Source organism: Phascolarctos cinereus, unplaced genomic scaffold (assembly GCF_003287225.1).
Source record: "Phascolarctos cinereus isolate Bilbo 61053 unplaced genomic scaffold, phaCin_HiC Scaffold_2;HRSCAF=192, whole genome shotgun sequence".
NCBI lineage: Eukaryota > Metazoa > Chordata > Mammalia > Diprotodontia > Phascolarctidae > Phascolarctos > Phascolarctos cinereus.
The window spans coordinates 216,805,933-216,878,021 of record NW_027555625.1 but is presented as its reverse complement, the minus strand read 5'-3'; the positions used below and the strand labels follow the sequence as shown (position 1 = coordinate 216,878,021).

The following is a 72,089-nucleotide window of genomic DNA, read 5'->3' as shown; positions in this document are numbered from 1 at the left end:
AGATTTTTTTGTACTTTTATCCTTCTGTGATCCCCATCTCCCCACTGCTCAGTGAGTATATCAGCCTTCATCAAAACAAATATAAATACTAAATAGATGTTCTAGAGCTGTCTCAGAATATATAGGTGTGATTTGTCTTAGCAACCTAAAGAAAGAATTGTTCTGCCCCAAAAGAAGTCATATACTTGGCTTTGAAGCCTGAGAAGAAAACCTATCCCAGACCCAGGGGCGGGGAACCTGTGGCCTCAAGGCCACATGTGGCCCTCTAGGTCCTCAAGTGTGGCCTTTGACTGAATTCAAACTTCACAGAACAAATCCCCAAAGCCTGGAGGCTGCAGGTTCCCCACTCCTGGCCTATGTTCAGCCAATCAGACAAATGTCCTTATGCCCTGGTCTGAACTCTATGTAATATAACCTCACAAAGACTAAGGAAGTAGCCACACCTTTTTCTGGTTTTCTTCTTTGCCAAATGACCTAATAAAATTCTTTCTCAAACTATTTCAGGTTTGGGGGTTTGTTCTTACTACTAATGCATCTAAAGTAAGGGAAACGGCCAGTAAAGGCTCAAGCCAATGTCAACCTCATAAGCTTCTCAAGGTACCTGAAAAAGTAGCCACTAGGCTCCGAGAGTCTCTCACTGATCTATCCTATTCATATTGAATATTGGTCTGTTTTAATCTGTATGTTTCTCTGATCTCTGCTTGCTCTTTGCTGGATCATATAATGGTATTAATCACTTCACTACTTATGACGGCCTTTTGTATGATGGGCATTTAATAGGAAGGGACCAAGCTGCTGAATATAAGCTTGGAATACCCTTCCTCCCTTTACAAAATCATGATCAGAGAAGCCAGTGGTTTTCGAACCTAAAAATCATGCTCCTGAATCATCAATATTTGGGGGTGAGGCAAAGGTAGAAGATAATTCTAGACCCTTGTCCCTCTTTCAGAATGATAATAGATTGGCTAGTCTCAAGGCCCCTCCTCTCGTTCCTCTCAAATTAAGACTCTTAGCCTCTTTCCAGAGGTATCTATCCATGTCTCCCATGAACTACATTTAGGTAACCCTTGTGGACATTTATAACCTACAAGTGCAGCACACACCTTTTACTTGATATAGTTGGAAGCATGCAGCTTCTTTTAGTTTTCTCCCTAACACCATCTAAATGCCCTAAGTAGATGTGATATTACTTCCAAATTCTGGAAATAATAATAACTGCACCCCAGAAAAAGCATGTAATTGCAGCCAGAGTAGTTATATATCAGACTTATTGATTGTTAGAGCTGGAAGGGTCATTTAGCTCATTTCTTCATTTTACAGATGAGGAAACAGAGGTCCAGATATGTAAAATTATATGAGGGCACACAGCTAGTCAGCAGACTTAGTCAAATACAGGGCTTCAACAAGACATTTGTGTACCCTAGTCAAGGCTTTAAAGTGACATTGTGCCTCTGCTAACTGTATACCAGAGACACTGAGCCTTTACTATAATCTGATTTAAATTATAAAATAAATGCCTACACGCCATGCAGGCTGAATATTTCTGGAGTTAAAGCATGCCATTATAAAAAGTAATATTTTAAAGTATCCCTTGTTTTGCCCCTCTCACAATTTGTGTTGTGTCCTAGCTGTTGACACAGGGAGCAAGGGTGGTTGATCTGAAGAACCAGGAAGGCAGCAGCTGTTGCCAATAGTTCTAACAAGGACATTAACCACTTTCTAACTCTGAATGTTACCCTGTTGGTAATAGCTGTATGCAAGGAAACTCAGAACCTTCAGCTGGCATTCCCCAATTGGCTCTACCTGCTGAGCTGAATGTTTTGCTGGGAAGGAGGGAGAATAACAGTTGGGTGAGAGTTCTTCAGAGGTCAGGAGAGAGGGGACTTTTCTGTTTACCTTGGAGGCTTCCTTGTACCTCTGTACTGTGTGTTATTCCGTACTCTTGTTTATTCTTCAGGAAGTCTTATGGGCCATGCTGTGCTAGGAGCATTTCGAGGTCTGCTAAAGGTCTGGGTGGTTATGACTGTGTTACAAGGGTTAGTGACAGCTAAATTCTTGGCTATCTTCTTTGTCCTTCACTATGCTGTGTCTGGGGTCACAGGACCTAGCCTCTGACACTAAACTTGGTGTACTTTATCTACGCCTAGTCCCAGCTCTGTTCAAATGCATATCTCCTCTTTCCCCAGTTCTCCCCTCTTCTTCTTCCCTCCCCCTTCTCCCTTCCTTCTTTTCTCCCCCCACCCCCAGCATTTATTCATTGCCTACAATGTGCCAGGCACTTTGCTAGGTACAAAGTCAAAGAATGAAACAATCCCTAGGGAGCTGTTAGTTTAGAACCCTCTTATTCACTTTCTCTCTCTTTGGCTCTCTGACCTATCAAAAGACAAGAGGAGGATGAGAAGAAACCAGGAAGTAAAACTATTGACTTTATAGAGCAATATAGGCCTCAACTGATATAGACTGATTTTCTTTGCATTTTCCTGTTCCTAATGACTGTGGGAGAAACAGGTGAAAGGGTTTGAAAAGATCTTAGAAGCACTCAAGGGCTCAGTCAATAAAGGTCCCTTCCAATCAATCAACAAGCATTTATTAAGCAGTTACTATATGCCAGACACTGTGCTAATCACTGGGGATACAAAGAAAAAGAAAAAGAAAAAACCAACAACGGTCCCTGGACTCAAGGAGCTCATTCTCTAATGAGGGACACAACACATCGACACCCAGTAGATGGAGGGTGGCCTTAGAAGGAAGAGCACTAACTAGCAGTTCAGGGTGAAGAGGGGGAGGAGAAGAAGGAGAGGGTGGGGAACCAGAGAGGGAAGCATAAAAGCCTCTTGCAGGCTAGTATTTGAGCTGAGTCTTGAGGGATGCTAATGCTTACAAGAAGCAGAGGTAAGGAGAGAGAAAATTCCTAGAATGAAAAATAGTTAATGGGAGATGGAACACTGAATGTAGTGAAAAACGGCAAATAAACCTGTATTGCTGGACCATGGAGTGCATAGAAGGGAATAACATGTAAGAAGACTGAATATATAAGAAGGGGTCAGGTTGTTAAACTCAACAGCCTATTTATTACTCTACAAGTTTATAAGAATTTATTGAGAAGTCCCAAGAGTTTCAGCTCCAAGAAAACTCTGGGTCTCTTGGTATTCCCAACACTGGGTTGCCTGAAGGTCCTCTATCTTGGATTGTCATCTGTTCTTAACACCCACATATGATTCAACCTGGGACTGAAACCTGTCTTTGTTAACTGACTAATCAGCAACTGATTACAGCAACGAGTAAAATATTTATTCTACTCCTTTCCAGACTCATAGAATATTATTCTCCCTAATGCATACTATATTCCAGCCAAACTGGACTATTTGCTGCCGGTATCCACACCCACATCCCTCAAAACCAACCACCTCCCACTTATGTACCTTTGTTCAAACTATTTCCTATATTCACAATGACCTGCTTTCCCCTCTCATCTGTGGGACTCCTAACCATCCTTTAAGGCCCAACTCCAATGCCAGTTCCTCCATGAATATTTCTCTGCTCTCTAAAGTTGTCAATGAGCTTCCCCCTTGTAGATCTTAAATCCAGAACTTTGCTATTGTGCTTAAATATAATAGGCTTATCGTGTAATAGTGTGTATTCTAGTTATGTGTTTGTCTTACCTTTCCTTCTAAGTGAAGAGACTATATTTTATGCAATTTATATATCCCCAAGACTTAGAACTGTGTTCTATATACAGTAGGTACTTAATAAGAGTGTTTTATTTGTATAGGGGAGGGAGCAGTAGGCTAGCTCTGTGGTTTTGTTAATAGAAGGAATTCCAGATGAAAAAATTTCCTGCACATTGCATTTATCTATTATTTATTTATTTTTTTATTCACTCAAGAGTGTGACATGGCCTATCAATAGGTGATGGGCATGGGTATCTCACAATTCCACAAGTGATATGTATATATGTATATATGTATATATATATATATATATATATATATATATATATATATATACACACACACACACACACACACATACACACATACGTATATGTGTGTGTGTGTGTGGAGAGAGAGAGACAGAGAGAGAGAGACAGAGAGAGAGAGAGAGAGATAGTCTCTCCTCCAGAGTTATATGACCCAGAGTTTGGGCAGTAAGATCAGGAGGTCACATAAGCTGACTTACAAAGCAGTTTGGGATAAGGTCAGGTAGGGGACACAGTCTGGAAAAGGTACACTTTCAGCCAAAAAAGGATGCTTTAAACTGTTACAAAAGCCTTTAGCACAGCCATTGACACCAGACCAAAGAAGACAGTATCTTTTTCTATCAGTCGGTTAGTTAAGCTCCTACTATGGGCCTTATTAGCTAGAATAAAGAGAAGTAGGTGAGTTCCTGGAACTCTTCAATGTTCTAAGAGTTATTGGGGGAAGTACCGAAGGAGACATTCAGTACATTGAGTCACACAGAAAAGAAAGAAATAGAATAACAGCAAATATAGCACAAAATGGAATCTAACCTACATGCCATAGTGGGAGATGTGATATTGCAAAGGGAAAAGAGTATGGATTCCATTCTGAATATCCATAGAATTCAGCAGGAGACTAGCCCATAACAGGAAGCTATAAACCACCAAAATGTCCTGGTATTGCAAGTGCTATCAACATGAGAATATTTCTTAAACAAATAAGGTGGTAACCTAAGAAAGATTTTAGAGAAATCTATCTTTATAATTCACTATTTATTACAATAATGGGACTACAGAATGGAATGTATTCCCAGACACTGGGATTAGACTTTGAAATAGCAACTGTGGGCTTGAAACAAAACCTAATGATCATTTCTTTCATTTGACCATTTTAGAGTAAATGCATCACTTCAAAATTATCTGAAGACATCAGTCAATAAGCATTTATTAAATGTTTACTATGTGCCAGGACTGTGCTAGGTGATGGGGACATAGAAAGGCAAAAGATCCTCAAGGAATTTACTACCTAATGAAGGAAGACAACATACAAGGAGAATCATAAAATGGAGGGGGGTGGGGAGGATAATGGAAAAGTCCAGAGGAATGCAGTTAGGTAGGAAAGGAAGAGAAAGCTGGCCTAGGCATCCTCCTTATACAGAGATTCTAGAAGGAGCTCTCCACTCCCAATCAAAGGCAGATAAGGGCCTCAGGGGAAGAGGGTACTGATGCTGTGTGAGATTCAGGGCTGAAGTGATAATGAAGTAGCATGATGAATATATTAAAAAACACACAGAATGATTTTTTTGGGGGGTAAATCAGGAGACAAGAAATCTGAACATACTTTAGGAATAGCTTATCACTCATTAGTAAAACTCTGTACTTACAAAAACCTAAATTCATATCCAGAAAGTTTCTTAGTAATCACACTCTGATTTATGTCACCAACCACTGTTTTTCCTGGAAAATTTAGATCAGTTGTTGATCATCCAGATAATGTGGGCTTTTTTTCAAGCTCCAAGCCAACAAGGAATGGAACATCAAACAAGTTTATCATACACAGAAAATAATGCACTTATACAAAAGCCCATAGACAGTCAAGCAATGCACCCTTCTGGTCTTCCCCCACCTTCTCCAGTAACCTACACTCTTCCAGATTTATAGTGTCATCACTAGTGCCCTTCTCACTTTAAGTATAGGGAAGTACTTGGGATTTCTAGAGAATTTGCCCCTTTCTTCACCCAAACATACTTCATAAGTTGTTATGAAATTCAAATGAAATGTGTATAAAGTACTTCGCAAACCTTAAAGCACTATATAAATGTCAATTATTTTTGTTATTGTTATGCTATCATTGTCATTTCATTCTTATATTTTCATGAGGTTTAGATAGGAATGGTCCAAGGATAAGTTAATATTCTTCTCTCATTTTTTTTATATTTAATGCTTTCCTAGATATTGCACTGGTGGGTAAAATGACTGCTTTTTTTTTTGTAATTGAACAAGAGTATTGGGATATAAGCTTATCTTCCACAGACCCACTGAAAGTGTCTTTGGGACAACTCCAGTAGTAAGTATAACAAAATGATGACATGTACATGATGGCTTATTCTGTTCCCATATAGTTTTAATTTCTTCAGTTGGGTCTCTATATTTTGAAAGATTTTTATTCCTCATAGGATGAAGGTCAAGAGTATTTGATGTAGTCACATCCAGAAGTATGCTAGTAAATGCTTATCGAGTGGCTCTCCAGAAAAAAATAATGTCTGAGTGAAATACTTGTAAGTTTAACCTGAATTATGAACATTTTTTCCATCATTTTCTTAAGCTGACAACCAATAGAACAATAAATCATGCCATGATTTGTAGTATTTGCTGACTTCTGACCTATAAATTCTCACATTCAAAATTTAACAACCAACTCTTCATGAGTCAATTCAAGCTGACTATCACATTCTTGACATCTATTAAAAACATTCTTGAATTTTTAAATCCAGGTAATTGTGGGTAATATTTCTCTCTATGATGATGCTTCGGTTCTGGCACAGTTTATTTGCTGAATTATCCAGGATATTTGAGGATTTGCATTTGCAATTTAGAGATCTAATATCTGTTGGTTTATAAAGGATAGCAAGCTTCTGGTATATATTTGATCATGTCTTTCTAGGTTTCTGGTAGATACTACATTTTGCAACCAGTGGTGACATCCTGAACAGTTTCCACCCCTTCATTGTATAATCTTCATAAACCAGTAAATCCAGGCTTCTAAAAAATAATCTTTCTGTAATTTCTGTTGGCAGTTACCTGGTCTGGATTCCCTCTGACTCTATAGACAAATCTGCAAGACTCAGCCATTTGTCCAATACTTCTTCGACACTGGTTGAGTTCAAGGAAGGCCTACTGAGTCCATGGAAGGCCTATTGGTGGTTGAGTTTGTGGAGCTGTTACCAATGGAAGGTCTTTTGACTCAGCTCTTGGAGCTTAGCTGCTTTATACTTTGTATCAAGAGAAAATCCACTTTCGATAACATCCAACAAATCCAGTGGTATCTATCTCTTGTCAGCCTTTACCATTACTTTGTGAAATGAGGTCTATTTGTTTCAAAAAGATTTCTGTGTATTTTAAACCTACTTGCTACACATTCTATGAATACTCAAGCCTTTTCTTCCTTTCTCATGAGAATGTGTTTATCTTTCTTTCATCCCAATCTACTTTGGAATGATGAGTCCTATATTTCCTTAATATTTGTGGGTATTTGTGTGGAAAAATTAGTTTGGAAGACATAGCTCTATACCATACAGATTCTCACTTTTGTAGAGTAGTCTAATATGTTGATTATTAGGTCTATGGCTAAAAATAGAATGGGATCAAGATGGGGAGATAAGGAGTAAAATGAGGGAAACAGGAAGAGGTTGTGGGACAGGTAAATTTGTAGGGGACCATATTAAAAAAAATCTGAACTATCATCTCAAACCCAGCAAATTGAAAAAGATGGTAAAAGACAGAACCAGTCAATGTTGGAAGAATTTTGGAATGACAGGCACATTTTTATGCTGACAGAGCTGTGATTTGCTTTAACCCTTTTGGAAAACAACTTGGAATTAAGCAACAAAAGTTATTAAATTGTTGGGCATATGACAAGAGATTAATGACAGAAAAAAATTCTATATATCATGATACTCCTAGAAGCACTTTTTTATAATAGCAAAAAAGAGAAAAGAAAGTATATGTCTAATATGGAAACATGTTTTACACAATTGCACATATATTAACTGTACCAAAATGCTTACTATCTTATGGAGGGGTGAGGAGAGGGAAGGAGGGAGAAAATTTGGAACTCAAAGTTTTTAAATGAATGTTAAATTTGTCTTTACATGTAATTAGAGAAAACAAAATACTATTTTTAAAAAAGAAAAAAAAAAGTATGTCCACTGACTAGAGAATGCCTGAACAAAGTATGGTATATTCATGTTATGGAATATTATTGTGCTAAAAGAAACAATGAATAAAGGATTTCCAAAAGACTTGAGGAAGCTTTTATAAATTGATTCAGGGAAAAGAAAACAGAACTAGGAGAACAGTATATCTGTGTGTGTGTGTGTGTGTGTGTGTGTGTGTGTGTGTGTGTGTATAAAGCCAATACTCACAATAATACCAATGAAGAGAATAGCACAAGACAACAAAATTCATACCAAATGTAATGCTCAATGATGATTCCAGAGGACCAATGTTGGGATATAATTCATCCTTTCCTTCTTCCTTCCTATGGGTTCTGAGGAATCTACAGGGCAATAATCATTCAAGTAGAGCAGAAATGCACTTCTCTTATTCAATTTGATTAAATTTTTTTGTTAAAGGTACACTCTGTGAAGGCACTGTGCTAGATATAGGGGATAGATACAAAGACAAAAGCACAAAACAACAACAACAAAAAAAACAAAAAACAAAAAAACGAGCAAAACACCCAGACCAGACCCTCAGTCAATGAATTTGACCCTGGGAAACTCAGCTTTCCTGGGCCTCAGTTTCCTTATCTATTGATAATTGAATTCCATGACCTCTCTTCTGGCTCTAGTTCTAGCTCTAAGATCCTATTCAATCCAATAAGCATTTATTTAAATGCCTAATGAGTATCAGACTCTGTGCTAGGTGTAGCTAACTACAAAGCTAGAAGCTAAATATAGAAGCAAAAGTGAAAACAAGGAGCTTATGCTTAACCAGGGCTATATAACATGACCCAGAAAAGTAAATACGAAGTACACACAGAATGATGCTAGTGTCCACAAAAGAGTAACACACTGAAGGTATATTCATTCAGTGTAATGCTCTCTAAGGTTTGTTTTGAAAGCTCTGGTTTATGTTGTTTATAATCTTGACAATGCTTTCTGGTTTGCAGCCTAGAGCTAACAGACCACCTTATATGTAATAACAAATTTGCTGAAGGCAGAATCAGATGTGTAATCTTCTCTTAGCAAGCTAAATATAAATAGGAATTGCTATCTTTACATAAAAGAAATAAGAGGAGGTGTGTGAGCCACACAATGAATTCTGATTTACATTATTTCATTTCTCCCCCTCAATACAGTATCCAGCAGACAGAGGTTTTAATGAAACCTCATGCATAATTCTGTGGTGGCATTATGGTTAGTCATTATTGAAGACAGTCTGAAATGGTTTGGGGCTGAGCTCAAATTAGCTCTTTCACAAGACGTAATGTCTTTAGAGTTGAAGTGAAATCATTTGAAAGAATAGAAAAAGGAATACTCTAGTATTGTGTCTAAGCAGTATTTGCAAGTCAATACAAAATGAGTAGCCAGCCTCTTGACTGCAGTGGAAAGTGGCCTAGATTGGCCAACTACTTGTTTGGGAATGAGGACAATTATGCTTCTGGGTACTGGGGCCACTAGGGTACACAGAAGGCAAAGGGGGACAATGTAGTCTTCATTTCACAAGGATCTTACCTTAGAAAATTAGAAGACAGCTTAGGAATCAAAACAATCTCTTTTCAAAGGTAAAATATCTTTATTCATGTACATTAAAAACAAAACTCCTAATTTGAAAAAGTATTTGTTAGGTGATTACTATGTACAAAGCACTGTGCTCAGCTCTAGAGACACAAAGAAAAAAGTAAGACAGTCCCTGTTGTCAAGAAGGTCATATTCTAATGTAAGAAAATAATGTATATAGATGGTTTCAGCAAGAAGAGAGATAAGATCCTATTGTTCTTAAAGTGCAGCTGCAAAAAAAAATAGTAATGCATCTTTTTAATGTTGTTTCCACTGCTAAAATCATATGAATTTCTAATGTCGAACCATTTAGCAATGTCAAAGACTTTGGTGGTGAGAAATTTCTTTTCCACATCTTCAGCAGCTGTGACTCTAGTGCCAGCAGAAGCAGCTGTCAGACTCATCCCCGAAGGGGGTTGTTTCTTAGGATGTTATCTGGGGTTTGGGCTGGAAGCAGGACTGGTCTGAGAGGTGCTTCCACTCTCAGGGCTCATGGGCTTGCCTTTGTTCAGCAGCTAGTGACGGTAGTGGGGAGGAAAACCATCTGCTTTGCCACAGTGATTTTTCTCCTCAACGATGACTCCAGAGCTCAAACTCCAGAGATGGGATGAGGGGTGGGGGACAACCCTGTTCCCAAGGCTCTGGAGGGCAGGGCCCTGAGCCTTCATCTGGGTCTGAGGGAATGTGGTAGTTGAGGTGGTTTGACTCGCCAGTACATTTGGTCTCTTTTCTCTCCAGGGTGTCTGGACATTTCATGGAAGCTCACTTGCTTATGCCATAGGTGGTAACTTATGGGGATGGATGGCCCTTTTTCCACATGAATTGCTTCCCCAAGGCGACAATGGCTATCGGAGCTGGGCTAGATGTAGTCTGCCACTCCTAGGGCTTTTAGTATTACCTTATAAAGAATGAGCTTGGTACCAAAATAGAGATATGAAGAGATGCCTACCTAGACTCATTTTGCAGTGGAATTTTGTTGATATTTTTTTAAAAGGCTTAAATACTTTTTTCCCTGAGGGAGAAGGGGGGTAGGATGGCATAAATTGTGGAACACTTTGTATGCCAGATAGAGGAGTTTATAGTTTACTTGCTCCAAGGACCAGAGAACATGCCCTGGTAGGACTTAACCCTTTCAGCTCTGGATTACTTGCCTCCCTCCCCCACCCCCACCAAGGTGGTACCTCATGTGACCTACTCTATCTAGATCAACCCCAGCCATAGGGCACTTTACTTCCCAGCCACCTTACCCCACTATATGCAGACCTTCCCAACTCTGTCCCTCCTTTTCAGTTATGGAGCCATAATCAAATTAATACTGCCATTCCTACTGGAAAGTGTACGTCAATCTACTTTCCTATGGCTCCATTCACCGCTTCTGAAACTTTCCACGCTAAAATATCCCTCCCTGCCCACTATTTCCCCAAATATATTGTCTCTCCCATTAGAATAGAAGCTATTTGAGGGGTATTAAGGGATTCTCCTAACATGATGCCAGAAGGACTTTAGAAAGAAGGGGAAAGATGTAAGAATTGTGGGGGTTGAATGTTCAGGATGTTAATCAATTATATGAGAAAAGCAAGAGAAAAGGAAGAGGCAAAGGCATCCAGAGTGAAAGAATATAGCACTAAAACCTCGGGTGTGTTGCAAAACATTAAGAAATGATATTATAACAGTAATCTGATCTGAAGTCCTCTGTCTCACTTGACTCAAAGACCACATTAATTGGTCTTCTTTAAATAGAAGACACTTCTTGGAAGAGGTCTTTATTCTAGAAATGAAGATAGTTATTTCCTACCAGGTACACTGCTTTCAAACTTCTTTGGACCTTGCTGATCATGCCCCCTGGCCTGGTGCCTTCTCCCTTCACCCTCTCAGCTTCCTTTTGTGTGTTGTTTTCCTCCATTAGATTGTAAGCTCCTTGAGGGTAGAGACTGTCTTTCTTTCTTTTGGATCTCCAGGCTTAGCACAGTGCCTAGCACATAGTAAGTTCTTGATAAATGTTTATTGACTATTGATAAAGTGATGAGTTGGACTATCTTCTTATTTCATCTAAATAAGAGACATCTTGGTATACCTTTGATCAGATTGAAAGCAGAATCATTGGAGGAAGGGGTTAAAGAGGGAGTAAATAATCAATCTCAGGAAGATATTTTCTCTAAGAAAGTTACAGCTTTAATGCTATAATTAGTCTGCAAATCAAAACTCTAAACTTAAACTACATAACTTTGTTTTACTTTGCCATGAAATTTTGTCTTTTGTTTTAATATTACTACAAAATGGAAATGGAAATTGGTTGGAAATGGATGTCAATATTATCACCTGCTGAAAGATCCTGATTTCAATAAGAACTCTGAATTTTTTGCTCCTCTTTCAGTATTTTTTCACCTGAGGTTCTTTCCTTGCCACCAAAAACAGATTTCTTGGTTTAAATACGTATCACCACTCTTTGCCCAGCAGGTGATAACAAACACTACTATCACAGTTTGGTCATAGCTTGTACTGAACCGTCTTTTGCTCAACCACTCCTGATAGAGTGGTTACTTGCTCCAAGGACCAGAGAACATGCCCTGGTAGGACTTAACCCTTTCAGCTCTGGATTACTTGCCTCCCTCCCCCACCCCCACCAAGGTGGTACCTCATAAAGATCTCATTGAATCATGTGCCTTATGCATAATAGACATTCCATAAATACTGAGTGGAGTGGAATGGCATAGAATGCTAGAGCTGCAAGTGACTTTACAGATCCACTCAACCCCCTTATTTCACAGATGAAGAAACTGAAGGCTAAGGAGGTCCTCCTTTTGGTTTTGCAAATTCTGTCTGTGGTATCACCACTCATCCATTCATTCTCCCATGTTTGCTGCCCTGATGAGGAAGGAAAAAACCAAAACAAAACAAAACATATAACTGGAGTTTTAGGCAAGCCTAGGGAGGCTGATCTCAGAGGGAAGAGAAAAAACAATTCCATTGAGCCAGGTCTCCTGCCTAGTTACCAGCCTTCCTAGGGAAGAAGAGAAAAGACATTCCAGCAAGCATTAGTGAACTCCCTTTGAGTTAAGTGCAGAGGATGCCATTCCATCTGGCCGGGTCTCCTGTCTCTGGCTGGCTGGGAAGAAATACTATTCCATTGGCACAGTGCATAGAGCACTGGGCTCATAGTTAGGAAGACCCAAGTTCAAATCTGACCACAGACACTAGACGCATGACTATGGACAAGTCACTGAATATTTATTCATTTCAGTTTCCTCAACTGTAACACGGGAAAAATAATGGCATCTACCTCAGAGCAAATGAGATAGTATTTACAAAAAGTGTTCAGCACAGTACCTGACATGTAGTAGACACAATATAAATGCTCATTCTTTTCTGTTCCCTTCCTTTCACATTACTCCCTTCAAGAGAAGTAGAAGAGAAAGAACATTCCATCAAATCTCCAACCTGACTTCCTGCCTTGGAGGAAGGGGGACGACACCATTCCTTAAACCCCAAGTACTTATTCTTTTGCCTAAAGTACAAGGCCCTGAGCGGATTCTACCCCAAAGCCAAACCTCTATGGACAATGAAAATCTATTTAAACTCCTTCCTTGATGATTAACAAACTCTCCCCTGGCTAAACCCTCCCTATCCCAGTGATTCTGAACCCCTTGTGGTCATCATTAAAGACCTATTCCCTGTCTTCCACTGCCTGATTCCACCTTCTGGCTCTCATTGAGACAGGATCCCTCCTGACAACACAGTCTCCCTGGTAGTTGTTTTACTCATTTCCATTTCCCTGACCCACCGGTCCAGATGGAGGAGTTGGAATACTCCTCACTCTCCACTGTCACTCCCAGGTTCTCTATCTACCAGTATAACTCAGTAATTTCTCCTCCTTTGAGGTTCATTCAATCCATCTCTCACACCTAATTAAATTATGGTAGCTGCAGTCTACTCATCTTTGGGACACTCTTGTTCTTTCTTCAATGATTTCAGTGTGGCTCAGTTTCTCTTTCAACAGCCCCTGCCCTCATACTATGGGACTTCAGCATTCATATTGATACTCCTTCAAACACCCTAACCTCAACTTATGACTTTCACATGACCTACTCTTCTGCTCCATGTCAGCCACACACACAGAGTCAAATCTTTGATCTTGCCATCACCCACAATTGTTCCACATTTGTTACACTTCTGTGTTCATGAATTCTGAAATTACTTTATCTGTTCACAATCTATTGTCATTCTGCCTCTTCTGCCAAGCAACCCCAAACCCAGTTCTTAATTGACACCCTGATCTCCATTGCCTTGAACCCTCAATTCTCTCACTGACCATGATCCCTACACCAGCTATAATCTCCTCATTTCCCCATATTGACTCTTAGTGACCCAGTCCAACTCTACACTATCTTATCATTTTGACTCCCTGGCCTTCTTATTGTACTGATGTTCTTTCTCTGTGCCCACCATCTATTGCCTCCCCTCCTGTTTACATGCAGTTAAATGAACCTAGAGAAAATCATGAAACTATGCTGACTAGATCCACTACAAATTTATGTTCCCTCAATGCTACAAGACAATCCTTTTATACCTCCCTAATTAAGTCATTATCCCACTTTCCATAGCTTTTACAAACATTTTCAACCCTCTTCAAACTTCCCCCATCTTCTTAGCTGAGAACCTTGACATATATTTTACTGGAAAATTGAGGATATTCGCTGAGCTCCCTCTTCTCTCCTCTTCCTTATCTCACATCACCCAGATGCTTTCTGCAACTGTCTCCTCTTTTGACCCTATTGGTTACACGAAGTGATGGATGGCCCTTCTCCTTGTTAAAGTAAACACCTCTACTTGCACAAATGATCCCATTATATTTTCTCTTCTCTACCCTCTATCATCCCCACTCTCTTATTTATCCGTAATAATTTTGTGTGTATTGACTACTTTCCTACTACCTACAAAGATGCCCATATTTCCTCTATCCTTCAAAAGCCCTACCATCCTTGCTAGGTATCATCCCATATTTCTCCTCCATCTTTTGGCTAAAAGCCTTGAGAAGGCTGTCTACAACAGGTACCTCCACTTCCTTTCTTCTCACTCTCTTCAGAATCTACAGTCTGGCTTCAAAGCTTATCATTCAAAAAACTGCTCCCTCCAACATTACTAATGATTTCTTAATTGCCAAATCTAATGGCCTTTTCTCATTCTTCACTCTCGTTGACCTCTCTGTAGCCTGTGACATTGTTGATCACCCTCTTCTCCTCGATACTCTTTTCTCTCTAGGTTTTGGTGACATTATTCTCTCCTGATTCCCCTTCTACTTATTAAACTGCTCCATGTCAATCCTCTTTGGTAGATCCTCAGCCAGGTCATACCTGCTAACCTCAAGTGTCCCTTGGGCTCTGTCCTGGGCCCTCTTTTCTTTTTCTTCTATACTTTTTCACATGGTGATCTCATAGCTAGTGAATATCAAAGCCAGAATTAGAATAGAAGATTCTTGACTTCGTGTTCTTTCTAATACACCACACTGTACTTCATCTTCTAAAGGAGAAGTCACCACCTGATCTGGGATCTCATTGTTTTGGTGGCTATCCTCTTGAATGGTCTGAATCAATGCCTACCCACACCTTCTCATTCCACATAACTCTTGCCCTTGCCTCCCTGTAAAGTCTCCACAGGGATCTATCCAGTATACTGGAGGACTTGCTTCAGATTTCCTAGCTTTGCTGTTGGTTACAAAGAAATGTTTATCCCTCTTAATACATGACCAACCCACCTCCTTTTAGTGTTCTATATCTCTCTGATGATATCACTTGTGCCACTTAATAAATGCTTATTGAATGATTTAATTGATATGACTCTACCCTGGACACCCTCCAGTGGTCAGTTAGTCAACTAGCATTTATTAAGTACTTACTACGTGCCAGGTACTTTGCTAAACACCGGAAATACAAAGAAAGGAGAAAAAAATCCCTGTTCTCAAGGAGCTCAGCCTAACACAAACATATAGACAACCACGTACAAACAAGATATATACAGGACAAATTGGAGATAATCTCAGAAGTGGGACACTAAGATTAAGGACTGGGAAAGGCTTATTAGCAAAGCCAGTCTTAATCTCTTTGGTTTTGTGGAACTTTCTTTCTTCTTCTTTTTAAAAATTTTTTATTATAAGGTATAGCACACTGGGAGGGGATAGTAGAGGGATACAGTGGAAATTTAGCTAATACTTGATGGAAGCCATGGAAATCAGGAGGCAGAGATGAGAAGGAGAGAGTTCCAGGAATGGAGGATAGCCAGGGAAAACTCTGAGTTGGGAAATGGAGTGTCATATTGGAGGACCAGCAAGGAAGCCAGAGTCACTGGATTGCAGGGTAGGTGGAGGAGAGGAAGATGTAAAAAAACTGGAAAAATAGGAATGGGACAGATTATGAGGGACTTTTAAAAAGCCACACAGAAGATTTTATTTTTGATCCTAGAGGCAGTAGGGAACCATTGAAATTTACTGAGGGTGATATGGTCAGACTTATGTTTTAAGGAAGATTAATTTGACAGCTGAGTAGAGGATAGACTTGGAGTAGGGGGTAAACTTTTTTAGCAAGCATAAGTCTCTGTTTAAGCCTTGCTTGATGAAAATTCAAAATAATTGTAAAATTTATTAGTATCTGTTTTTACTTCATCTAAATTTCCTACTGTATTCTTCTACCATTGTCTTCCAGTGAACTATCCCTTATAATAAAAAATTAAAAGAGAAAAAAAATTCCACAAAACTAAGTGACATATCAAAAAATACTGGTATTATATACCATGCTCCAGACTCATATTTCTTTACCTCTTGAAAGAGGCAGGGAGAGGTGTCTTCTCTTGCTTGATGTTAATCAAAAGTAGCTTAACAAAGTTATCTCTATTGTTACATCTTTAAGGAATCTAATTCAGCCCCTCATGATTTCTCTCCTAAATTATTGCAATAGCATCCCAAAAGGTTCTAGTCTCTCCCTTCTCCAATCTAGCCTCTACATATCTGTCAAAAGTGATATTTCTAAAGTACAGGTCTACCCCTGTTCAAGAAGCTCCCACAGCTCATTACTGCCCCAGAATCAAATGCAAACGCCCATGTTTGACATATAAAGCCCTTCATAATCTGGCTCCAGCCTAACTTCTCATTGTACGTTAACTCCTATTCAATCACTATATGTTCCAGGTAAACTGGACTACTAGCTATTCCATATATACAACTTTGTAATTCCTATCTCCTTTGCATAGTCTAACCTCCATGCCCTCAATGCACCTTCCTTTACCTCTGCCTCTTAAAATCACTACTTACTTTTAAAGCTCAGCTCTTGACAACTATTAAGAGGGTTATCCTGATCCACCAATTTGCTTCCCCTCCTGGTTCACTGGTTTCTCCAGGAGGAGGGGCTTACATAACTCAATAAAACTATGAGCTATGCTGTGCAAAGTTACCCAAGATAAAGAGGGCATAGTGGAGAGTTCAGAGAAAAGGTGATCCACTCGAGAAGGAAATGCTCCAGTATCCTTGCCAAGAAAACTCAACGGACAGTACTAAAATGATAAAAGAGATGACATCAGAAGATGTGCCCTTCAGGTCAAAAGGTATCCAATATGCTGCTGGGGAAGAGTGGAGGACAACTAAAAGTAGTTCTAGTACTAATGAAGTGGCTAGGCCAAAGCCAAAAGGAAGTTCCACTGCAGATGCATCTAGTGATGAAAGAAAAGTCTGATGCTGTAAAGATCAACATTGTATAGGAATCTGGAATACAAAATCTATGGACCAAGGTAAGCCGGATGTAATCAAACAGGAGATGGAAAGATTTAACATCAACATCTTGGACATCAGTGAACTTACATGGAAGTGAATGGGGGAATGTGGGCAAGAATTCCTTAGAAGAAATGGAGTCATAGTGGATAGAAAGGTGAGAAAAGCAGTACCGGGGTATAATGTCAAAAACGATTGAATGATATCAGTTTGAATCCAAGGCAAACCATTTATCATCTCAGTAATACAAGTCTACACTCCAACCACTGATGCAGAAGAGGCCTAAGTTTATCAGTTCTATGAAGGACTCTAACATCTAGAAAAAAAAACATCCAAAAAAACAGGTGTCACATTCATCATAGGGGACTGGAATGCTAAAGTAGGAAGTGAAGAGACAATTGGAATAACAGGCAAGTCTGACCTTGGAGTAAAAAACAAAGCAGAGCAAAGACTAACAGTTTTGTCAAGATGAACTTCTTAGTTATAACAAACTTTTTCAACACCCCAAAAGGCAACTCTACAGTGGACAAAGCCAGATGGTCAATATCAAAATCAGATTGATTATACCTTGCAGATAAAGGTGGAGAAGCTCTATACAGTTGGGTAAAGAAGACCCGGAATTGACTGTGAACCAGATAATGAGCCTCTTACTGCAAAATTCAGAGTTAAATTAAAGAAAGTAGGGAAAACTATAAGACCATATAGGAATGACCTAAATAACATCCCTTATGAATATGAAGTGGAAGTGGTGAGTAGATTTTAGTACATAGTCTGGTACATAGAGTGTCTGAAGAACTACGAACAAGAGTTTCTCAATACTACGAAGGAAGCAGCCACAAAAACATCCCAAAGAAAAGGAAGAGCAAGAAAACAAAATTGCTGTCTGACGAGGCTTCACAAATAGCTGAGGAAAGAAGGGAAGCAAAAGGGAAAGGAGAAGGGAAAAGATACACCTAACTTTGCAGAATTATAGAGAATAGCAAGGAGAGATAAGAAGGTTTTCTTAAATGAGCAATGCAAAGAATTAAAGAAAACAATAGAATGAGAAAGACAAGAGGTCTCTTCGAGAAAATTAGAGATATCACATGGGAATGTATCATGATAAAAGACAAAAATGGTAAAGAGTTAACAAAAGTAGAAGAGATTAGGAAGAGTTAAAATACACAGAAGAACTATAAAAAAGAAGATTGTAATGTCACTGATAACCACGATGGTATGATTATTCATCTAGAGCTGTACATCTTGAAGAATTAAGTCAAGTGGGCTTTAAGAAGCATTACTAACAATAAAGCTAGTGGAAGTGATAGAATTCAAGCTAAGGTATTTATAAACCTAAAAGATGATGCTATTAAAGTATTGTACTCAACATGTCAGTAAATTTGGAAAACTCAACAGAGGCCACTAGATTGGAAAAGATAAGTTTATGTTCCAATCCTAAGGTATAGCAATACCAAAGAATGTTCAAATTACTAAACAATTACACTCATTTCACATGTCAGCAAGGTTATGTCTAAGATTCTGCGAGATAGGCTTCAGTAATATATAACTGAGAATTACCAGAAGTGCTGGCTGGGTTTTGAAGAGGCAAAGGTACTGGAGACCAAATTGCCAACATTTGCTAGATTCTGGAAAAAGCAAGGGAGTTCCAGGAAAAAAATGCACTTCTGCTTCATTGATTACATTAAAGCCTTTGACTGTGTGATCACCACAAACTGTGGCAAGTCTTCAAAGACAGGGGTGTACCAAATCATCTTACTTTTCTCCTAAGGAACCTTTATGCAGGTCAAAAAGCAATATTAGAACCAAACATGTAACAACTTTTTTTTTTAAGATTGGGAAAAGAGTATGACAAAGCTGGGATTACCTTATTTATTTAACTTATATGCAGAGTATATCACATGAAATGCCAGGCTGGATGAATCAAAAGTCAGAATTAAGGTTGCCAGGAGAAATATCAACAATCTTAGATATGCAAATGATACCACTCTGACGGCAGAAAGTGAAGAAGAATTAAGAAGCCTCTCAACAAGGGTTAAAGAGGAGAATGTGAACCTGGCTTAAAGTATAACATAAAAAAGAAGACCTTAGCAACTTGTCCCATCACTTCCTGTGAAATAGAGGGAGAAGAAATGGAAGCTGTATCAGATTTTATATTCTTGTGCTGAAAGATCCAATGATGGCAACTGCAGCCATGAAATTAAAAGATGCTTGCTTCTTGAAAGGAAAGCTATGGCAAATCTGCACAGCATGATAAAAAGCAGTGCCATCACCTCACCAACAAAGGTCCATATAGACAAAGCTATGGTTTTTCCAGTAGTAATGTATGGCTGTGAGAGTTGCACTATACGGAAAGCAAAGCACCACAGAACTGACGTTTTCAAATTTTGGTGCTGGTGAAAACTCTGGAGAGTCCCTTCGACAGCAAGGAGATCAAATCAGTCAATACCTAAAGAAATTAATTCAGACTACTCATTGGAAGGACAAATACTTAAGCTGAAGCTCAAATACTTTGGCCACATAATGAGAAGAGAGGACTCATTGAAAAAGACCCTGATGTTGGGAAAAATTGAAGGCAAAAAGAGAAAGGGATGGCAGAGGATGAGATAGATAGATAGTATCATGGAAGCAATAAACATGAACTTCAACAGGTTTCAGGAAATAGTGGAAGACAGAAAGACCTAGTGTGCTATGGTCCATGGGGTCACAAAGAGTCAACAGGACTGAATGACTGAACAACACCACCATTTGCTGATGTCTATTCCCAAATTATTTTGCACTTGCTTTGTGTATATTTTCTATTTGCTTATTTGTATGCACATTGCTTCTACCCAACAGAAGGTAAACTTATGAAGGGATTCAAGGTTTATATTTGTATCCTCCAGGCTTAGCACAGTGCCTGGCATATGGTAGGTGTTTGCCATTGGTTTTGATAGATATTATTTATGATATTAAGAAAGATTCATTTGTTCCTATGCTTTCTAATATATTTTTAAAAACAAAAACAGGTGCTGAATTTTGTCAAAAAACTTTTTCATCATCTGTTAATGTTGTTATTTTTTATTTTATTTATATGATTTTTCTTAATGTCACAAATAATATCTAATAATGGCAAACAATATCTATTAATGGCAAACAATAATAGATGCCTTTCCAATAAAATCAGAGGTAAAGTAAGGATAGCCATTATCACCACTACTATTTAGCATGGTCCTAGAAATGCTAGCTGTAGTAATAAGACAAAAAAGAGAAATTTAAGGGCAGCTAGGTGGCGCAGTGCCTAGAACTCCAGCCTTGGAGTCAGGAGGACCCAAGTTCAAATTTGACCTCAAACACTTGACATTTAACTAGCTGTGTGACCCTGGGCGAGTCACTTAACCCCGACTGCCTCACCAAAAAGAAAAAAAAGAGAAAGAAAAAGAGAGAAATTTAGGGAATAAGAATAGACAACAAAATTATCATTTTTTGACAATGATATGATTTACTTAAAAAATCCAAAAGTCAAGCAAAAATTAATTGAAACAACAAATTCAGCAACATTGCAGGATAAATCCACATAAATCATTAGCATTCCTACATATTACTAACAAAACCCATCAGGATAAGATAGAAATAGATATTCTATTCGAAATAGCTACAGAAGTTATAAAATATTTGGGACTATATCTACTGTGGCAAGTCCAGAATTATATGAATCTAGATACTCTCTGCAGAAATACTAATTGGAGAAACAATTGCTCATGGGTAGACAGTCAATATGATAAAAATGACAATACTACATTAATTAATTTACTTATCCTATATCATATCAAGCAAACTAGTAAGGGATTATTTTATAAAGCTATAAAAATGAAATTCAAAAGTTCAAGAATCTTAAGGCTAATAATGAAAAAAGTGGGAAGAAAGAAGTGGTTGATCAGTACCAGATCTCAAACTATATTATACAGTAATAATCTTTAAAATAATTTATAACAGTTTAAAAAAATCAATCAGGGAAACAGATTAGGTACACAACATACTGATGCAAACAAACATAGTAGCATACTGTTTGATAAATACAAAGACCCTAACTACTAGGGTCATTATTTGTTAGTCATTTCAGTTGTGTTCAATTCTTCTTGACTCCATTTGGGGTTTTCTTGGCAAAGACACTGGAGTGGCTTGCCAACTCCTTCTCCAGCTCACTTTACAGATGAGGAATTGAGGCAAACAGGGTTAAGTGACTTGCCCAGGGTTACATAGCTGGTGTCTGAGGCCAGATTTGAACTCATGAAGATGAGTCTTCCTTACTCCAGGCCCAGCACTCTATCCATTGCATCATTGAGCTGCCTAGGACTCTGTGTCAAGCACTATGTGCTAAGCACTAGGGATACAGTGGAAAAGAAAGACACCCTGCTCCCAAAAAGCTCAGCTCCAAGACATATGGAAAGGTCCCCTGGTCCTCACTGGACAGTGGCAAATCAGATGGCAATGCCTCTTCTTTGATGTCATTTCTACTGATAAAATTAGATCAGTTTCTGATGTTAAACCATTTGAAAGTGCTAAGAACTTTGGTGGCAAGAACTTTCTTTTCTGTGTCTTTGGTAGCTACATAGTATTGTAGTACCCATAGGAGCAGTTGCCAGGCTGCATCTTCATAGGTGTTGTTACTCAGGGATCATACCTAGGGAACCTAGATAGAAGCACTGATATTCCCAAAGTTCTTAGGTTCAGGATCTTTGTCTCCATCAGGATTTTAGGGGAGATGGTGGTAAAGATGGTGGGGGTGGTTTGACCTGCCTCAAACATGTTGCTTCCTCTCTCTCCCTTGCGGTATCCCACTGCTTCAGGTAGCCTGGCTTATCTGCCCAGTTTTGTGTCAGTTACTTTAGAATCAGAAGACCTGGGTTCGAATCCTTTCTCTACCATGTATAGTTGAGGGACCTTTGACCATCCAAGAACCTGAGTTTCCTCGTCTATAAACTGAGGGATTTGGACAAAATATCTATATAGTTAGCTCTAACATTCTGTGATTCTATTTAATTCCTGATTGGGTTTAAGGGCCAATAATCACTTTAAAATTGTTATGATGCCATATCCATCTAACAACTTAAACAAAGAATTCAGAGAAACTTTAGGAAGATTTGTTTAAACTGATGCAGGATATAGTGAGTAGAACCAAGAGAACAATTTACACAATAACCACAATAGTACAAAGTAAAACAACACTGAAAGACTTGAGAGCTCTGATCAATGCAGTGACCACCTATGACTTTAGAAGAGCAAGAAGGCATGCCTCCTGCTTCTTTAGCAAAGAAATCATAGACAAAAATGTGGCATGAGGCATGCATTTTTAAACATGGACAATATGTTGATTTGCTTTACTTGATTACTTATTTGTTAAGAAATGACAGCTCAATTTTTCTTTGGTTCGGGATTTTTGAAAAATGATAACGCTGTTTAAAAAGAGAATTAACAAAACACTTTTAAAAAGAGGGGGGAAAGCCTTCTAATTATTGTCAAGCAAGGGATAAAACAAATGTATGCTCACCAAAGATGTTTGACACTGTCACACAGGCTCTCTTGCCACACCTCAGTAAGATACTCAAACAGCAATATATGTTCTAACACTCAATAAAGAGAAAACTAAATGGCTAAGAAAGACAACTATGCAGACAATGGTATATCGTTGTTTGACCAGGTCATTGAGTTAATAGATCAGTACATTTATCTGGGATAGGTACTATAAATGGAAAATGAGTCAGTTCCAGAATTATAGAGAAGGAAGAGAGCACCCTGGATTACATTTAGGAATTATGTCATTTTTTAAGATTCCAATTGCTCCCTCACACAAAAATTTTTCTTTTTTAACACCAACATTTTCCTAGCAAAGCTGTATGATTGAAAATCTTGGGATACTCTAATCTCCAAGGAATCAAAGCTATGGATGACTTAGAGGTAATGCTGGTAGGCAAAAGTAGGGGCTGGTTAATGTATGTTTCCATTGATGACCAAAATCAAGAAGTGGCATAAAAGTATCACTGAGATAACATAATGTATGATCAGAGAAAGAAGTGGGCTAGTGGTGGAAAGAAGATGAGATAGCCATGGATAATCTAACTGTAAAAAGACCTAGAGAAAGATCCAGCATGGTGAAAGGATCAAGGATCCATGAAAAAACAAGGACAAGAATCACAGAAGACAAGAAAGTGTGAGTGATGTAATTTGCAATCTGCACCCATGGAGAAAGCACCTGTATTGATGGGTATCGGAGCCTCAGCTCCAGAGAGAAGCCACCTCACATACCAAGCCTCAGAATACCTCAGGTAAGAAGCCTTTACTTCCATGGGCTCAGAGGTCCAGAGTCGAGTGCCTATGGCCCATGTGGGTTATTTCTTCATCCTCAGGTACCACCCTGAGGAGCAGAGGGACAGCTCAGTCTGGCTCTCTGGAACATAATCATTTTGGCATCTGAAGGCTGGAAGGCCCGCACTGATGCTATTCTCAGCCATCACAAGACCAAGGTTTCCCTCAGCTTCAACATGATGCCTTTCATGGTTCCCCTGGCAGCTAGAGCCTTTCCCACAAAGGTTACCTTGTATCTGGTTTGTAAATATTTTGCATATACCTCTATATGAGCATGTGGTTTCTCCTTGCGTGCATGGACTGACTTATTTTTGGTTTTGAATTTCTAGCACCTATTAGGCATTGAATAACTGCTTGTTAGCTCGTTGATTGATTAACCTAAAACACTGGACTTAGAGTCAGGAAGACCTGAGTTCAAATCCTGTCTCTGATACTTACTAGCTATGTGAGTCCTGTCAAGTCACTTCACCAGTTTGCCTTGGTTTCTCCATTTGTAAAATTGGGATAATAATAATACCTTCTTCACAAGGTTGTGAGAGTCAGATGACATAATATATGTAAAGCACTTTGCAAACCCAAAATTTATATAAAAATGCTGGCTATTATGATTATTGATCTGACCATCACCCATCCAGAACCCACTCGTCCTCCTCTGTGATTTAGAGCTCTGCATCTCCTGTTTGACTACAATTTCTACTCTTCATTATCTCCTACCTTTGCCACTCCTAAAACAACTCTGTCATCATGACTTTATCTCTTCCTCCTTCCCTGTTCTCCCACTCTTGTTACCTCATCTTGGCTTCCTTCCAAAGCCTTGACCCCATGGTCAACCAATTTAACTATATATTATTAGCTACCCTTGAATTGCTGACCCTCTTAGCACCATTTGTCCCTTTCCAAACCCAAATCCTGGGTTATTCCCATCATCTGTTCTCTCTTGTGTATCCACATCCTGCTGAATTCTCCTGGAGAAACCCACGCAACCGTGTTGCCAAGTTGGTCAATGAATCAGTTTTGCTGAACTGATGGTCTTGTCACCTTTGTCTAAATCTTTGGTACACAGGAATACTGGCTGGTATGAGAAGGAGCAGGGTTACAGTCAGAAATGAATGTGATTTAGAAATTAAAGTCAGCCATACAACTAAAAAAAAGTCATGCAATCATGCTAACTGGGTTCACTACAAATTAATATTATAATCTAATCTCATTTGTAGTCTTACTGCTATACAGAAAACCTACTTTTTCTCTGATTGACTCCCCATGCCAATCTCCACAATGGCTATTTCAAACCCTTTGTTCACTCATCAGATGTCCTAAATTATCTTCCCTCTCTCCCTTTCAGTAGAAGAACTCAACTACTTTGTTGTTTCTGTTCAGTGTTTTTTTTTTTTTTGGTTGGTTGTTTATCTTTTTTTTTTTAGCCACGTCTGACTCTTCATGACCCTATTTGGGGTTTTCTTGGCAAAAATACTAGAATGGTTTGCCATTTCCTTCTCCAGCTTATTTTAGAGATGAAGAAACTAAGGCAAACTGGGTTAAGTGACTTGCCCAAGGTCACACAGCTAGTAAGTGTCTGAGGCTGTATTTGAATCCAGGAAGATAAGCCTTCCTGACTCCAGGCCCAGCCAGTACTTTACTGAGAAAATTCAAGTCCAATTCTCATAAGCCACCTCTTTTCCCACATTTTATCCTTAAAAATCACTCTCCCTCATCTCTCACCCTCTTCTTCTTTGCTCCAGTCTTGGAGGAAGAGGTAGGCCTTCTCTTTAACAAGGCTAACCTATTCATTTGTATTCTTGATTTCATTCTCACCTATTCCCTCTAAATTGTTCCCTGCCAATCCTTCCCACTCCTTCAGTTTCTTCTTATTCATTGGCTCCTTTCCTATTGTCCAGATCTCTCCTGTCCATCACTTGACCCTGCCATTCCTTCAAGCTATTGAACCCAGGGTCTCTGACATGAGTCCTTTGCCAGACACTGGGGATACAAAGAGCTCTTTTTTGCTATACCAAGCTATCTCCCAGATTCCTGATTTTTCCTGTTCTCCCTCCCTTCATCCTATCCAACCTCATATCACATTTCCTTAATGTTCTACCCTATACCAGGGAGCTAATAAGATAATTTAAAGCTAAATTTAGGGCAAGGATAGCTAAGGGTATTGCTGCTTCTAAATGAACCACACCGCCGTGGTCCTCTTGCACAGTGTTTGCATTTTCCAATAGTCAGACACTAAGACAGGGGAATAAGGAATTCATCTTTGGTCTGTAGGGACTTTCCTAACACACTTCGAATCCTAGGATAAGAGGATTCGAGATTAGAGCTAGAAGGGAGCTCAGAGACCACCTAGATTAATCCCTTCATTTTACAAATGAGGACAATAAGATCCAGAAAGATTAAATAACTTGTCTAAAGCCATACAGGTACTTGGTGAAAGAGCCAAGATTAGAACAAAGACCTTCTGACTCATTAAATCACACCATATCTGCAGCTACCTCCATTGCACAACCCTTCCTAGAAAAAAAGGGGAATGGCTGAACAAGTTGTGGCACATGATTGTGATGGAATATTATTGTGCTGTGGGAAATGACGAGGGGGGTGGTTTCAGAAAAACATGGGAAGACCTATATGAACTGCTGCAAAATAAAGTGAGAAGAACCAGAAGATCATTTTGCACAGTAACATTGTAATGATGATCAAGTATAAGAGATGACTACTGATCAATAAAATGATCCAAGACAATTCCAAGGGACTCATGATGAAAAAATTCTATCCACCTCCAGAGAACTGATAAGCTGAGCACAAACTGAAGTATAATGTTTTCAGTTCATTTTTCTTGACTTTTTTTAGATATATGGCTAACATGGAAATATGCTTTGGATGATTTTATATGTATAATTGATATCATATTGCTTGCCTTCTCAATGGATAGTGGAGGGATGGGAGTAAAGAAGTGAATTTGAAACCCAACATTTAAAAAGAAAAGAATGTTAAATATAAATAAGTTTAAAAAAAACCACTATGACCCCATTCCCCTCCTGTCATCCTCAGACCTGTTATCATCAGACCTTATCTGAACCCTCCTTATAAGTCCAATATTAACCAAAGTAGAACACTGCCAAGCTCATCCATTTTCAACAATATGTGCCTTGTTAGAATGAAGACCTTCCAAATAGTATCCTTATGACTTGTCATTGAATTCCTATATTGGTCAGAAGGAACACTCAGTCTTTCTAAATGTTCATGCTACTCTCTTTCTTATCTCTAATCTTCCCAAGACTGAAGGCTTCTCAAGATCTCTTGCTTGCCTTAAATCTTAAAGCTTTCTGATTTCATTTCAGGGCCAGTCTTCTGTTAATCACATATTGCTCCAGTCTATGCTAATTTCTCCCATATCCATTATACCAAATTGCACAGGGTCAATCAATAAGCAATTTATTAAGCACTTACTATGTATCATGCTCTGTGCTAAGTAATGAGGAATCAAAGGCAAAAACATAGTCCCTGCTTTCAAAGAGCTCACATTCTAATGGAAGAAGGCAGACATGAAGCACCGTTATGGACTCAGCCTTTGCTATGGAGAACAAGGAGGGCAGGAGCAGCAGGATCTCTCCAACTGAAGGAATGTCAAATAAATAAAAGAAAACTAAAGGATGGACAAACTGATCACAAAAACATAAATGTTCATATAAGTCAGCCAAGTGTGGTGAATCAGGATAGTTCTTTGTCGAATCCAAACATATCCCTCCTTCCTCTCCCACTTCTGCTCCCCTCCCTGGTTAATTACTTGGTACCAGTTGTTAGGCCTTCATCTTCAAAGTGGACCAATGACATCATGGGCTGAGGTTTTGACTCCCTTGTGAGTTGGATTTAAGTGAAACAGAGCTGCACTGAGTTAGTTATCTGACTCACTCTCCCTTCCAGAGTCATCCAAGGCCAGTGGCAAGTCAAAAGTCAGGACAAACAGCTATGGCCCGGAGATGTAGTGAATGACCAAGCTCTAAGGCCCCTGCTTCAGTCTCCATCATGGCCATTGGAATGGACTGTTCTCATCTGCCCATTCTGGGGGGGAGGTCTTCACATACTTGAGGTACATACCCCGTGTCTCAGCGACGGACCCGTTGATTACCCTCAACCTGGTTTAGCCCATCTGCCAATGTGATTTTATTGGAGTGTGGCCACTGCACATGTTAGAGATTCTTGGAGCCACAGGTACTGAATTACTGAAGCTCAAAGCTCAGAGACAATCTTTTACCACCACTGTTTCTCTTCCCTTGAATTTTGTTTTGATTTTTGGATTTAAGCCAACTTCTTCGCCCCCACTCCCCCCCCCACACACACACCCCAACACATCCTATCCTTTTAGCTCCATTGTCATCTAACTCTTGGACTTAGCTTGTTCACATTGAAAATCTGACCCCCAACCGAACAATGATTTCTCAGCCAGAGCCCCATTCCTATGCTGATCCCCAAACTAAGGAAATTGAATCAGAACCTTGGACATTTCTAACTTGAAAGACCTTGATGGTCCTGACCCTGGCCCCACTATAAGATCCTAGGTAAATGCTATCCAGTGAAAGGTGTTCCTTGTACCCATAACATCTAAAAACAAAATTAAATCAGTGGAGAAATTGTATGACAGGCAAATTCACAAAGACAGGATCGTGTATTTTGTCAATTAGGGAGACTAGTATTATTTAGAGGACAGTGAAATAATTGTTATTCAACACATTTAATGATACAGACATTGAGGCTTTGTGGCACAGTAGAAAGAGCAATGGATATAGAATCAGATGTCCTGGATTCAAATGCTGACCCTTCCATTTACTATCTTGTGTAAATTATTTTGCTCCTCTGGACCTTAGTTTCCTCATCCAGAAAAGGAGATTAGACTGCATAACTTTAAAAATTCCTTTCAATTCTTAACCCTGCAAAAGTTGGCAGAGATACTGTAGGGGTTTGCTATTTCCTTCTCCAGCTCATCTTATAGATGAGGAAACTGAGGCAAATGTGGTTAAATGACTTGCCCAGGGTCACCCTGCCAGGAAGCGTCTGAGGCCACTTGTGAACTCAGGTCGTCTCATTCCAGGCCTAGTGCTCTATCTACTGACTCACACAGCTGCCCATTAGGGGTAGGCTGAAGCTACTTTTTTCACAGAAGTATTACACAGACAGCCCTAGTAGGGGTCTTGTTGTGTTCACTCTCAAAATGCAGATTCTGGGTCTGCTAACCATGGGAACTTGGATAATTATCAACCTTCCTGAGCCTCTATTCTCTCATTTCTAAAAGGGAATAATACAGTCATTTTACTTTAAGGGGGAATCTATATGTTGGAGACACATTGAAAAGTTTAAAAAGATTAGGCTGGGGTGAGAGATTTTTAATGTTCTCGGTATTCCTGCTTTGGAGTCATGCAATATCTCACTGTAGCATGAAGGTAGCCCTGGGTTCTTCAAGATGATACAAATGGAACACTAGCTCTAACTCTCCTTTGGTGAGGGTCTCTTCAGCTGTCATCCAAGAAGGAGCCAAATTAAGATCTAAGAGGCCCAAAGATCAGGCTGGCCAACAGGTACTAAAATTTTTTGGACCTAGGATTTCACAAAGAATTTCAACTAATAGAAGAGTTGGGATCTGCAGTGGTGGATAGGTGCGTCTGTGATGAACTTCTAATTGTTTAACAACTGGCTCTCCAGGGGAAAAAAAGTATGAACAACACACTTTTAAGTTCAAACTGCATTATTAACATTTTCTCCATCATTTTATTATGTCCAGATAATCATTATAACACTAAATCAAGTCCTGATATGTTCAGTCATTTCTCAGTCATGTCTGACTCTCTGTGACCCCATTTGGGGTTTTCTTGGTAAAGATACACCTTCCTTCCTTTCAAGTCTCAGCTAAAATCTCACCTTCCGAAAGAAGCCCTTCCTGATGCCCTTCAATGCTACTGCCTCCTCTGTGTTGACTATCTCCATTTATCCTGGATATATTCTTAATGGTACATAGTTGTTTTCATGTTGTCTCCCCCAGTTAGACTGTGAGCTCCTTGAGAGTGGGTTCTATCTTTTACTTTTCTTTGTATCCAGAGCATTTAATGTAGTGCGTGGCATATAGTAAGTGCTTAATGAATGCTTATTGACTGACTGAAGGTAGTCTTTCCAAGATTACTGATTACTTGACTGTTAAGTCCAGTGGCATTTTCTCAGTCCTTCTCATTTTTGACCTTTCTGCAGCATTTGAGGTTTTTGGCCTACCCCTCCTCCTGAATTCTCTCTCCTCTCACATCTTACTTCCTTTCATGGACTATATGCTCCAGTGACACTGGCATCCTTGCTATTACTTACAAAAGACATTCTGTCTCTGGATTCTGGTCATTTTTACCAGCTACTCCTCAGAGCTGGAATTCTCTCCTTCCTCATCTGCACCTCCCTGCTTCCCTGGCTTCCTTCAAGTTTCAGCTAATGTTCATCTTCTGCAAGAAGTCTTTGACTACAAAGTCTCAGAATGATAGTGTTAGATGACATCACCGTCCATTTAGTCCCACTTGGGACTGAATAATAATTCTATCAACATCATATACTTGACAAACGGTCATCTATGCTGTGCTTAAAAGATGTCTAGGGAGGGGGAACCTCCTACTTTCCCAGATTTCACTTTGGCCTATCTTTAACTGTCAGACAGATTTTCCCAGAGTGGCCATTAATTCTTTGTGACCTTGAGTGAGTCACCTAATCTTTGTGGACATCAGTTTCTTCATCTTTCAAATGAGAAGGGAGAGGTGGCATCGAAGGGCAATAGTTGCCACTGAAGATCTTGCCCAAAGAAATCAATTCTCTCTCCCAGCAATCCGAGAATCACTCAGCAGAAGCCTACTGTGAATTGTCTACTTCTAACCGTTAGAAGGCATCATTTCATCATTCACAAAAAGAGTTGAATCTTTTATCATGTATGACAGATTTTTTTGTCAAAAACTTATTTGAAAGCCATTTCTGCATACATATCTATTAGCAGCGTATTTTACGATAAGGTTGTTTTGCTACTCGTTAGCTATCAATCGTCATCTTTAATAGCCACAACATCTTATGCCATTTACTAATTAACGTAAATCTTTTCCTTTACACAAAAATATTTTCTGCCCTTTTAATCATCAAATTGCAGTGTGCCTTACACTGTGAATGAGTCTCTAAACACCATGTGAAACCACCTGACTCAAACCAGTGGTCTGTACCCATAGAAGGAGAACCTGGAAAATGGAATAATTAAGCATTATCATTCACACTTTGCCCACCCAAGACTCCCCATTGCTCTAACGTTCATGGTTTAGGACAAAGAAAATTTTGTTTCAAGAACTCCTCTTTGAATTAGATTCTTGAATTTTTAAATTAATTTTTCATGGAAACCACTAAGTTCCTTAAAGGATCAGCTTGAGTGCCACCTACATCAAGATCTTTCTTGATTTTCCCTAGTTGTCAGTGGCCCTGTCTCCCTGTCAACACAGATTTCAGGTATCAGTAGCTCAGCACAAGAAAGCATGGGGCTCACAACAAGGTGATAGGGTAAGCCAGCTTTACTGAGGCTTCCTTCAGCCTTCTAGCAAGTCAGTGAGATTAATGTATTCCTTACACACCCCATATTATGTTTATTTGCTTTCTATACACCCTGTGTGTACTTACCTGTGAATGAGCTGAGTCCCCATAGAAGAACATAAGCTCCCTGTCACTGTAGGCCCCTAAGTTTCATGTCCTAAGCTGCAACAACAAAAACAGCCAGTGAAGAAGAAGCCAAGGGGGGCTAGCTGGGCCTGCCCATGTTACATTGCTCCTCTTTCTCAAAGGTCTCTGAGAACAACTCCCACTTTCTTATAAGACACAGAATATTGCTCCCCCCTCCTCCCCAGGCTTGCATTAGTCAGTCATAGCTACTCAGACCTCACATTTATTTTCGATGATTATTGGGAAAGAGCCTGATAAAATGGCTTTCAGCTGAATGTTGGATAGTGGTGTTACTGCCATAACATTGTGATGCTGGCCTGTTACTGCTGATGGAGTGACGTTGTGATGCTGGCGTCTTGGAGGCAGATTGTTGGAGTGACGTGATGTTAGTGTGTTACTAGCATGTTGTTGGTGCATTGGAGTGACATCATGATGGTGTGTTGTTGGAGTGACATATGATGTTGGCACAATGTTGCTGCGTTGTTGGCATGTTGGTGAAGTATCATGATGTTGGCACATTATTGATGTGTTGTTCGTGTGCTGTTAGCTTGGTGGTGTATGCACGGAGTGGTGGTGTATTGGAGTGTTGTTGCCAGGTTATTGGAGTGTTATCGCCGTGTTGTTGGTGTATGTTGGAGTGGTGGCATGTCGGTGTGTTAATGCCATGTTGTTAGCATGTTTGGTGACATGTTTGCAAAGCGACGGCATATTGCTAGCATGTAGTTGGTGTGTTGGAGTGGCATGCTGGTGGTGTGTCATTAGCATGTTGTTGGTATGTTTTGACATGTTGAGTGACAGTTGTGTGTTGCTAGTGTGTCATTGGCATGTTTTGGAGTGACCTAGTGCTGTTGGCATGTTGGTCTGGTGTTTCATGTTATTGCAGTAATGTTGGCATGTTAAAGCTTCATGTTCTTTGGGTATGGAACTTTCCCTTCCTTCTTTCCTTTTTCTTTGCCAGCTTGCCTACACTGTCTGGGATAGGTTTTCTTCTCAGGCTCTAAAGCCAAGTTCATTTGAGGCAGAACAATTCTTTCTGTAGGTTGCTAAGACAAATCACACCTATACATTCTGAGACAGCTCTAGAACATCTATTTAGTATTTATATTTGTTTTGATGAAGGCTGATATACTCACTGAGCAGAGATCACAGAAGGACAAAAGTACAAAAAGTCTCTCCAGCACAGTATTCTTGGAGTATACCCTTAACCTAGCCCCTCAGGTTGGCAGCGGACAACACATTACAGCTGAGAGGTGTACTTCTTTTTAAGATGGAGTTTTTTATATAAGAGGGCAGCACTGACAGGATGTCCAGCAGGATGCTTCTGGCCAGAGGCCCATCAATGTGATTGGTAGGCTTGGGGAATTTAGACATTGAGAGGATTGAGACATCAGTGGGCTTTGAACATAGGCTATTTAGGACACTGATGAACACATTACTGCTGGTACCCAGCTGTAGCTGGGTAGCTGTGATTGATTAATGCAAACCTTTTGCTTTTTATTCTATATCTTGCAAAAAAGCAGCAGGTGTTCCCCTCAGAGACCTTGGGTGAAATGACCCATGAGATATCCAGAGTCACATCCAGGCTAAAATGCAACATCTGTAGAAGACTGTCAGTGTCCACTTGACATCTGAGGATAAATCTAGAGCAAAGATAGTACAGTTCAGCTGAAACCCATTTTGTTAGCCCCTTTCCCAGTAATTATCTAAAATAGATGTAAGGTGTAAATTCTGTCTGCCAAGTATTTAGCAGACTACCATTCCTAGGCATTGAGAAGAGTTAAGCAACACAAATACTTTGTGGAGTGAGAAAAGAGCTACAAACAACTTTTTCAATGAAGACTATCCTGGACTTTTGAGCCAAGGGAGCAGACTCTGTGGCAGATGTTACCAAGACTGAAAGACCTTGAATATGGGACCAGTGATGGGTTGTGCTATCATCTGAAGACCAGCAGTATTTACACCAGTGAAAGTATAGATTTCTGAAGGATGTGTGTGTGTTTGTGGGTGTGTGTGGGTGTGTGGGTCTGCAGGTCTGCGTGTGTACGTATGTGAATGGTTGTCAAATCCTTGGTGGAAGTAGCACATTTTATGTACCATGCCATTGCTTACCTCTCAACTAAATAGAAGCTTTACATAAAATAGAAGCTACAGGGATAGAGAGTTGAAAGTAAGAGAATTTAATAACAGAATCAACATGAATGAAATGACAGAGAGGGAAGAATTAAAGTAGCCATAAGATTTTAAAGATGAATTATATGGTAGTGACACACACAGAAATCGCGAAGAAGCAAGTAGTGGGAAAGATGAGTCTGATTTTTAACAAACTCATAAGTTGAACAGACTGATAAAAACATCCAAGTTTCTGTGTAGGGTTAGGGTTAATATATTATAGGAACAAGTCCATATCCTACAGGAGACTGTGTCACATAGTTAGTCACCTAGACATTGTACCAAAGTTTCTTAAGGAAATAGATTTTCTTTGTAACATTCTATTATTGTATGTTGCTTTCTAGAAGGACTAATTTTTTTTTTAACAGTAATGAGATAGCTATGGGGTAGCAAAAAGAGTAGGAGATAGGATACTTAGGTCTGTGTCCTTCTTTGTCTAAGCTCTGTGACCTTGGGCAAGTTACATATCACATATGTTTTCTATCTATATCTTTATATCTTTGGGCTTCAATTCCCTCAAATTTCAATTAGTCGAGAATTTTTATTCTAAAACAATTTTTGTCCTTTTTTTGTGGTTTCTTTTACTCTGATGTACTTGTGTATTCCTCAGTCCACAGTCTGGACTAGTCTCGGGGCTTAGGATGGAGCTAATTCAGTTGGTCAGAGCTAAGTGGTCTCAGTAGAGAAACTGGAAATGGAGTCCTTTCTTTTAACTAATGTTTAGTGAACCCCTACTATTCGAAAGGTGTGGTACTGACCCTATCCTCAATGCACTTGCCATTTGAGTATACAAGAATATAAAATGACTATTAAGAAAGAAGAGTGTGATAAGCACCCTAAGAGAAGCATAAAGAAAATGCTATAGATGTTAAAAAAAAAATTCTACCACTTTGGGGCAAGGGAAGAATCAAAGATAGTTTTATAAAATGTGGCACTTGAGTTGAATTTGAGTGAAAGGGATATGTAAATTTCAACAGGCAGAAAGGTCATCATTTTGGGAAGAGGGAGAAACATAAGCAAAGTGGGCAACAGAACTTGGAGTATGTTTGGGAAAAGAAATCTATTTTGACTGGAAAATATGTATATGTAGAGTAGTTCATAGAATAAGAGGATTTAGAGTAAAGGGACCTTAGAGAGTTAAATATTGATGAAACTAAGGCCCAGAACATAAGTGACTTGTTCAAAGTCACACAGGTAGTAAATGGTAGAGTCAGGACTTGGACAAAAGGCCCCTCTTGTCAAATTGTTTTTCATCTGTAATGAGTCTGTTTCTTCCTGTCTCCTATTCAAATTTTAGCCTTCCTTAAAAGTTTGGCTCCAGTACTACATGGTCATAGGCCTTCCCTGATAGGCCCAACCCAAAGTGATATCTCTCTTTTGAATTCATCATATTTATTGTCTATAAAACTCAGTTTGTCAGTATTCTTTTTATGTCTCTTATTCTTTCCTTATTCTGTTATTTGAGTCATACTGTTTAACTTTTCATGTCTATAAATTGTCTGACTGACTTGTTTATCCAATTGGGCACTAAGCTCCTGAGGGCAGGAACTGTTCCACATATTTTTTTTAACTTTCTACAGTACCTAGTACAGTGTTATACACATGCTAATAAATTCTATTGAATGAATATCCTCATCTGTAAATTAATAAGTTGGCTTTCTGGCACAAATTAGTACAGTGCCCATGCTTTAACCTCAATGGATTTTAAAACTCCTTGAAGGCAGGAATTAGAGAATTAATATTTAACATTTTTATTGAAATGAATGTAATGTGCATTAAAATAGGGTGAGCTTAGACTCTTCAAGATTAATAATGATAATAGCTCACATTTATATAAGTTTGCAAAATGTCTTACACGTTGTAAAGTACTATCTCTTTAAGGCTCTTTTCATAATAGGCACTTGAATAAGGCTGTTGTTTGATAAGGACATACTTTTGGTTAAAGCACAAGGGTCCTTAACTTGGGGTCAAAGGATCTTTAGATTTCAGGGAGTCTGTGAACTTGAATAAGGGGAAAATGACATCTTTATCTTCATTAACTTTTAACTGAAATTTAGTATTTCCTTTATTTACTTAAAAGCATTATTCTGGGATGGGGTCCATGGGCTTCACCAAACTGCCAAAGTGGTCTATGACACAAAAAAGGCTATCAATTCCTCCCTGCTCCAGGACATTTCTTTTTAAAGATGCAATTCTCTTCTGAAAGAGGTAAAATAAACCTTCATCCTAAATAATTTGTCATAGATTAGCAAATTAAGTCCCTAGTGAAGCCCTGAGGAAATATTTATTGAATATGATCAAAGATGGACACTCTGGACAGTATTCAATTAAATTCAACAAACATTTATTGAACATCTACTATGTACCAAACACCGAACTATGCAGCTGAGCAAATTTTTATTTGGGAAGCAAAAAAAATGTGGGATAGCTTCTACTCTGGATGTAAAATGCAGTGTGGGCACCGAGAACCTTTTGGGAATGTTGGTTATTGAAGCTGGCAACGAATTCATAAGGTTTAGAGCTACGTGACCGGCTACAAGATCACCTGGTCCTAATTAAGGAAACAGAAAGACAAGATGTTAACAATAATAAAAAATAAACAATATTAATAACGACACGGAGGCCTCCAGCGAGGAAGCTCGCTGAAGACGCCCATGCACATGTTGTCATTCCAATTTACATTGATAGCACTGATACCTCAGAAGCCAGGGTCGCTCTCTTTCCCAGGACACATCGTGAGTGTGGGTGACCTGTTTGTTTTATAATTTTGCAGAGGGACGAGCCTGACCCGCAATTATCCGGGTTCGGAGTCTCAAATAAATTAAGCACGTGACAAAGGCAAAGTCTCAAATAAAGGCAGAGTCACAAATAAATTAGGCCGTGACAAAGGCAAAACAGCCAGCCAGGAAGTTTTCTCAACTTCGGTCAAAAAGATGACCTCAGATAAACTGCATCAGCTGTTTGTTTTGCTTTTTAGTCACTACAGTAACTTCAATTTCTTTTACCTCTGACACCAGTAAAAGATTTCCCTTCTCCAAAGTTCCTTCGTGCTCATCCATCCTAATCTCTAGGCCTTGGCCCTCACCTAAGCAGCCGCAGCAACGCTAACAGCTACTAAAGTCCTACTTGCCCAAGACAGCCAGGAGCCTTCCTCTTTAAGAAACTGATTCACGTGGCCGCTGTGTTGTGTGCACTCAGCTGGGAGGTGGGTGGTTCCTGAAGAGCGCCACATAGGCTGTCCGGGAGGAAGGGGAGGAGCCGGCCGTCGGGATTGGTTAGGATGGTAGGGGAGAAGGGGGTCAGGGGCGGGGCAAATCTCGAAGAACTGGCTCGCCCAGAGACAGCTAGAGGAGGGGTGGGCCTCACTGCAGGGGGGTGGGGGGTGGGGGGGTGGGGGGAGGATAGTTAAGGAAGGGGCGGGGCCCCGGGGGAGGGGCGGGGCCCACGGGGGTAGATGGCCTGGGCCAACCCGCAGACCAGACGGACGAGGGGCGGGGCCGAGTTGCGTGATTGACGCCCAAGGCCTAGCCACAGGGAGGCGGGGCCAAGGTTGGGGCCCGACAGAAACCGAGAGACGGGAGGCGGCGAAGGCGCTTTACCTCAGCTGAGGAAGCAACAGCCGCCTCCGCCGCCGCCGCTGCCGCCGCGGACCTACGCTACGGCCAGGCCGCTCGAGGTAAGTCCGGGCCTCTGGCCGGGCTAGAGCCGAGGCTGGGGGAACTCGCCGGGCCTGGCGGTGTGGAAGGGCTCCGGGCCAGGGATTCAACTGGAGGAACTACCTCCCGGGGTCTGCGCGGCCGCCGCCGTCCGCCCTCCTTTCCCCCTTCCCTGCGGGCTCCGGGGCCGCTGCCGCAAGGAGCAGCCGGGGAAGAAAGCGCTCTAGGCCCGCTGAGGAGCTGGGGGCGGTGTCAGGCTGAGCACGGCGGGGACGGAGACAAGACGGGCCCGGGCGAGGCCCGCACAACCACCGGGGCCCCTCCCCCCCTCCCAGACGTAGCTCAGCTGCTCCCCCTCCCCCTAGCCCAGTCACAACTCGGCCTCTACTCCCCTCCCCCAGCCACAACTCAAACCAGACCCCCTCCTCTACCGCAACCACAACTCAGCCTGGACTCCCCTGACCCGCCTTCCCAACCCAGCCCACCATTACTAGGCCTCGACTTCCCTTCCCTTAGCCACAACTCACTTGCACTTCTTCCCCCTATCTACAACTCTGACCCTACTTGCCTAGCTCACGGAGAGCTCAAGCTTCCAACAGAGCTTTAGCTCCTTCTTCACAGAACCCGAACCCCCAACTCAGTCCTGCTTCAGCCCTCCCCCTCAGCTCAGCGGCAGGCCAGCCTCCCATTACTCTGCAGTATCTGCACTGGTCCCCCCTTTCCTTAAGGCACAATAGCTGCAGCTGCCGTTCAGCCCCACACTACTCTCCCCAAGACCTAGACAAGACAGCCGTAGCGACCTCTTCCTGTCCCGCCTACTACCCTCAGCTGCTGTCCGACCCCCTTCCCTTCTTCCATTTAAAGAATAGGCCTAATTGTTTCACTGTTCTCACAGTTATCAGACTCCCCCCCACCCCAGCCTTAGATGTCTGTTTTTATTTCAGTGGAATAGGTCCCCTAAAGCTCCCACCTACAGGAAGGCATTTCCCCCTTAAAAACGACAGTAGAAACTGCAACGTGACACAGCAACAACTTTTTTCGTTTTACTGCCTTATTAATGTCTGTTTTCTTATATTTTCTTAGCCCATATCATAGACGGCTATTTCCAACACTGACACTTTGAGATGCTGACCATCTTTAGGTAAAGGACCATGGGTTCAGAGTCTTGGAAAAATTAAGTTGGAGGTCCTTGCTCTTCCTGTGAACTGTAACGTTCCATATTATCGAGATGCATCCCCAGGGTTTTATCAACCACTTGCCTTTAAAGACAAAAAACAAACTGCCTCGTCTGGGGTAAATGCTGTGTCCCGGTGTCGGGTGACCCCCAGGGTCACCAGTTTTCTCTTTAAGTAACTAGGGCTTTATCACACTATACGAGGACAGTTGTGGCTGTCCCTATAAGAAGGTTGAAGGTAAATTTGGTCTCATAACCTAATGGAAGGTTTGGGGGCGGTTCGGGGCTGGCGGAGGACCCATCTGTGTGTGTGTGTTTCTGATTGTTCTTGGCTGCCTACCTAGCCCAGCTTTCCCTGCGGCTCTGTCCTCGGCTCCTCCCCCTCCTAAGTCTGCGCTGTGTTGCTCTAGCCTAGCTCAGCTGTTTCCTGCCTGTATTTGTTGTGCTGTAGGAGGTCCTAGAGCCTCGTTCTCAAAGCCTTACTCAGGCGTCTTTTGATTGGTTCCTGTTTAGTCACGTGCCTTGCAATCAGCTGTTTCCCAGGTCTCTTTGTATGGAGTCTGATCCCGCAGCGCACTGACTCGGCTTTCTTCTGTAGTCGGCGGAGGGCGCTAGCAATTCTCTTTGCTTAGCCGCAGTTCCTGCTGTTCTCTTGCTCCTGTGCCAAACTGGCTGCCAAAAATAGGCAGCCTAAGTGACAAAATCTCTTTGGGAGAAACTGGTAGGAGGCTTACCTGTGGTATACTAATCTGTTTCTTGCTTATGTTGCAGTCCCTTTTCACTATAATTCTGGACAGTTGTACAAAGAAAAAAGCAATAAGAATAATAATTAGGCATCTGCTTTATATGCAAATTATTTATTTAACCCCTCAGTTCTGAAATTTGCAAGGAAGATTTTGATCAGTTGGGTTGAGAGAGTTTTCATCCTTTTGCCTTATAAACTTTTAAATATGAGGCCCTCTTGTACAGCAGGTCACTTAAGAATTTTTTCATTTCATGTCTGATGAGGTGACTTGTTCTTGAAACAACCTGGATATTCAGTAGTAGTTAAGTTTGCATAATTATCAGTGTTAGAGTAATATTTGAACAAAACAGACCATCAACGGTCATTTTCCAAACTAAATCCTGTGACATTTTGGGTTGTGCCATATGTTGTAGAGCTATGTGTCTATATGTAGACTTCTACGTATCTATTTAGATATAGCTATAGATATACTATGTATATCTATGTACATTATATGGTATATATGCATAACTAGTAGATATAACCACTAGATAGATAGATAGATATAGAATATATTCTATCTATAGAGATATACCGTGATTATGTATGCCAACATAAATATAGATCTCTTTAAATTATATACATATATACACATAGATATTTCTATATTATACTGTTTGGCAAACATATTATTATATAAACTATGTACAGTCCTTGCTGTTAGAGGAAATAAGATTTAAATGGCCCTGAAGGAGGGGATGGTTTGGATTAGGTAGAGGGGAAAAGGAAAGGAAGGTGTAGCCAAAGCAAGGGCCTAAAGTACTTAATAAGGAAACCAAACTTCTTTATTGAATAGTTGATTGAATAGGTTGAGTGAGGCAGTTATACCATGTCAGGATTTTATCCTGTAGGCAGTGAGAAGTGATTGGAAGTCTTCCTTAATGGTCCTAATCCATGGCTGTATCTGCCTTTTCTAAACTCTTTCAGCATTTATTGTTAACACCCTCGCTGTAAGGATTTTTGTTTTACTGCTTGGATTTCTTTCCCAATTAGAATGTAAACTCTAAGGCAAGGACTGTAGCTTCCTATTCTGGGCAGGTAGCGCTTAGCTGGTGAGTTAAGTAGTGAATTTTGCTACCTTTTAGATTAAAAGGCTAAAGCTCAAACTAAAGTGAAATTAAATGACTTGCCTACAGTAGTAGGCACAGCTAATAATCATACAACGTAAGTTTTGGAGTCGGGACTTGAACCTGCTTTTTGATACAAAGCCCAATGTTTGTTCATTTTTTCAAGCATTTATTATTTTTTATTTATTTATTTATTTTTTTGGGGGAGGCTAAGCAATGGGGTTAAGTGACTTGCCCAGGGTCACACAGCTAGTAAGTGTTATGTGTCTGAGGCTGGATTTGAACTCAGGTCCTCCTGAATCTAGGGCCGATGCTCTATCCACTGCGCCACCTAGCTGCCCCTTTTTGAAGCATTTATCAAGTGTCAGCTGTGTATAGGCTGTCTGCTAAATGCTGGAGATATAAAATAAAAGAGAAACAGTCACTGTCCTCAAAAAGCCTACATTCTATTTGCAGTAGGAAATGTTCTTTCCACCGATATAGTATGTATAGCTTCTTTTTGTTGATTGAAATTTTTGAACAGGAGCAACATAATGAAATTTTTAAAAAAAGGATCTGGGATCTCCTTAGTGTGGGTAGTCCCTCTACTAATGTCAGACACAATTCCGTACCTTGTTTTCTTATGCAATTCTTGTACACTTAAGCTAACCTTTAAACTTAGTACACTGTGATATGTTTAAAACAGAAATAATGAAATGAATGTGGTTCCACTTAAAATATTTTGATCCTGTTTGGATTGATCACCAGAGGCTCATTACCAGTTTCGCAGCAGTGTGATGCTTTTATTTTGACCAGAGGCATTTTCAAAAATTATCTGTTAATTTTGAAGGTGGTGTGATCTTGCTTAACACACAATAATAATAAATTCTTGTATTAAATCTGTGAAGTGAATATTCATACAATGAAATGACAGGTCATTGACTTAGAATAATCTGTTGGATCCCTTAGTACTTTGACCTTAAATTTATTATGTGAGAAGGGACAAAGAATAAAGTTGGGAGATGAGAAAACAAAGAAGGTTTTGTTAAGAGTATGAGAAAAAAGATTATTAATGGTAAAACTGAATCTAAGTGGTAGTCCCTAATTTAGTTTGAGAATAATGACATAAAATCTTTACTAGATATTTGCCTGTATGATTGTATTGTGTTTGTTTCAGTGTCTAATTATATGATGAAAGGTAAATAGCATTTCTACCCAGTATTGGAAAGGTACATAAAGTTATCTTGAATATCCTCTATCAAAAAGTTTTTTTTTAAAATTTTTGTTTACACAGTACTTAATATTTAAAGCATGTTTGTTGGAAGGGAAGGTGGTTATATTAGCAAATAACAATTTGTAAGCACCTGGAGACCCCTCCAGAGGGCCATTTCATTAGGCCCTCCAAGAGCTTAGAATTTCTTGGCCAAGTAGTGTCTGTAGCTTAACTATGTCATGAACATGATACTTTAACACTTTGTTCTTCCAAACAAACTGAATTATAGCCCAGTTCACCTTAAAATACATTTATTTATTTATTTGTTTATTTTTGCTCGAGGTGAACTCTTCGTCAAAATGTGGCTGCAGTATGTGTTATGACATGTGAACCATTATGAGTAACTTTGCAGAAAGGTGTTTCTCATAGATTACAAAGTCCAATTGATTATTTTGCTGACTCATTGAATTACATCATTAGTTCTTTTTCCAGTGTTGACTAAGATAAAGTGTATTTTGTAAATGTCATTGGCGTTATTGAAATTACATTGAAATAAGTTTTGATGTTGTTAGAAAAAAACTGATCGTTCACAGGAAAGAACAAACATTACTGGAATTATTTAAAAATAAAGTTCTGGTCTCTGCTTTTTCAGCTTTTACTAAAAGCAAAATAACAGTGGCATAGCATTACAAAAGAAATAATAGTACAAGGAAAATTCTTTTTCCTTGAGTCTTTGAAAACTAGGTTGGATAAATATTTCTTACTAAAGGGAACAAATTATTCCATTGTTCTGAGAAATGACTATATGGGTTAATCGTATTTTGGTTATTCATATCTCTGTTATGTAATTTTCCATAAACTTGTATATACAAATCGGCAAAATGAGATCTAATAATAGTAGCTAACATTTATATAACACCTACTATGTGCCAGGAACTGTTCTAAGCACTTTATAAATATTCTTATTTGATCCTCACAACCACCTTTTGAGGTAAGTGTTATTATTCCCATTTTTCAAATAGGAAAGTGAGGGAAATGGAGGTTAAGTGACTTTCCCAGGGTCACATAGCTAATAACTGTCTAACGTCAATTTTGAGTTCAAGTCTTCCTGATGCCAGACATAGAGTGCCTGCCTGGTGTCATCCTTAAATTGTTTTTTGAATGATATCAAATCTGTTTTAATCATACTTAACCAAAATTCATGAGTTTGTTTTTAAAGAAAATAATGTGAAAGTGAAATGTAGTGCTTTGACTTCATTTCAAAGGCCTCCTTAGGGACAGTGTCTTAAATCTGACTTTTCCTCACATCTGCTTGGACCAGATAAGGAGCAAACACAAACCTGAATTAGCTAGATTTACTGAATAAAAGACCGAAATACAATTTTATGACTGTAATTTAAAACATTAAAACTAGGAACTTAAAATTTTTAAAGTTTATTTTAGCACATGGATGAGAGGTTTAAAGCAGAATTGCCTATATTATATATGTTTAAAACCTGCATCACCGAATAAAAAATTTTCAGGACGAACCCCCTTGAGCCTTGTTTCCCTGCAAAATCATAATTCTGTACTGAATAAGAACTTCTCCTTTTGGCTTTTGGGTACTAGTGCTACCTTGGACTGACTGACCACGATATAATTAGTGGTCTTTCATGTGAGTAGTTGAGAAGTTAAAATGGGGCTAGTATTTGTCCCAGGACATGCCAGATCAACTAAAGGGGTCATCTGTAGTCTTGTGATTGTTAAATAACTGAGTGTAGGGGTGATTAAAGTTTTCTTTTTTTTTTTTTAAACTATTGATAGAGCTCTTTTCTCTTCCTCAAACCCCAATATGTACATGTCAATCACAGAAATAGTGGCCTGTTCAAATAAGTATGATGAAATGAACCTCAAAACACAGCTGTCAGGTGGCCATTTCATTAGGGCCTTGGTAACTTTCTTCTGCTATCATAAGAACATTTTGGAAAGATAAGTTTCTCCTCAAAGTAAAGAAAATAATTGCCATACATTTAAAATCAGATTTGCAATGATCTTTTTTGTCTTTACATCACCTATACTTCCCCCTGTATGTCTCTCCCTCTGTCAGAGGCCATTATTTCTTGTAACAAAGACTTTTTTAAATAACAGAATGAAAAAAAAATTAACAGTTTTAATCTACATGACAAATCTGACTTTATTTGCTGTGTTGTAAACCTGTGATCTCTCACTTTTGCAAAGGATCAGGGAAAGACGTCTTATGTCTCTGCATTGGGGTCAAACTTTGTCATTAATTTCACAACATTTCAGTTTCAAATTTTTAGTCATTGTTCATTTTCATTTACATTGTTGTCTTTCTGTATATTGTTTTCTTGGCTCTACTTATTTCACTTTGCCTTAGTTCTTGTAAGTCTGTGCTTCTCTTGAATTAATGTTAGTTTCTTCTTACAGCACAGTAATCTATTGCAGTAATGTACCACAAATTGTGTAGCCATTCCTCAATTGATTGGCATTACTTCGTTTCCAGTTCTTTGCTACCACAAAAATGCTGCCCTAAATATTTTAGTGTATATGGAGCCTTTCCTTTTGTCATTGACCTTCATGGAGTCAATTTGCACGATTCCAGATTTCTTTCCAGAATGATTATAGCAAATTAATTTTTTACCAGCCTGCTTTCCAGTTTTCCTAATAGTTCTCATCAAGAAGTTGTATTCTTTTGCCCGTGAACAAACCCGTGTGTTCTTTTTAGTTTTATTGTCTTTGCTTCTCTTTTTCTAGATTGTCCTTCACTTCAGTGTATTTTTACTCCGAGTTTCTTGTTCTCCTCTGATAGTTCTTTGGAGAGACTGGACAATGTAGATTTGAGGTTTTCTACTATGTTCATTACTTCTGTTGTGCAGGCAATAAATTTTAACATTCATTCTCTTCTAACTTTATTCTTTTGTGGTTTTCTTTTTTTTTTTGCACCATTCTAGAATATCTTCTTGTGCTCCCATGCACTCTTGAGAGTCCACTGGGTTCCATGCTTCATCAGGCATTTGGTCAATTTGCTTTGTCTTATATTTGTTTAGACACATTTATACTTATTTTTATTAGTCATCCTTCTAATTTTAGTGTCCTTTCCGTTTATCTTCTTATGTTCTTTGTTTTTAATTGAAATGTTTGGTGGTTTTAGCTTTTTTTCCTTATGTTCCCTTGCCATATGCTTCTGAGCCCTCCCTCTTTGGTGGGTGATTTCTGATACTGGGATTTTCTTTTCTTCTGCTTCAGCCCCTGCTCTAAGTTGGGAGAGGAGTGCAGGGAATGAAGCAGACAGGACTGGACTTAGCTGGATTTGAGACCCACTTTGCCTGCTTCCTGCCCCAGTTCTAGCCCAAGTTCCTGTTCCTTTCATCCTTGACTGGGTTGAATCAGTGTCTGCTGCTTTTTGCAGGGTTGGGAGGAGGGCAAGATATGTGTGTTCTGGACAAAATCTGCAGCTTTGGGGTTCCCTAACCTAGAGGCTACAGGGGGGGAAAAAGAACAAAAAGAAGACCAGTTTCTTTCCCCACTGTCCGTTTTATAACTCCTGCAGTATACCACTCAACATTTCATTCTGTGTTTTGTAGATGGTCAGTCATTTAAAGGGCCTAGAAATAGGAGAGACCTACATTACATGTCTTGGCTCTGACACTCACCACCTGTCTAACACTGGACAAGATTTGAAACTTTCCAACCTCATCCCTCACAATCTGACATACTCTATATGCCTCAACATATTTTGGGGTTCACTTAACCCTAGTCACCAAGCTTTTTAGTCAGTCATTTTAGTACGGAGGAGGGGTGACAAGCATTTGTTCCACACAATACTGTTTGTAACAAGAACACAATTCAGAAAGTAGGATGCTTTGATTTATTCCATGGTATGCCCACTTGTCCCTTATTTTAAGGGAGGAGAAAAGACAGGGTCAGATTTTCAAAATCTTACCAGAGGATGAGGTCACCTTTTAGCAAGGTCTTCTATACTTGACATTTACATTCCTGTTAACTCTTCTACCTATTTTTTCAGCTTCTTTATACATTATTCTCCTTCTTACACTTTATTGTCCCGTCAAACTTGCCTTCTCACTTTTCTTTACATGGCACTCCATCTTTTCTCAGTGTTCTTACATTGGGTGTCCCACCCCCCCATGCTTGGAATGTATTCTTTCTTCCCTTCACCTCATACAATCTATTCTTTTAAGACTTAGTTCAAACACTACATTCTACACAGTCTTTCTTGATTTCCCCCCTTGTCAAAGTGTGAGTGCTCTCCTTCCCTAGATACCTTATATTTATTTTGCATTTATTATATACATAAAACCCCAGTATCTTCTTGATAGAATTGTAAGCTTCTTGTGAGCAAGGAATGTTTCATTTTTTTGTTTTGGTTTGGTTTTATATCCCTGATGCCTGGCACATTAGGGTTAGAGGCTATATCTGGGACTTTATTGGCATAGGGCAAGAAAACTCTTCCTACTAGTGAAAGTCAGCATGTTTCTGCAGTTAAAATCTTAAAGAGTTTCCTAGAGTGCTTAGAGGTTAACTGACTTGCCCAGTCACATAGCTAGTATATGTGAGAGATATGACTTGAACCTGTCTGGATCTTGGCCTCAAGGCCAGCTGTCATGTGACATCCTCCTCTTACTAACACAGAGTAGTTAGTTAACAAATTCTTTACAGTGATTGTCCCTTTTCCTCCCCATGCCACTGTGTTCCACCCCCACCTTTTTAAATACCATTTACTTTTCAGTTTCTGAGGGTTTCACTATGGCTACTTCTAACTAGAATTTAGCCAATGGGTTCTAGGCATGTGTCTCATCGAAGCTTGTAGCAGTGTTAACTCTTGTCCAGTGGTGTGTGGATTCATCAGCTGGTATTTTAATCAGTGACTAAGCACATAGTAAGTTCCTACTATCTGTTAGTATTGTACCAGGTTATTAACAAAAAATGAAATAATCTCTAATCTCAAGGAGTTTACATATTATCAGAGGAAAACATGTACTTATATAGAAAATAAATGCAAGGTAATTCTGGTGAATACTAGAAAGGAAGGCACTAGAGAAGCTGTAGTAGCTTGGGGTATTAGGAAGGCCTTACTTAGGAAATGGTGATTGAGCTTATCTCTGAAGGAAACTGGGATTATAGGGGAGAGAGAGAATGAAGAGGGAGCAATTCCAAAGGTGAATGCTATGTGTGAAAAAACAAGACAGTCAATTCTGATATTTCTAGCAACACTTGGAACAATTCCTCTACCCTTCTTCTGAGAATATTTCCTGGATATCAACATATTTAAGATTAATTTCTGAAACTTCATAGTCCATGCTTTGAGAATGACTGACTTAATAACTGTAATTCATTTCTCTTCTACCATAGGATCATAAGTTTAGAGCTGGAAGGGACTTTGAGGTCATTGTTAGTCAAATAGATATTTGAAGATTTATAAAGCTATAGATTGTACATAAATTTGAGCACACTGTACATAAATTTGAGCACACTGCTCCCTTGAATGACTTTGTTGTCTTTACCTCTATTGTGACATCTCTAACCACCTGTGTTGAATATTTCCATTTGACTGTCTCACCAATTTGAAGTGTAAATTCATGTCCAAAACCAAACTTAACCTTTTCTTAGCTCCCCCAGTGGATTTCCCAATTTCTGTCTGTGGTACCATCATTCTTTCAAACTTCCAAGCTAGGAACCTTAGGGCCTTCTTTGACTCTTGTTGTTTCACATCCAGTTACCAAGCCCTGTTCTTTTTTATTTTTTTCTCATCCATTCCCACTGACATCACCCAACCCAACTCATCACTCTTTGACTACTGAAATAGTTTTATAACTGGTTCCCTGCTGCCTATTTCTTTAACTTCCAGTTCATCTTGTATATGATGCCAGATTCATCTTTCTAAAACATCATTTTATATGTGTTGCTTCTCTTGTTTCCTTGTTACCTTGCCTATGCAATAAAGTCTAAACTCTTTAACCTGTTTTTTACGTCCTTCTACCATCTGACTCTTATCTTTCCATCCACCCTTATTTCCCTCAACATTCATACGTATTTCTCTTAAAATGTGATTCATCTTCCTACCCATTCCCTATCCATTGCTCACATTCTTAACCCTGTCTGGAATGCCCTTCCTCATACTCTCTGTCATTAGCCATTTAGGCTAAGCCAAAGACTTAGTGTGCTTTACTGCCCCCAACTGTGAAGAACTACCACAATTCATAATTATCTTTCCCTTCTTTGCTTTCATGTAGTACTAAATACTTGTATAATTGGTTCCCAATCCTTGGTTTATGGGATCCTTTTAATATCAAAATCCATTGACCACCCCCCCCAACACAAACACATGATAGCAGTTGAAGTGTTATTTTCTGTTGATTAGGAAAATATATGGCAAAAAGCTACAGAGTTCGAGTAACACTTGAAAGAATTTGTATTAATCACAACAGCATCAACGTATATTTTAAAAAACCTACTTAAGCATCAGTTTTTGGAGCTAAATAAGGATCAAAATGACAATTTGAGGTACAAGTGTGGATTTTTGGAGCCTTTTGATAAATAATGCAGCACCCAGGGTAGCTGGAAACCAGTAGTCAATGCTGCTTACTCATTTGGCATTTAGCACACATTCCTTTCTATTATTATTTTTATATAGATGTCCTAGCACTCCAACAAGATTTGTAAGTTACTTAAGAGGAGTGATCCTTGCGCTTCTCTATCCACTGTGCCTACAGTTAGTGCTTTGCATGAAAAGTAGTCAACATGTATATGATAATATCTCAGTACCTCATAGACTTTAATATGTGTTGCTATGTCAAGATGATCTGTGATTACTGCTGTTTGTTAGTCTAGATCATATTTTTTTTTGACAGTGATAGAATTTTATTTTAATAAATAAAGCAGGGGCAGCTAGGTGGCTCAGTGGATAGAGCACCGGCCCTGAAGTCAGGAGGACCAGAGTTCAAATCCGGCCTCAGACCAAACACTTGACACTTACTAGCTGTGTGACTCTGGGCAAGTCACTTAACCCCAATTGCCTCACTAAAAAATCAATAAATCAATCAAATAGACCATTTTCTTTTTTTAAAATTTAATTTTAGTTTTCAACATTCACTTCCACAAGATCTTGAGTTCCAAATTTTCTTCCCATTTCTCCCCTCCCTCCACCCCAAGACGGCATGTATTCTGAATACCACTTCTCCTGATCTGCCTTCCTTTCTATCATCCCCCCCCTTTCCTTATTCCCTCCCCCTTTTATTTTCCTGAAGGGCAGGATAGAGTTCTTCACCCCATTGTCTGTATATCTTATTTCCCAGTTGCATGTAAAAACAATTTTTAACATTTGTTTTTAAAACTTTGGGTTCCAAATTCTCTCCCTTCCTCCCTGCCCACCCACCCTCATTGAGAAGGTAAGCAACTCATAGATCATATATTTTAAAAACTTTATTAACAGTGTCTGTCATTTCCTTAAATCTGTAGTTGAATCACCATCCATAGTCTACTGTCATATTATGTGAAAGGCAAAATTTTCTCCCTACAAAATTTGTTTTCTGATTTTATAAATATTACATGAGAGTGGGGAGGTGATGTAGGAAGAAAGGAAAAATTATAGGATATGGAGAGAGAAAAAGTACATTTCTAAAAAATAGATCTTTAAGGGGCAGCTAGATGGCACAGTGGGTAGAGCACCGAACCTGGATTCAGGAAGATCCGAGTTCAGATTTGGCCTCAAACACTTAACAGTAGCTGTGTGACCCTGGGCAAGTCACTTCACCCATTGCCTCTCTTAAAAAAAAAAAGATATTTTTTGTTATTTATATCACCTATATCTCCTTTTATCCCTCCTCGTAGAGAACCATTTCTTATACCATAGAAAGGTTTCTTTTAAAGAAAAAGGAAATTTTAAAAAATTTATTAAAATTGGTCAACACATTGAGAAAATCTAAAATTATATACAGTGTTTTTTATACCTGAGGAGCTCAGCCTCTGAAAAATTGGAATGGAGGGTATCTTCAGTTCTCTTCTTTGGAGCCAAGCTGATTCTTTACAGTTTTGCAACATTCAGATCCAGTTGTTTTGCATTGTTATTCTTTCCATTTACCTTGTTTGGGTCATTGTGTGTATTATTTTTCCTGGCCTTGCTTGTTTCAGTTTGTGTCAGTTCATTTAAGTCTTTCCATGCTTCTCTATGTCTGTCATGCTTGTGGTTTCTTAAAGCACAAGTGGATTCCATTAAATTCATGTTCCACAATTTGTTTGGCCATTCCTCAGTTGATGGGCACCTTATCGCCACACACTGTAAATGTGTAGGTGGGTTTGGAGCCTCCGTGTGTGTGTGTGTGTGTGTGTGTGTGTGTGTGTGTGTGTGTGTGTGAGTGTGACCTCCTTGAAGCATATGCCTAAAAGCAAAAATCTGCATCAAAGGGTATGATAATTTTAGTCACTTTATTTGCATAATTCCAAATTGGAAAGGCACTATTAATTTCATACCAACCCCTGTATAATTTTTTTTAATATTCTCAAAATTCTGATAATGCCTTCTACAAATAATGAACTACTTGAGAGCTTATTATAGTGAGGTACCATATATAAAGTGTTTTGTTATAATGCTGATTTATCTTTTTTTAAAAATGAATTTATTTTGATTTATCAGCAATCACTTCCATATGCTTTTGAGTTGAGAATTTTTCTCCCCCTTCCTCCCCCCCACCCTCCCCAAGACGGCACACAGTCTGATATAGGCTTTACATTTACATACCCCTTAAACATATTTTCACATTAGTGAAGTTGTAATTAAAAATTAAAACCAATAGGAGGAACCATCAGAAAGATGAAACAAAACTCAACAGAAGGTAAAAATAAGTGATAGCGATTCGACTTCCATAGTTCTTTCTTTGGATGTGGACAGCATTTTCCATCCTGAGGCCTCTGGAGATGTCTTAGATTCTCGTAATGCTGAGAAGGGTTCAGTTTAACAATCTTAGTCATTGCATAACGTGGCTGTTTCTGTGTACAAAGTCCTCTTGGTTCTGCTCACTTCACTCAGCATCAGACCATATAAGTCTTTCCAGGTTTTTCTGAAGTCAGCCTGTTCATCATTTCTTACAGCACAGTAGTATTCCATTACATTCATATACCACAGCTTGCTCAGCCATTCCCCAATTGATGGGCATCCTCTCAATTTCCAATTCTTTGCCACCACAAAAAGAGCTGCTATGAATATTTTTGTACATGTGGGTCCTTTTCCCATTTGTTTGATCTCTTTGGGATATAGCCCTAGAAGTGCTATTGCTGGATCAAAGGGTATGCACATTTTTGTAGCCTTTTGGGCATAGTTCCAAATTGTTCTCCAAAGTGGTTGAATCATTTCACAACTCCACCAACAATGTATTAGTGTTCCAATTTTCCCACATCTTCTCCAACATTTATCATTTTCCTGTTTTGTCATGTTGGCCAATCTGACAGGTGTGATGTGGTTCAGAGTTGTTTTGATTTGCATTTCTTTAATCAATAACGATTTAGAGCATTTTTTCATATGACTATAGATGGCTTTAATTTCTTCATCTGAGAACTGTCTGTTCATATCCTTTGATCGTTTATCAACTGGGGAGTGGCTTGTGTTCTTATAAATTTGTCTTAATTCTCTACATATTTTAGAAATGAGGCCTTTATCAGAGAGACTGGTTGTAAAAATTCTTTCCCAATTTTCTACCTTCCTTCTAATCTTAGTTGTAATGCTGATTTATCTTAAGAGTTAAATGGTATTCCCAGTATGTAGCCCTTTTGTTTACTATAATGACATATAATGTTGCTCTTTCTCCTATTCCAGATAGCAGTGTTAATGAGGTTTTAATTTTGTAAAAAGATTATATGCTCTGTTTTAAGACATCCATGTTGTATATGTGAATTCCTGGAGTTGCATATTTCTAACATGCTACAGGAAGGTATAATATTTTGAGTATTAAACTTGTTGTATTCAAATAGTTCATGTATTTGTTGCAAAATAAGGAATGGTTTCCCTTTAATGTAAAGGCCAAAAAAATGGACAGGTAGAACAAAACTATAGACTAATGAAAAATGAGAAATCCTTAGAGATCCAAGTGAAGAAGAGGAATAAATGCTATACTTTTAATTTCTAGTTGGAAATTATTTAACAAGCTGTCTTCTGCAATTATAGTGGAGTCTTCCACCTGTGACCTCTAGTATAATAATCTCTGTCCTTCGTGAAAAAGAGTGATGGCACTAAAGGAAACAAACATGGGAAGGAAGAGTAGGTGAACTAAACAAAAAATACATAGAGGCTGCTTGTGGTGGAGGTGACACAGATTTGAGACAAGCAAAGCATTGATACACTGAGATTAATTTTCACATATGTTAACATCTTTGTTAAGATATCAAATGGGAATTGGCAAGCTTTCATACATGATACTGTATAACAGAAATCTTGCTATTACACAGTTAACTAAAGGATGCAGTGAACAAAGATCCTACTATTATTTGATAAAATTAAAAAGCATTGTTTTGATAACCTGCCTTAAAGACTCTCCTCCAGCAAGGGGGTCTCTTGTGCTTACGTTAAAATCAGACAAGATCCCAAAAATTGACTAGGAAGAGAGCAAGGTTGTCTTGTCTTTGGGAAATCATGTGGCGTCTTTAATGAACTCGGAACTCACCGTGAGAGGGCTGTCTTTTTCAAACTGTGAGGCATGAAGTATCTTGGCCTTGGAAGAAGTAAGGCTACCAAGTAAGGTGAATTGTTGAGCATGAAGAAATTGCAGCGTTATCACCAATGAATTTTGCAAGAGAGCTGCTGTAAAGCATATTAGATGTGAGAGGAAGATGAGGTGGGTCATATAGCAGGGCTAATAACTGATAGCTTGTATGCTCCATTGATATTTACTCATTTGTCAGATCTTAAGGAAAGTCCCTAGCACTTTGAGAGAACTCCCTATGGAGGATTTATGGGGAGGACAAAGACAAGAGTAACAAAGGATGAAAAGGTATGGATGGCTTGTAATCTGTACCATTAGAGGAAGTGCCCATATTTTTGAGATGACATATCCATCAATATCAAAGTATTCATTCATCCTTTATTTGGAAAAGTTGAATTCAGAAGAAGTTAGATTATTCTTTCACTCTCTTATCCATAAAATACCATATATATTTTGAGTATGAAGGCCAAAATTGTGGTTAAAATTGTTATTAGTGTGTCTTTCTCCTTATAGCACTTATATGCTATAATCATAGCTGTGCTCAATAGGCTTAATGCAGGTGCTTAACTATCGTGATTGCTCAGACATTATAATAGATTACACAGTATTAGGTTTTTGTTTTTTGCTAGGCAGTGGGGTTAAGTGACTTGCCCAGGGTCACACGTCTAGTAAGTGTCAGATGTCTGAGGTCATATTTGAACTCAGGTCCTCTTTGACTCCAGGGCCAGTGCTCTATCTGCTGTGCCATCTAGCTGCCCCTGCAATATTGGTTTTGAAGGAGTTAACATCTGGTTTACACCATGCCTGCATAATGGTTAAAGAGAATCACTGGGTCCAGGATAGAACAGAACTTTTTTTTTCTAATGTGATTTTCCCAGATTTTAATTTGACAGTGAATTATTGTCATCCTGGGATTCTAGACATATGCATAGTACCCTCAGCATTTAAAATACCATTTATTTCTTTTTTAAATAAAGAGTTTATGTTTGGAGTTTGATATCACATTTTCTAAGTGAAGGCTGTAGTTTTTCCTGAAGTGTATTTAAACATTCAAAAGTAAGAAAAGAACTTAACTTCCATGACTTAATAATTTGCATATATTCTTCTCACCTGGAATATTAAGTATAATGAATGTCCTAGTTTTGTACATTTACTTTTGAGAATTTTGGGCTTTTCCAAACCTTGTATATGTATAGAATTATTAAATAAGAATGAGTTATTATTCTGTTAAAGGGTGTATCTGACTCCTCAGCTTTATCTTTACCATTAAAATGTAAACTCCTTATCAGTATCACTGATGGGCTATTTTTTTCCTTAAGGTACTACAATGAATTTGTGTTATTGTGTAGCTTAAATTCATGATCCTTGAACTATGCCCAGGTTATATTATTTCTCTTGTCACTTTTAATATTCCAACCTGTTCCATTTTCTTGTAGGTAGCTAAATAGCACAGCTAAATGGAGAGACTGCTAGGCCTGGAATCCGGAGGCCTGAGTTCAGTTGTGACCTCAGACACTTGCTAGCTATGTGACCTTGGGCAAATCACTGCCTCAGTTTGCCTTAACTGTAATTACCTACCTCGAGGGGCTGTTGTGAGGATCAAACAAGATACTTGTAAAGCATTTAACTCAGTACCTGAAGCACAGTAGACGTAATAGTGTCTTAGGCACACCTTCTCCAAGCCCCTTTATTTGACCCTTCCGTTTTTGCCTCTAGACGTTTTCTTGATCTGAACCATATTCCTTAAGTGCCCCCTTTTCTGTAATCTTTCCCTCATCTTTTCTGCTAATGTCATCTGCTTTGCAAGATAAATAAAAACTATAGCTATCAAAGCACTTTTTTTTTTACCCATTATCTTATTTGATCCTCATTACTCCCATAGGAGGTTGGTAGTGCAAGTGTCATCACACAGCTATTTAAGAAGGTCACACAGCTATTTAAATAGTAAAGTTAACATTTGAACTCAGATCCTCTGTCTTACTTTTTAGTTTGTTCTTTTTACTACAACAAGGAAATCCCACCTCTATATCCTATCTTTTCCAGATTAGAGATAAGTAACAATCCATGCCCTCCTCTCACTACCTGCTTTGTCTGGGCATCAAACTATATCTGTTTCCATCATTTTTTCCTACTTAAATGCTATATATAATTATATATTTGTTCAGTTTTTTTTCTTTTCAATGAGTATTGTATGTGTTTAGACATTATGTTTTAGATAATAGGGTTTATGTTAGAAATAACTGTACTGCTTCTAGCAGAGTAGGTGCCTGATAAATGTTTGCTTTTTGCTCTTTTTGCTCTTAGGTTTTTACAGCTTGGAATAAACAGCAGATAAAAATGGGCAGAATTTTCCTTGATCATATTGGTGGGACTCGGCTGTTCTCCTGTGCAAACTGTGATACAATCTTGACCAACCGCTCAGAACTCATCTCTACTCGCTTCACAGGAGCTACTGGAAGAGCTTTTCTTTTCAACAAGGTGGGTAAGAAAACAAATGTATGTTAATGTTCTGGAAATTCAGATTCTCTTCTGTTACATGGAAATAGACTTGATAGTGGCTGTCCTGCGTCTGTATTCTTGTATTGAAGATCATAGGAAAGGTTTTTCTTTGGAAACCCCTTCTTTCCAAATTCCTTTGTCTGCTAGCTCAATTGGATCATACCTTTAAAGCAGAAAGGAACTTTACAGGTCGTTGTGACCAGTCTTCCCAGTTTTCTCAACGAGGAAACTGAGGTATGGAGTGAACCTAGAGAAATTAAGTGACTTACAGTGAGTATCTGAGGGGAGGATGTGAACAAGGTCTTCCTGGCTTCAAGTCTAGTACCCTCTGCACTATGCAACACTGGACATTTATGCTTGTTTGCTTTAAGTAGTTATGTTTCAAAAATCTATAAGCTACAGGAAGGGCTTTTGAAACAATAAATTTGTTGGAGCCATATGAAATGATTAATACCTGAGTGGGAGCTAAGCTTTTATATCAGAACCACAAAAAAATGTCATTTGCAGAGTGCTAGTCTCACATAGACAATAACAGTTTACAGAGGTTGCCATAACTTTTATCATAGGATTTAGAGTTGGAAGTGACTTTAAATCTCATCTAATCTAGCCACCTTATTTTACAGATGAAGAAATTGAGGCCAGAGACTTGTTCATAGGTATTAAGTAGCAATGACAGAATTTCTGCCCAGTCTTTTGACTATAAATCTAGTGCTCTTTCCATTATAATATAGCACCAGCCATCAGACTTTGAACCAAGAAAATGTATAAGTGGTTTGTCTCTCCTGCCTGTGAGTCTGTAGTTATTATCAGCTGTCCTATTCCATGTCTATAGTGAACATTAAGGAATCTCCCTTTTAAAAATATGAACTAAACACAAACCTTTGGAAAGCTGTTTTAGAAACCAAAAAAACGATTGTGTTTAGGCTCTAATTGTCATTCAATGGGTCATTGTAAGTGAGCCAAGAAAAGTAAGGAAGAAATGACTGAATTTCCTTTATTTTATTTCTGTGATAAAAATTTGTACTTAAAATTCTGTAGACTTAGAGTTGAGACGTCAAAAGCCATCTAATCAGATCTATACCTGAAGTAAATATTCCCAAAACGTGTGGAGTTAGGCTCTTCTTGCACACCTTTACTGACTGGGAATTCACTGTCCCCCTGAGGCACCTCATTCCACTTTTGGATAGCTCTCATTATTGCTGGGGTAGTTTCTGACTATTGGGCCTAAATCTAACTTTCACCTGTTGTTCCTGGGACTCTGTCCTTTGTGATTGAGTTGCCCTATCTAATCCCTCAACTACGTGACAGCCCTCCTAAGATTTGAAGACAGCACTCATATATCCCTTTCCCTCAGCCTTCTCTTCCCAGCCTAAATGTCTCTAGCTCTTTTTGATTCAGCTTTACAGTTAGCTGCAAGTTCAGCTGGTGGTGACCCAATAATAGATTATTGATTATATTATATAATATTCTGATCATATACTGATTATATTTTATGGTATAACCTTTGTAGCCTAGAAAAAGGACAGGAAAAACACTTCCTAAACCGAAATATTTTAGTGTAATACAAGTTTACTATATTCTCATATATAGGCACTTTTCTCACTCACTTGCAGCAACAGCGTTATTGAACAATAATATTAACATTTTGCAAGTTAAAATTTTCTTTATGAAGGTCCTACTATATACCTTATAAAATAAAAATCCTTTTCAGATTTTTATTTCCCAGTATCTGTGTCAGTTTATCTGTACCTGACTTAAACATCTGTTGAAGACTTTTTGTTCTTTGACTGATTTAGAACAACTCCATCAGTTTTACTGTATCTTCAGTATGAGTACTTAACCAAAAAAAAGTTTTCCTGTAATATTTTTATGTCTACAATCACTTCTGCCATGGCCATGGTTGTAATATGATTTTTTCCCTTCATTGTTTAGCATTACCAAAAACTGCCAGCAATTGGTCCCAGGCAGTCATTGAACATTTATTCAATACTTTTTATATCGTAGGCGTGGTGCTTTTCCAAACTCTCTAAGAGGCTTCATTTCTTCCTTTTACAACAGAAGTCTCCAGCCAGTTGATTAACCTAAGTCCATCATGGATAAACACTGATACATCCTTCTCCTGGTAATTGTTTTGAATTTCAAACTGAGCTACAGACAACTACTGTCTCACTCTAGTGTCGTATTAGTACCTTGTTCTCTTTCATCAGTAGGTTTCAGGTTAGGTCCATAGGAGCTCCTTGCTATGTACAAAAAAAAGAAGTTGGATGACTCTGACTTTGAGTCATATTTTGACCTGAATTATTATTTGGCACTGAAATATGATTTCTGTTTCATTGGGAGATTTATTCAGTGTTGAAGGTCATTTTCTGTATAAAGTAAGTGAACAAAGAAAGAATATCCAACCTAGCATTCACTGTCCAAATTTGGAATGATGACTTTACCTAAGGCCATGATGAAAATACTGTAACTTAGGCTGAAAAAAAATTTTTTTTTAAGGTTAGTGTCTAGCAGTAGTGCTATATGGTAGACACTCAAACACTCATTGACTTTCACAATTTCATTCCATCCTTGCTTTTCAGGTTTATAATAATACTCCCTTTCATACGCTCTACAGTCCAACCTCATTAACCTACTTCTATCTCATGTCTCCCTACCATTTCACAGGCTTACACGTGCACACACACACACACACACCCTTTCTCCCCCTCTCACTCATCCTCTGTTTCTTCAAAGTCTGTAGCTTCCATCAAAATAGGATAGTGAGGTATCGTGGAATAGAGCATAGGGCCTGGAGTCATCAGGCATTAACAAGCTTGTGACCTTGTGCAAGTCACTTAACCCTGTTTGCCTCAGTTTCCTCATTTGTAAAATAAGGTGGAGAAGGAAATGGCAAACCACTCTAGTATCTTTGCCAAGAAAACCCCATATGAGGTCACAGAGAGCGGGACACAACTGAAAAAGGACTGAAGCTTCCATCAAAACTCAACTCAGCAGCACTTCCTACATGACCATTCTTGATTTCCTTCCTCTCCCATTACCTTGTATTTATCTTTCGTATTTTAATTTATATTATATCTACCTATTTTCCCCTAATAAAATGTAAGCTGTTTGAGGCCAGAAATTCTTTCTTTTTTTGGTGTGTAGGTACTTAACAAATGCTTTTTGGTTGATCATGTAAGATAATGAGAAGTCGTGTGTCATGGTTGATAGAGGAAGAAACGGCTTTGAAATCAGGAAAATCTGGTCTACATTATGCTCCTAACCCATACTAATTGTAACCTTCAGAATCTATAGCAATGGAGTAGGTTTCCCCATACTTGAAAGTGCCCTATATTAATGAAATCACAGATCTGGACCAAAACAAAACTAGGGAAAAAAATGTTTCCAGTTACTAAGTGGTTGTATTAGTGCCATCTCATCTGTTCCTATGCAGTGTTTTCAGTCAAATTATGGACAGCCCTGCTGGCCCTCCCAAGAACTTTAAACAGATTAGTTACCGAATTTTCTCATTTTTAAACTTGGATGCCAGGAAGTTCTTATTTCTCTGTCTTGTCATTTATATCTCTACATAACCAGTACTTTGTGCTACCCCACATCAGTAAGAAAACTTGGGGTGTTGGCATGCAAGTCCTGCCCATGTAACAGCCTTGGGCTTGGCAACAAATGATATTTATTTCTTTGAAAACGTTTTCCTCCTTAGGTAGTTAACCTTCAGTACAGTGAAGTTCAGGATCGTGTTATGCTCACCGGACGCCACATGGTTCGAGATGTGAGCTGCAAAAACTGCAACAGCAAACTTGGCTGGATCTATGAGTTTGCCACGGAAGACAGCCAGCGTTATAAGGAAGGCCGAGTAATTCTGGAGCGGGCTCTTGTCCGAGAAAGCGAGGGCTTTGAAGAGCATGTACCCTCTGATAACTCTTGAAGAGAAAAAGCTTGCCGTCTTTTCCCAGGTCTCCTTCACTGAAACAGAAAAAAAAAATCTACTTACATACACTGTCACCTTAGCATCAGAGTCGGATTCATGAACTGTGGAACAAGAGGTGGAGAGAATTGGAGGTGGAACCTTTCTTTTTTTTTTTTACTTTATATTTTCCATCCAGCAGCTGTGTGTAGAGGGAGTATTATGCAGATGCCATTATCTTTTTTTTTCCTTTTCTCTTATGTTTTACATCTTTAAGCTGAATAGTGTATCTGCAGCTATATGGTGGGTTGAAAGGGAAAACAAATCTGGGCTAATAGAGTGAAATCAGTGTTTTTTAGTGTGAACTTTGGAGGTAAAATAGAAGTCAAGTATGGTTTTTAAGCTTCTTTGGGGGACTTAATTTTAATAAAAAAAAACAGTTATTTCACCTGATTTGCTAGCTTCAGATAAGAGATCCGAATTTGTGACCAGCGCTAAAGGTTCAGTGTTAGTGTGGCTCGTGCTGGCCATTGTGCCATATTCTTGTGGGGGTTGAACAGTAGCACAGAGCCCATTCTTCCTTGTCAGTCTTGGCCCAAAGGCGTCACCATTGCTAGTTACTTGTCACCACATACTTGGTGTTGATTGGAAACTTTTCAGAAATGGGGCAGAAATGCTTGGTTGTCCTTTTTTCCATGTAACTTAAGCATAATAATATAAATAAAGAAATAGTTGGATGTTTCTGGTCCTGTGTTGCTTTAACAATAAAAAGTATAAATGATGAGAATTTGATAAGTAATGATTGCAATAGTGAATGTTTTTCTTTTCATCTCTATTCCAGATTCACTAAATGTAAGAGGTTACTGCAATCTGTTTAAACTAAAATATTCTATTTTTAAACCCACAATGTTGTAGTTAGGAGTTAAAAAAAAACAGTTGAGCAAAATGTCAGTGTGCATCCATGCAGAAAGCATATAATTTGCATCTGTTTAAAAGAAAGGGAGACAACAAAACAGCCTGTCTCCCAGTGCTGTGTCACATGGGGGTTTGGTGCATGCCTCACGTGTGCATAATCTTTCTGATGAGCCTTCACATCTTGGTACTTGGGCCAGCCAAATAGATTCAGTTCTTTGTGATTAATCCCTACCAGGAATTCAGCAATTGAAATAAAAACTATAATTAGTCCCTCTGTAAAGAGGGACTTGAAGTTTGATTCAGGGTGTTTGTCCACATTTCCTGACATTGGAGAGTTCACATGAAATGTGCAGCTATACTTGAAATATTGGCCCTTATTCCTTCCAGACACTCCATTATTTTCCACTGGTCAAATAGAGGCCATTAAAAATAACTTATTTGGATGCACCATCCACACATATCCATGGCTTTTCTAGATCAGGCTGATTAGAAAGAAGATTCTGACCTGGTCAAACCTTCAATCTTCAGCAGCCTTCTTTGCCTGCTAGACATTGAAGATATCTGCTAGGCTGGGTTAGGACCATGTTCTTTCTTATCTGATCTCAAGGTTCTTGGTTAGATAAATATCTCCTGTTAACCAGCAACAATATTGTAATTGAATTAAGATGCACAAAAAAAAAAAACTTCACCAAGGAAACCCCTTGGCTTATTTGCATATATTGATCTTTTGACAAATTCACAGTGGCATGGTTTGCTTGCAGCACTCTGTACGTTTGCTGTTACAATAAAGTATGTTTTGTCCTGTATTGTCTCAGCACTGTTTACTTTCTAGTGTTGTCTGCATTAGGTTTGGGGGAGGGGAGATGCCAGGGTTGGATGGATTGTTGCATGGGGCAGCATTGAGGGCAAGCAGTATGATATAATGGAAGAATACATTAACTCTGGAGTCAGAGGACCCGAGTTAAGTTCCTACCTTTAATTTTTACTCCACTGACCTTTGATAAGTCACCCAACCTCCCTAGGCTTCATCCCCTTCTATAAAATGAGGGGACTGGATTTATGTGATCTCTGAGGTCCCTTCCAGCCCTAGTTCTGTAATCCCTATGTTTCTTTCTACTGCTACTCCTTAAGTGCTGTTCCTGGCCCTGGGGTAAATAGAGGAACATAACTTTCTCCTGCCCCTTTATAATAAATTATATTAGTATAATGGGATATAGTTTTATTTTCCTCACAATAAACCAATAAGGTAGATAGTATAACTATTATCTCCATTGTTTTAGAGATGAGGAGATATTCAGAAACGACTTTTATTGCTTTAGATATTAACTTTTTCTTTGAGTGTCAGTCAACTAGTATTTATTAAGTGCCGTATATTTTAGAAGCAAGGGCTGAGGATACAAAGAAAGGCAGAAGATAGTCCCTGATTTCAGTGAGTTTACTTGCAGTCTAATGGGGGAAACATCAGCTTAACAACTATGTACAAACAATATATACAGGATAAACTGGAGATAATCAACAGAGGGAAGGCACTGGCATTCAGTGATGTTAGGAAAGGCTTGCATAAGGTGATGTGACTTAAGGTGAGATCTGAAAGACTCTAGGGAAGCTGAGGCAGAGATTAGAAGGAAGAGAAGCATGGGGAATAGCCAGTGAAAATTCCTGGAGATATGTGTGAGTAAATTAGTGGCCTAGTAACATTTCAGCATGTCAGGCCAACTGGATTGAATATTTAATATAGCCCTACTATGCAAAGCTTTGTGCTTAATTTTGGGATTACACAAATGAAACCTGCCCAAGGAGCTTAAATTGGGAGGAAGGAGACTTTATATAGTTTAAAAATAAGATTTAGGAAGTGAAGGGGGCAATGGAGGGATCAAAATGCTCTAGGAAAATTAGAGGAAATGGACACCAATGCCTGGGAGTGAAGAGAAGAGGGTTAAGCAAGGTGCTGCAGAGGATGTAGCATCTGAACTGATTTCTTGAAAGGAAGATAAGATTCTGGAAGGTGGAAATGAAGAGGGAATGCATTTCAGCCACAGAAGACAGCTCATTCAAATTCATGAAGGCAGGAGATATGTTTACTTGAGAGAATAGCTGATATTCCAGATTGGGACATAGAATACGTGAAGAGGAATGATAAGTAATAAGACTGGAAAGGTAGATTAGAGCTAGATTGTGGAAGGTTCAACCAGATGATCAGGAGACTAATATGGTTACTCCATTGCTTAGGCACATTTTTGCAGTTGTGTGACATACAGATTGTCAAGAGAAGACAAGGCTAGGAGAGCAATTAGAAGGTATAGCAGTTACCCAAGTAAGAAATGACAGCCTGAGGTAAGGTAGTGGCTGTTTGAGTACAGGGAATGGGACAGCTATGAGATGATTGTGGAGGTAGAATCAATAGGATTTGACAGCTGATTACTTGTGGGAAGAGTTGAAGATGACCTTATGAATCTTGTTGATTTGAAGAATGGTGCTGCTGTTTATAGAAATAAGAAGGTTTGGAGGAGGGGCAAGTTTAGGAGGGACTTGATACACAGGAGGTATTTGAGAGTACCCTCAACTTTTTTTCACCCTAAATACCCAATTAGTTGTCAAAAGTTGGGTTTCTACCTCCTACATCTCTAGAATTAGAATCCTCTCTTCTTAGCTCAGGCCCTCATCAACTGTGCTATTGCACAGTGCTATTGCTGTTGCCTCCTGATTGTCTCCTCCCCACTCCAGTTCCTTCCACACTGCTGCCAAAGTGATTTTGCTTATGCATGGATCTTTCCATGCTACTCCCATAATCAATAGTTCCCAATTGTCTCTAGGATCAAATAAATTTAGGTTTCAAAACCCTTCACTGCCTAGGGGGGAGTTGGACTAGACAGTCTCCCCAAATCTAAAATCCTGTCTTTCTAGCTTCCTTTGCTTTTACTCTGCCTCCCTCCCTTCTGCTGCCATGTAGGCAAACTCCTTAACCCTGTTCCTTCCATGCAACATTCCATTTCCAGTCTCTGCCTTTTGCCCTGGCCAACCCTTGTGTCTAAAACAGTTCTATTACTCCCTCCTCATCTCTACGTCATAGACTCCCTCCTCTCTTTAAGAGAGTGCTCTAGCGCCATCTTTTATAGGAAGTCTTTTCTGATTTCCTGAAACATCCCCCACAACTTCCAGTGCCTTTCCTCCTAAATTACCTTGTATTTTATTACTTTGTATTTATTTTTTTTGTACATATTTATATACGTGTTGTCTTCTGTTAATATGTAAGCTTTTTGCAAGTTGGAGCTTTATCTTTGTATCCTTAGTGCTAGGCACATAGCAAGTACTTGCTAACTGTTGATTGGTTTGTAATGAATTCAAGAGAGAGATTAGGTCGGGATACATAGGATCATAGAGCTGGAAGGGACCTTGGGCTATCTAGTTAATGCTGTCATTTCACAGATGATGAAACTAAGGCCCAAGAAGATTAAATAGTCTATCAGGAGTCATAGAGATAATAATCATCAGAGGCAGCTTTTGAACCTAGGTCCACTCTTTCTAGAACCAGTGTTTCCAGTTTACCATTCTGGGAGTCAGCTGTGTAAAGATAATTAAATGCATGAAAGTTGAGATGACCAAGGCAGAAAGTGTAGACAAATGAGAGTCTAGCCTTGGTATGGTGGTCATGGTGACGCTATGCTTAGGGGTGGGAGATGGTAATAATCATCAAAAGAGCCAAAATTCATTTTCAGCATCTGGGAGATCAGTATGGCAGGAGCCAGAGCTAGAAGGGAGCATACCGGAGCATTGTCAGAGAGCTTAAGTAAGATAAGGACTCCGGGAAAGGTCTTTGATTGAACAGTTGAGATTATTGGTGACTTTTTGAGAGAACAGATTTAGTGGGTTCAGAAGCCAGACAACAAGAGATCATTGAGTAAATGGGTAGTGTCATAGATTTGAGTGTAGTAAATTGGGATTAATCTCTTATGCCCATTCCAGGTTATTCTGATTATTATACAATAGATATTATGTAGATAGAACTACACTCACATATCCCAACACATTTTATTTAAAAATAAGGTACAACTAAGTCCCAATGTGAATGGCTCCTGATGTTTTGTTTTCCACAAAGACACATTTCACCTGAGTCTGTCAGGTGTCCTTTGTCACCAGCCTGCACTAGTGTTTGTAGAATAGCAAGCGGCATATAATGGCATGCTTTTTTTGCCTTCCAACATGAGGTTACCTACCTTTGGGGATGTTCTCTCTAGTTTTCTTCTTCCAAATCTACTGTGGGCTTTCCAGTATTTTAATTGGAGGGTAGACAAATTGTATCTTTTGTCTCTCTGTCTAGGTCTATTCGTCTGTGTCTTTTGAGCATTATGATTGATCAAGATGAGGCTGGCTTTGCCCATGGCTGGCCTTGGAAATGTATTATACAGAGCACTTTTGTGGGAATCCCCCCTCACTTGAAATTTATTCATGTAGGAGGTCTACAATGTAAAGCTCCTTGGAAAACACAGAAAATAGAATACTCAAATGTGCAAATGGATCTGTGATCTTAATCATTCAGGGAGTTCTCTCCAAGGAGGCAGATTGCAGTCCGTCCACACCTGCCCTATCCTGTGGGATTCTTATCCATGTTCTAAAGTTCACCACAAGAAGTCCACCCAATAGGCCCAAAGTTTCTCTCTCTCTCTCTTTCTCTCTCTCTCTGTCTCCCTCCCCCCCCCCTTAGAAAGGTAATCCTTAGTTCTCATCACATGACTAGCCCATGGTCCTGTGACTCTCCCTGTCCTACAGTTTTTGGGTTTTTTTTTGGTTAGGCAATGGGGTTAAGTGACTTGCCCAGGGTCACACAGCTAGTAAGTGTTATGTGTCTGAGGCCAGATTTGAACTCAGGTTCTCCTGAGTCCAGGGCTGGTGCTTTATCCACTGTGCCACCTAGCTACCCCTTTGCAATTTCTTGATGATGCCCTTTAATCCTGTTCTTCACAGTTCCCCACAGCCTGCTCATGCCTACCATGCTTCTCTATTGCCTTCTGTGTACTATTCATTTTTAATTATTCAAAGGCTGTGATGTTCCATTTCTGACTATCATATAGCAACACCAGTAAAATGTTGGTATGAAAAGATGAGCTTTTGCTCTCCAGTTAAGGTTGGAATCCATAAAAAAGCAGTGCTCCATTGTGGTATGGTGGTGACCCTGGAATCTTGAAGGCTCTACCAGCTAAGTGCAAGCTCTGGCAGATTCTACCAGGCCAAGTGTGTTTTCTAAGGACCAACCTAGTGAATCACAGAGGTCCATTGCCAGTAGTTTGGCCACCGAAAAAGTGTTTCTATAAATATATTCATACATATTTAAATATATTTACATATAAATGAATACATTCCAGTGAGCAATTAACCTAGCCAAAGTGTTACTTTAGTATGTATGATAGCTAATATAAACATATCTATCTTTACTTGAAATCTCAGATCCAAAGGTATACTTTTGTAGTTACTTAATTGCAGTCCATATCACATATATGATCACACCCTCAGACTGATTTAACATTAATTCATTTGTACTATAATTTGTGCACACTCCCATTTCCCTTTACAGATCATGAGAAAGTGAAAGCAGCCAGTATAGACTTAAGCCAAAAGGGTCAAACGCATATCTGTTACCAGATTAAGATGTAATTGGTAAATATTTAACAAAAGAAATAATAAAACATACAGAATATTAATTTTAAGACCAAGTCAATATGTGACCTGGAGGGATTCTTACAAATGAATTGGGGGCCCTTGTTTCTAGTAGAGTTTGATGCTACTAGACTAAACTCCAGTATTTTGGGAAGATAATAGATTGATAGTTTGAGGTGATGGCAAGGTCAAGTGAAGATTTTTTTTTTCTGGAGCAGGTCAGACCTGAGTAGGCAACGGGAAATATGCCAGTAATAAAAGAGAGGGGAATTGATCAATGGGACAAGCTCCTAGAGGTGATCCAAGAAGAGAAATTGAAGGCAGCTAAGTGGTATAGTAGATAAGAGTACCAGGCCTGAAGTCAGGAAGACACATCTTCCTGAGTTCAAATCTGGTCTCACACACTAACTCTGTGACCCTGAGCAAATCACTTAACCCTGTTTGCCTCAGTTTCCTCATCTGTAAAATGAGCTGGAGAAGGAAATGGCAAACTGCTCCATTTGTTCTCTGCCAAGAGAAATAAGTATCTCTGCCAAGAAAACCCCAAATGGGGTCACAAAGAGTCAGACATGACTAAATGGCATAACAACAAAAGAGAAGTTAGGCTTGATGAGGAGAAAGGCTGTTTTATTCTCTAACTGGCAAAAAGAGGGAAAAAATGGGTGAAGATGTTGAGATATTTTAGTGCGGATGTTGAGAAAGTTCCCAATGGAACTTTTCAGTTTTCATAGTAAAATAGAAAGCAAGGCTAGCTGTTGAGAGAGTGGGAGTTAGTGATCTGACAAAGGAAATTTGAAGTAGCTGCTGTAGGATGTGTGATAGGAAGTCTTATCAGCAAAGAATAAAAAGATTCGCATATATCATTGTTAAGATTAGCATCTAAGGTGATCAGTAAGGAGTTCCATGAGAAGGCGCACAAAAGGTTTGTAGGGGTGAAATGGTACGTTTGTGCAGGGGGTGATGGAGGTAGAGAAGGGAGGGGACGGGAGAATTAAGGCGTGAGCAGCAGAGCTAGAGGCAAGGGTTTCAAGAGTGTAGAACAGTAAATGTTGAACTATTTAATTAAAGGGTCTACTGGAATGGAGGAAAATGAGACCAGGACAAGCAGATGATAGGGTTGGGTGGAGGAAATTTGGGAAAAAACAAGAGATTGTTATTAGAGAAGAAAGTTTCAGAGTTAAAGATCATGAAGTGAAACAATTTGGAATGATGGTAAGGTCTATCACAGGTAATGAAAGTAGAATGGAGGTATAGTCCATTATAGTCAGGGAGGTTGATGAACAGTTTTCAAAAAAAAAATCTAAGTTCAGTTCAATGAACATTTTTATTTAGTATGTGAAAGGCTCTGTTAGGTGCTTGTCATACAAGTTAAAAAAAAAAAAAGAGTCTCTCCCCCCAAGAAGCTGACATTCTGCTGGGTTGGTGAGATAATGCAATGTACATTAAAGTACATATAAAGTTTACACAGTAATTTCAAGAGGGAAAAAGCACTAACAGCTGGTGGGGGCAGGACAGGCAGATCAGGAAGCAACTTATGTAGAAGGTGGTAGCTGAGCTTTGCTTTGAGGAAAGCTGGGGGTTCTTAGTGACATAAAGAAAGAACATCTGTGAAAAGGTAAAAAGGTGGAAGATGGGTTATTATGTACAGAAAATGTCTAGCAGTGCAATTTTACAGGAGCAAAGATATGAAGAGAAATTATGTGAAGAGGAACAAGAATGAAAAGGTAGGTGGGAGTCAAATTATAGAGGGCTTTAAATGACAGGCTGATGATTTTATATCTTATTCAAGAGGCAATAGAACACCAGCAAAAAATTTTGAGTGGTGATCGTCAAATCTGTGTTTTAAGGACATCAATTTAGTAGCTGCGTGGAGAATGTTTTAGAGAGAGGAGAGATGAGGCTGGGAGACAAATTAGAAGGTTATTGAAATAGTTTGGATGACAAGTAAAAGGAGGGGAGGGGGCTGAACTGTACAGTGGTGCCTGTGTAGGTAGAGAGAAAGGGACTGATGCAAGAGATGTTCTGGAAATAGAATTTTCTCTTCCTTTCCTTTTTTCTTTTATCCTTTTTTAAAGCTTTTATAAAGTGACATTGAGAAGATATAACAATAACAAAAGTTACAGAACATTTCCCCAGTCCCAATACCATGGGGGTGCACTCTCTCCTATAGCACCTTGGACTCTGGGAAGAGTGGACTCAAACTTAAAACAGTTCCTCCAAAGCATTTGCCCCATTAAATTCACTTCCTAATGCAATGTAGCTGATGGATGAGGCACTTTGTTCCCACTTAGTGGCCTTCAATCCACTGTCATACTAAGCTGAGCAGCTAACTAGGAACTTTGCTACTCACCAGACTCAGCTATCCAGAAATCTGACATGGACTCCAGCTCCTGGACCTTTGACAGTCCACTCTACCGACTTTTTGAAGTTCACAAGGTTGCAGTGTAGTCTGATGCTCTTTCATCTAAGATCAAGAAAGAACAAATGCAAGTAGCAGAGGATTATTTTTATGAGCAGGGAGGAGAAGGGAAGGCCCAAGGCTAGAATTTTACAATCTGTCTTCCGTATGCAAACTAACCAGGCAGGAAAGAGCTATGGAGATAGAATTTCCAAAGGTTGATAACTGATTGCATGTGAGGGCTGGAAAAGGAAGAGTCAAAGGTGTCTTTGAGCTTACAAAACCTGATTAATTCTGAAGACAATGAAGGCCTCAACAAAAATAGGGAAGTTTGGAGGAGGGTTAGGGTAGAAAATAATCCATTCCATTTTGGAAGATCTTGAATTGGAGATGCCAACAGGACATCCAAATGGAGATTACGTTAGACGACTGGTGATGTAAGGCTGGAGTTCATGAGAGATATTTGGGCTGGATATATACAACTGGAAGTCATTTCTATAGACATGGTAATCAAACTTGTAGGAAATAATAAGAGCACTGAGGATGGCTATGGAGGGGGTAAAGACCCCAGAAAAGTCAGAGGGATGATCCAGGAAAGGAATTAGAGAAGGAACATTCAGATGATTGGAAGAGCCAAGAGGGTCATTTCACAGAAGCAAAGAGAGTGCCTAGAAGAAGTGTTGGCGGACAATATAAGAAGCAACAGGTAAAGAAGAATAAGGATTGAGAAGAGTATTTAACAGTAGAGATGGTTGGTAATCTTGGAAAAAGCAATTTCACAAGAGTGGTACAGATGCAAGTCAAATGGTAACAGGTTGAGAAGTGAGTTGGGAGTGAGGAAGTAGAGGCAGGCAGTGTGAACAAAGCATTTTATCAGTGCTGGCTAGCAGGGGTGTCAGGGATAGACTACAGCACAATGGAGCTCCAGACCCCAAGGAGGAGTGTTGCCAAGACTCTAGAAACATAATCTTGCTGCCCTATTTGTCCATGCAGCTGCAACCCATAAGAATCAATAAAAATGTCTCACATCCTTCCTAAACTAGTTATGAGCCAACTGGATGTATCCTTCCTTTAATGGGGAGAGAGAAAGTCAACCAAATTAGACATTGAATTCCAGGATAACTCTCTTTCCTTCTGCCTAAGGGAAGGACTGTTTCCAGGGCTGAAGTGGGAAGCATTATCTAGATTGCTGTCTTTTGTCTATTCCAAATAAATTGTTTGATAATTCAGTGAGTATTTACTATGCACCTAAGTTCCAGGCACTGTGGAAGGTTCTGAAGCTTCCAAGACAAGCCAGAGAACCCCTGCTCTCATGGAACTTATCAGAGAAATAACATGTACACATATGATACAAAATATATGCAAAGTAATTTCTGGGAGGACACTAGCCACTAGAGGTTGCTGCCTCAGGTTAGACACTACAGGAGGGGACAGGAGCTGAGTTTTGAAGGAAGTTAAGGATTCTGAGGTGGAGATGAAGAGGTGGCATATTCCAGACATGGGTTCCATCTGTGCAGAGGTAGATGCAAGTCAATGCCATGCATGAAGGGACAACAAGTTGGTCATTTGGGCTAGACTCTATGATGATAAAATACTGAATGACACTTTTAAGGGAAGAAGGAGTGCTCAGGTAGAGACATGAACAAAGTGATTGATTGATACACATCAGTACCTCTGCTTGGGGGTCCTTATCCTGGGGCCCATAAGCTTTTTTTTTAAAAGAAGTGTGTTGATAACTACATTTCAATTTAATTAGTTCCCTTTGTAATTCTGTTTTATTTTCTGCATTTAAAAACATGATTCTGAGGAGTATATAGCTTCCCCAGATTGCCAGGAGGGCCCATGATGCAAAAAAGCTTAAAAAGCCCACTTCTAGACAGATCTACATTAACTTACCACACAAGGCAAAACAGATGGGTGAGTGACAGCTGACTTGCTGAGGATCCTTAGCACAATGCCTGGCACATAGTAGGCACTTAATAAATGCTAATTAATTGATTGGTTAATTGGTTCAGAATCCCAGCTGGAAAGGCAAACTGTAGGCCAGTGATCTTAGATTCCTGGCAAAATTCTTAATACGGAAAGGTTTTAAGAGGATAGGTTGAAGTGACTGAAGGGTCTGGAGATGAGAAGACTAGGGGTGAAGGAGGGGAGGAAGGACATAATAGTATTTGAAAGTTTGTCCTGTAGAAGAAGGATTAGATTTGTTCTACTTGGAACCAGAAGGGAAGGGATCTGCCCAGAGGCAGATTTAGGCTCAGTGGAAGGAAAAACTTGATAATAATTAAAGCTATCAAACAGTCTGCCATAGGCGGTGTTGGGCTACACTTACTTGATAGAGATGTTGTGCAGGGGATTCTTAGTTAGGCTCTGTTGGACTGGATGGTCCAGTCTGATGGTCTATTCCCATCTTTTTTTTCTTTTTTTTTTTTGGCAAGGCAGTCAGGGTTAAGTGGCTTGCCCAGGGTCACTCACAGCTAGTATCATTTGTCTGAGGCCGAATTTGAACTCAGGTCCTCCTGACTCCAGGACCAGTGCTCTATCCGCTATGCCACCTAGCTACCCTAGTCTATTCCCTTCGAATGCTGGAAAAAGTAAAAGGAAGCATGAATTTTAGTCATTACCTCTTGCTATTATTGGCTACAAGTTTATAAATAATCTGAATGATTTTTTCCTCCTACTGGACATAAGAGAGAATAGAAGTCAAAAGATCTGGTTTCAAATGTTAACACTGAGACTTAGCAGCTGTGTGACCCTGGACAAGTCAGTTAAGGTTGTTAAGTCTCATTTTTCTCACCTTTAAATGGGGATAATAATGCTTAGGCCACTTACTTCATCAATTAACCAATAGCTTTATTAAGGGCCTACTGTATGTTATTATGAACTGGAGAAGTGTGGAAAGCAGAGGGAATATATTGTCCTTCCTTCTCTCCTCCTCTTCTTCCTTCCTCCCTCTCTCCCTTCCTTTATTCTTTCCTTCCTTCCTCCTTCCCTCTCTTCCTTCTTCCCTCCCTCCCTTCCTTCTTTCCTACTTTTTTTTTTGAGTAAAGGCATTTATTGATCACCTATTCGATATAGTTCAGTGAAAGAATCTATAAACATAAAGGGATTTTTTTTTTCTTTTAGCTATCACCGTGGTCCACATAAATACTCAACAATCAGAATTGTCTGCAGAAAGCACTCCAAGTCTTACTGTTAGGCTTACAGAATTTAATATACAGATTTAATATAACAGTGGCACTTATCTACTCAAGTGGTCCAGTGGCTTTCCTTCCTTCCAAACACAAAAAAGAAAGTCTTTTCCTTCAAGGAGCTTAGAGAAGTACTTTGTAAGCCTGAAATTGAGATTATTTTTATTTTTATTTGTTATTATTATTTCTTTGGTCATTATTATTTTGTTCTGCCTCCTATTTGCACCAGCCCATATGTGGAAAATACATTACTATACTATTATTTTTTATTATTTATTATTATTATTTCTTTTCTCGTTATTATTCTATTCTGCCTCCTATTGGCACCAGCCAGCATCTGGAAAAGACAAATTTACTTTAAAAATAGCTTGGGCAAGACAATTAAAAAGATAAATCTGCTATGTTTCTTAAACGCACATTTAATTGCCAAAAAAGGAATACACCCAAAGCCATTTCAGTTTAACATCAGTAATCATCACAATCATCAATAAAAAGCATTTATGTGACACAGGCACTTTTAGGTGTTGGACGAAAAAATAAAAATTTTTAATGGCATAGTCCTTGTCCTCATGGATCTTACAGTCAAATGGGAATATATGTGTGTTGGAGGGTAGCTGATGGGGATGGAGTAAAAAGCAAATATTTGGAAGCAAAGTGAACTGGCAGAAGCAATGCATTTGTAGTCAGAGGAGCAGGGTTCAAATGTGACTGCTACTTTCTGTGAGACCTAGAGGAAGTTAATTCACCTCTCTAGACCACAGATTCTTCCTTTATAAAATTCCTGGAAGAAATTGTGATAAGGACAAAATGTGAAAAGAAGTCTAGTTTGGCTGGAATGCAGAATACATGATAGAAGGCTGGACAAGTAAGTTCCGGGAAAAATTGTAAGGACCTTAAGTGCCAAAGTCAGTTTCAATATTCAGTAGTCAACATGGAGCTGTTGAATGTTTCTCAGGAGAATCAACTGATGATAGTGTTCCCTTGGGAAAATAACTAAGATGGTACTGTAGAGATCAGACAGAGGAGAGACAGAAGGCAGAAAGAACCCTTAGGAAACGATGACAAGAATCTAGGTATGAAATGAGAGCGTGGAGCAGAGTTAGTAATAGGAGTGGAAAGGAGGGGTCAGACCTAAATGGTGGTAGAATTAATAGAAATTTGCAATTTATTACATCTGTAATGGAAAAAGGACAAATAAGAGCCAATGGAGATTTCCAACATTATGATCCTGGGGTCTAGGGAAAATGACAATTCCATGAACAGAAATACAAGTTGGGAAGAGTGTTGGTGAAGAAAGTATTGGAAGAAAGTATTTCCCACCTTGTGAGAGAGGCCTTTTTAGCTGCTGCATTCCTTAAGCCTCTCTTGGTTCACATATACTGCTTCCTGGTAGAAGCTATTGGATCCTGTTGGGAACTAGAGCTCTGGAGGGAGGGAAAAGTAGGAAAATGTTGGGTCCGCACCTATGCCTCTCCTTTTATTTTTCCAATGTAGTAATTTCCACTTGGA

At 39.2% G+C, this 72,089-nt stretch overlaps 1 protein-coding gene and 1 long non-coding RNA gene across 2 annotated transcripts; one reads left to right on the top strand and one right to left on the bottom strand.

The window, feature by feature from the left end:
* Nucleotides 1-35,766: 35,766 nt before the first annotated feature.
* Nucleotides 35,767-36,436, bottom strand: LOC110206435 (uncharacterized). The gene is made up of 2 exons (XR_002323917.2): nt 36,137-36,436; nt 35,767-35,990 (listed from the first exon to the last, which is right to left on the bottom strand). It is a non-coding gene; the product is annotated as an uncharacterized LOC110206435 (long non-coding RNA).
* A 532-nt stretch (nt 36,437-36,968) lies between these two features.
* On the top strand, nt 36,969-60,145 carry YPEL5 (yippee like 5). The gene is made up of 3 exons (XM_020983752.2): nt 36,969-37,115; nt 54,326-54,499; nt 58,221-60,145. Exons 2-3 carry the CDS (start codon nt 54,359-54,361, stop codon nt 58,443-58,445), a joined length of 366 nt encoding a protein of 121 aa, XP_020839411.1. The 5' UTR covers nt 36,969-37,115; nt 54,326-54,358; the 3' UTR covers nt 58,446-60,145.
* The last annotated feature ends 11,944 nt before the right edge of the window (nt 60,146-72,089 follow it).

What these genes read in the sequence shown, in the direction of transcription:
- YPEL5 (XM_020983752.2), top strand. Translation starts at nt 54,359, where the DNA reads ATGGGCAGAATTTTCCTTGATCATATTGGTGGGACTCGGCTGTTCTCC. An exon ending in GAGCTTTTCTTTTCAACAAG is followed by an intron (nt 54,500 to 58,220) that starts GTGGGTAAGAAA and finishes TTTCCTCCTTAG; the next exon opens with GTAGTTAACCTTCAGTACAG.